At 43.4% G+C, this 70,312-nt stretch overlaps 6 protein-coding genes across 7 annotated transcripts; 4 read left to right on the forward strand and 2 right to left on the reverse strand.

Annotated features, from left to right (window-relative positions):
- The first annotated feature begins 338 nt into the window (after positions 1-338).
- Positions 339-13,732, forward strand: tm9sf3 (transmembrane 9 superfamily member 3). The gene is made up of 15 exons (XM_079279919.1): positions 339-506; positions 1,495-1,690; positions 1,836-1,958; positions 3,582-3,742; positions 3,846-3,923; positions 4,397-4,528; positions 4,755-4,921; positions 5,338-5,432; positions 5,553-5,683; positions 7,027-7,166; positions 9,211-9,279; positions 9,370-9,516; positions 9,736-9,819; positions 9,960-10,036; positions 12,105-13,732. The coding sequence occupies exons 1-15, from the start codon at positions 414-416 to the stop codon at positions 12,170-12,172; spliced, it is 1,761 nt and encodes a 586-aa protein (XP_079136045.1). The 5' UTR covers positions 339-413; the 3' UTR covers positions 12,173-13,732.
- Positions 13,733-14,790: 1,058 nt separating this feature from the next.
- On the reverse strand, positions 14,791-19,322 carry prdx3 (peroxiredoxin 3). Its single transcript, XM_079279749.1, has 7 exons — positions 19,262-19,322; positions 17,220-17,316; positions 16,493-16,634; positions 16,075-16,210; positions 15,773-15,876; positions 15,091-15,256; positions 14,791-14,939 (listed from the first exon to the last, which is right to left on the reverse strand). Exons 1-7 carry the CDS (start codon positions 19,310-19,312, stop codon positions 14,889-14,891), a joined length of 747 nt encoding a protein of 248 aa, XP_079135875.1. The 5' UTR covers positions 19,313-19,322; the 3' UTR covers positions 14,791-14,888.
- A 538-nt stretch (positions 19,323-19,860) lies between these two features.
- sfxn4 (sideroflexin 4) lies at positions 19,861-22,587 on the forward strand. The gene is made up of 14 exons (XM_079279823.1): positions 19,861-20,001; positions 20,138-20,203; positions 20,288-20,344; positions 20,434-20,460; positions 20,553-20,607; positions 20,879-20,904; positions 20,986-21,039; positions 21,130-21,192; positions 21,400-21,468; positions 21,563-21,653; positions 21,891-22,006; positions 22,088-22,173; positions 22,254-22,371; positions 22,447-22,587. Exons 1-14 carry the CDS (start codon positions 19,963-19,965, stop codon positions 22,522-22,524), a joined length of 945 nt encoding a protein of 314 aa, XP_079135949.1. The 5' UTR covers positions 19,861-19,962; the 3' UTR covers positions 22,525-22,587.
- Positions 22,588-23,626: 1,039 nt separating this feature from the next.
- dennd10 (DENN domain containing 10) lies at positions 23,627-26,023 on the reverse strand (the record flags this gene model as incomplete). Of its 2 annotated transcripts, XM_079279821.1 has the most annotated exons (10): positions 25,938-26,023; positions 25,797-25,852; positions 25,335-25,531; positions 25,147-25,226; positions 24,902-25,050; positions 24,532-24,643; positions 24,323-24,423; positions 24,096-24,203; positions 23,892-23,986; positions 23,627-23,794 (listed from the first exon to the last, which is right to left on the reverse strand). In XM_079279821.1, exons 2-10 carry the CDS (start codon positions 25,840-25,842, stop codon positions 23,627-23,629), a joined length of 1,056 nt encoding a protein of 351 aa, XP_079135947.1. In that variant the 5' UTR covers positions 25,843-25,852; positions 25,938-26,023. The 2 variants fall into 2 exon arrangements, with proteins under 2 accessions (XP_079135947.1, XP_079135948.1); XM_079279822.1 differs by lacking the exon at positions 25,938-26,023 and having other exon boundaries at positions 25,335-25,575; positions 25,797-25,928.
- A 1,130-nt stretch (positions 26,024-27,153) lies between these two features.
- Positions 27,154-36,308, forward strand: eif3s10 (eukaryotic translation initiation factor 3, subunit 10 (theta)). Its single transcript, XM_079280774.1, has 22 exons — positions 27,154-27,309; positions 27,831-28,021; positions 28,110-28,246; positions 28,675-28,838; positions 29,211-29,410; positions 29,669-29,877; positions 29,966-30,137; positions 30,335-30,439; positions 30,554-30,652; positions 30,755-30,871; positions 30,996-31,181; positions 31,368-31,715; positions 31,816-31,920; positions 31,996-32,109; positions 32,229-32,351; positions 32,670-32,823; positions 33,054-33,235; positions 33,647-33,753; positions 33,841-34,259; positions 34,363-34,504; positions 34,608-35,065; positions 35,518-36,308. The coding sequence occupies exons 1-22, from the start codon at positions 27,261-27,263 to the stop codon at positions 35,679-35,681; spliced, it is 3,945 nt and encodes a 1,314-aa protein (XP_079136900.1). The 5' UTR covers positions 27,154-27,260; the 3' UTR covers positions 35,682-36,308.
- A 2,347-nt stretch (positions 36,309-38,655) lies between these two features.
- Positions 38,656-41,845, forward strand: emx2 (empty spiracles homeobox 2; the record flags this gene model as incomplete). Its single annotated transcript, XM_079280631.1, has 3 exons — positions 38,656-39,043; positions 40,169-40,353; positions 41,669-41,845. The coding sequence occupies 3 exons, from the start codon at positions 38,656-38,658 to the stop codon at positions 41,843-41,845; spliced, it is 750 nt and encodes a 249-aa protein (XP_079136757.1).
- Between the last annotated feature and the right edge of the window lie 28,467 nt (positions 41,846-70,312).

Raw genomic sequence — 70,312 nt, forward strand, 5'->3', positions numbered from 1 at the left:
TGCACGTCAATGCATGAAAAGTGAGATATTGTTCAGACAACTTCAGGCCCCATCAGTGAATAGACCTGTTTGTTGTGCGCGCGATCATGTTGCATCCACCAGGTTTGCCAAAGGTGAGCTGAAGCTCCGGTCTTGGCAGTCGGATGACGTGGCTGAAGGTTGCGGACGATGCGCCGACAGAGTTTCGTTATTCACCGTCTGATCCATCGCGTTCCCCTGTGACTGGAGGATGGGAGTCATGTGACTCGAGTCGGCCAATCCATTGTGCGTGCGATGTGCGCTCGTGAAGCGCTTACGCCATATGCGTACGAGAGCATCCCGAAAATTGCCTCTGTCATACAACCAGGAAGAAGGTGGGATAGCCGTACAAAGCTAACATCCCCAATCTCTCTGTATACTTTCTCCGCAAAATAATGGGCTCTTCCAGGTGGAAGGTAGCAGCGGCTGCTTTTCTCGCTCTAGTGGGCTCTTTATTACCTGTCGACGCAGATGAGCATGAACACACGGTAAGACGGCGCTTTGAGAGGCCGATTGAAAAGAGAGAGCCTTGAAAATAATGGACGTTTGTGCTCGGTGTGACATGCTAGCTGTAGCTGCGACGGCTAGCTGCACTCAAGAAAACAGCATTACAGACACGACATAGTGCATGGCTCGGTCCGTTGGGTTGTTCATCGACACTTGGTGAACTATTTAACAGATGAGCATTCATTTTGCGTGCTAACTTGTCACCACTTATCGGCCTAAGTGCTTATGGCTAACGTTGTTAGCCTGTTAGCACGTCTTCCACACTGGTCTTCACAAGCGTTCCTTGAGCACCAGCGCAAGCTACTGCGCTCAAGTCAGGCTAGCTAGCTAGCGTTAGTTAGTTGTTAAACAAAATTAGAACTACTTTTGTAATTAATTTGTAGTCAATCCAGACAAACAGGATGTTCTTGAAGTGATGACTGCGGTGTTGGTTAACGTCACACCAGCCAACGTTACATTATGCAGAAGCACCGGTTAAACGTCGGGGCCTCTCGGTATTTCGTCTGTTTTCTCGCTTTTATCAGACTCTGGTGCCCTAGTTACAGATGATTAACAAGTTAATACGGTGTATTACATTGTCTTCTTCGCATAGTGCAGCTGACTCAGGCGTGAACGCTGTTAACTTGGTGGAAAATGATATTGCTTTATATTGAACTTCTTTGCATGTGCAAACATGGCTTAAGTAGGTTACACCACATTTTATAGTGTGATAGCGTACGTGTTTTATGTTTGCATGGATTTGAATGCAGTGGCTGATTAGTTTCAATGTAAATGTGATGATAAGTCATCTTCTTTTAACACGTGTCTGAATCAAATGCATCTGTAACGTTAGCTATTTAGTTAGTAATAGGAGGGTGAACATGTATTGCCAGTTATATTATGTCCAATGGCTAGAATATGAACCCAGCAGGACTAGAATAACTGGTTTTGGTTTCAAGGATTTCACATTCCTTTTCCCCCAACTTGCAGTACACAGATAAGGAGGAGGTAGTTTTATGGATGAACACAGTGGGGCCTTACCACAACCGACAGGAGACGTACAAGTACTTCTCTTTGCCCTTCTGCGCGGGCTCCAAGAAGACCATCAGTCATTACCATGAAACACTAGGAGAGGCTCTGCAGGGAGTGGAGCTTGAATTCAGCGGCCTCGATATCAAGTTCAAAGGTAATCTTCTGTTCGGACCTTCACTTGTTGAGTACATGTGAGCTGATGGCAGCATTGCAATTAAAATTTGTCACTCGTCTCTGCATCTGTTATTCTTTTCTCACTTTCTAACATAAAAAAAATGTGTTATTTATGATCCCTGCAGATGAAGTCATGCAGACAACATACTGTGAAATTGACCTGGATAAAGCCAAACGGGATGCCTTTGTCTATGCCATAAAGAATCACTACTGGTACCAGATGTACATAGACGACCTGCCCATCTGGGGTAAGTGATACTTTATTTATTTGAAACAGACCTTGAGAGACTGATAAGAAGTTGGGGGGTACTGAATACATGCCTGTGTTCTGAGTTGTCCTTTGAATTGGAGTATTACTGCAGTGTTTTCTGATTCAGTCAATCTGTGTCTTCCTTTCTATGTGCTGATTGGCTCATCAGCCTCTTAGTAAGGTTTATCGGTGGCACTGTTTATTTTGCTTATCAGTGTGTTTATCTTGGCACTAGATAAGTTAAACCAGTTCTTATGCAGGGTTGGTTGCTGTCCATTCATCCCTGGCCAATTTGCTAGGGGCGTTACAATAGACTGATATAGTGTATGACATGGCTTACTGAAAGGCACTCGACTCCGTATGTGTGGTGACTCTTTAGGAGTTCAGTGCTCTTGTTGATTAGCTGCTGTCTTCAGTTACTGTCATCTCGTCTGGTTGTTGTTGTGTTGTAGAGAGCTGTCTATATTTTCATGTATGCTGCTGAGAAACTGTTTTAATAACGGAATCACACGCATGTTTTTATCAACTGAAATGCTAGCATTACTTAAAAATGTGATTGTGATGCACATTGAAGGGCACTTGTTATCTACACTGTAATGTGTTGTTATATGAATGCAGACATAACAAATCAAAACTTTTGTGACTAATTACAGCCCTTCAACTTATTTGGTGCATTCACATGTAGAAAAGAGCTTTTGACGTCAACTCCGACTGTGAGGTGCTCCATTGTTGTTCTTTACTCAGAATCATATTAATGAGCCACTGTCGTTACAGACTCTTTTAATGCTGTAACAAGTTGTCAATGTGTGTGTGTGTGATCACTGACATAGTGACACAGTGGGGCCACTCCTACAGCTGCTCAAGCATAATGTTGTTGGTAGTGGGTGGGGCGCCGGCATTTGCTGAGACAATTCTCCACGTTTGTGTCGTACGTACTCGCGCCTTAATCGCAATGAATAAATATAGACTTTAACCTCATGTCCGGTTTGCCAGCGTGGTTACGGAGCCGGTGCGCTTATCATGTCTGAACCAATGATGTTTGGTCGGGGTTATTCCACACACAGCCTGGAGCAGCAGATCTGTAGTTAATCACATGAACTACAGTGTCTCAAGTTCGATTCAGCTCACCTGCAATGCCAATGCCGGCTTTAATCAGAATCTGTGTGGTACTCGGAAGAGAACTTTCTCATAAGTGTAACATGTTGCCACAAGGGAATAGCATTGACTGTCTAGATTAATATTGAAATTATTTGTTGTTTCCATGCAGTGGAGAAACGGAAGGATACATGTGCGGTACGCAGTGTGCAGACCTAGAATAACGGGCAGCCCGTCGGGAGTATATTCAGAGCGACTGCATTAAAGTGATTGGCTTAGTCTGAGATTGTGTTCGGAGGCCAGCAGGGACAAACTATGTTAACAGCTGAAGCCTAAAGACTGAATGCTACAGATGATTGTTACAAAGTTAATGAGCAGTGTAGCAACTAGCAAGTGACCTTTCTTTGGCGTTCACACAGCCTGATTATTAGTTTTCTATAACCAGAGGCTCATTGTTTACATCTTTCTGTTTGACCACTTTTTTAATGAGCAGTTCTCTAATTCAATGTTTGTCAATTTCTCAAAGGTATCGTTGGTGAGGCGGATGAAAACGGAGAAGATCATTACCTGTGGACGTACAAGAAACTGGAGATCGGCTTCAACGGCAACCGAATCGTTGACGTTAATCTGACCAGTGAAGGCAAAGTCCGACTTGTGCCAAACACAAGAATTGCGATGTCCTACTCTGTGAGTACTGAATGGTCCACTCGTTGGTGCTTTGTGTGTGCTCACGCCTCGTAGTCTCATGGGGTTCTGCTCATGTAAACATGTAAACCTTTCCCACCAACAGGTGAAGTGGAAGAAGTCAGATGTGAAGTTTGAAGACCGATTTGACAAGTACCTTGATCCGTCCTTCTTTCAGCACAGGGTGAGCTGAATAGTATGCGTCTGGTGTTCAGAGGTTTGTGCCAGTGGCTTGTTGTAACGGCACAGTTGCGTATGACCTTTCAGAAGGTACGAGTTGAGCCTCGTATTTTGGTAAATAAGATGCAATTGACCGGTCTGGTGATTATTTGACTGTACCTGCCATTAGGGCTGAACTCCAGCTGGGCTCTCTTTTAAAAGGAAGTTTGTAATCCACACCAGCTGCTACAGCCAGAGGATGAAAACGTGTGTTTCCTGCCCCGACTTGTACAGTCCATCTGAGGGCATGGATGTTACAAACCAGCGTTTATGTGATTTAAATATCCTTAGTAATGCATTTAGCAAGTTTTTGCTCCAAATTTTTCACACAACACAATAGTTCATTTGGTTTATTGAGATTTTTAATGTTTGATGTAATAACTTTATGACATGGTTACTAACTAGAATAACTCTGGGTTTTATTCATTCTATATTTAGATTCACTGGTTCTCCATCTTCAACTCCTTCATGATGGTCATTTTCTTGGTGGGTCTGGTGTCCATGATTCTGATGCGAACACTCAGAAAGGATTACGCCAGATACAGCAAAGAGGAGGAAATTGATGACATGGTACGTGTTTTATTGACTCAGCAGTTTGCAATAGAGCACGTTTTGTCATCATTATTTTCTTAAAATGTGAGTGAATGGAGGGAATTCCCTTTAGTTCTGTTTCAAGTCTGTTTCCCTCCCTTTTGTTTGTGCTTGAGTTCAAGTGATGGACAGTGTGAGTTTAGTTTGTGCAACAACTTTTTTTTAAATGTCTTCTCGTTTCCCTTTCCTCGCTGTGCACCATCAGGACAGAGACCTGGGAGATGAATACGGGTGGAAGCAGGTACACGGTGATGTGTTTCGGCCGTCAAGCCATCCGCTGATCTTCTCTTCCCTCATCGGCTCCGGCTGCCAGATCTTCTCCGTCTCCTTCATCGTCATCGTCGTTGCTATGGTGGAGGACCTGTACACAGAGTGAGTGGTTGGCGTTTAACTGCCTGGTTGTAACTTTACTGTTGCAACTGTGGATTTGGGGTCAGCCACCAGCTTCCATTTCCAATCCAAATCGTAAAATAGGCAGATTTGTTGAGCTGAGTCTATTGATGATTACCGTATCAAATATTTTTCATTCTCCTCCCTCGAAAAACACAGAATTAATAGGTCTTTATAGGTAATGCTTTTATGACGCCTAAGTGTATGACGAGTCCTGTTCATGTGTTTTTCTTTGGGTAATGTCTGGTGAAATCTAAGTTCTCTATTGAATTGTAGCTTAAAACATATGATAGGGGGTCGGTGTACGAAACCACGATGACTGTGAAATAAGAGTTTCAGGGGAATAAAGCCCAAACACTGATGTCACAGGGCTCCACTCACTTCATTTCTCTCTGCAGGAGAGGATCCATGCTGAGCACAGCCATTTTCGTGTACGCTGCCACCTCCCCTGTCAATGGCTACTTCGGGGGAAGCTTGTATGCAAAACAAGGAGGTAATAAAAAAATACACAGTCCATATATCTCATTCTCTCGTCTCTGTATATGGGCGACTGGCTTTATTTCCTCGTGTAAATGTCTAACACGATTCTGTTTGATTTATCTGAATATTACAGGCAGAAGATGGATCAAGCAAATGTTCATCGGGGCCTTCCTGATCCCAGCCATGGTGTGCGGGACTGCCTTCTTCATCAACTTCATCGCGATCTACTACCACGCCTCCAGAGCCATCCCATTCGGCACCATGGTGGGTTTGCCACAGTCGCACGTCCCTAAAAACCACAGAGTTATGAAGAACATCGTCTGAGTCAACAGCGGTGTGGCTGCGCTGCACTGTGGTGGAAGTTATGCGATGTATAGTTCATCAGTCGTGGAGCTGATAGGCGGCTGAAGTAATAAGAATAGTGTAGAAAGTATTCGGTCACGCTTGTTTGCGCTGCATCTCGCATGCTGCAGGTTCTTGAAAAATAGTTTTTATGGCTCAGGCCAGAAAGCTATGCTACGCCTCATCTGAAGAACATTAAAATCAGATCACAGCCTATAAAACACATTCCACATGACGCTGACTCGATGCAGTTTCTCAGTTCTGATGAGTTTATTTCTGCATTAAGTGCCAACATTTCCAAACGGAACAGTAAAAAGGAAAAAAACGTGAATGCGTTCCAGAGAAACTCGTCACTTACTTAATTGCAAACAGCTGTTTTGGGGCTCGACACTCAACAGTTATGTGTCTGTCAGTGCAACATAACATCAATCTTAAGTGTCGAGTAACCATCTTGAAGTCAAATCACGACAAAGCCAAGTTCAAACTGCATCAGTCAGACGTGTTATTTTAACAGACGGGAACAGACCTGGGGCAGTTGTCGATTTTTTCCGATAAAACCTAAAAGTCTTCTTTTAATAACCACAAGCCTGGATATATTTGTTATTCATCTGATGCTATGAGCACTAGTGTTTGGGCATTTGTATCTCTGGATCAGGTTTTGGAGATTATCTGTCAATCTTACTTTACACGACAGCTGGATTCTCGGGATGTCAAGAAATCAAGCGACAATCGCAGCATCACGTATCGCACAAAATCCACCACGTCAGGCGTCCAGTAATGCGTTTCAGCGTCCTGTGAGCAGCTACTTGCGTCTGTGGGCGTGGCTTAGGTGTGTGTGTGAGGTAACGCAGAGAGGCGACTGTTCGTTCTAAACAACAATGGCGGCTCCAAAAGAGGTTAGCGTAGATGCTGCTATAGCATCATTTATATCAGAAGTATTTCTTCATTGAAGGAAGAGCAAAGATCGCCACTGATGGCTTTTCTCGATTGGAAAAGATCTTTGATTGACAGCGAGAGTTAGATTGACAGGTGGTTCATCCCATCACCTGCAGATGGTTCTGTGTAACAAACCATCTGGCGGTTCAGGTTAGAGATCCAGCACCTCTTACAACGATTCCAACAGTGTATTAAATGCCATTGAGCTAAAAGGAAACGTTCACCGGGACATGGTCAAAGGACAATTGAGATAAATGAGGGGGGGGCTCTGAAATCGCCCTGGAAGTTGAACCAGCCAATAGCATATTAATCCAGTTTGTTTTGTGCAGGTTGCTGTCTGCAGTATCTGCTTCTTTGTCATTCTGCCGCTGAACCTCGTGGGAACAATTCTCGGGAGGAATCTGTCCGGCCAGCCAAACTTCCCCTGCCGGGTGAACGCCGTGCCGCGACCCATCCCCGAGAAGAAATGGTGAGTGTGGCTCGACACAGGCGGGGTCAGTTCAGTCTCCGAGCCTGGTACATGTTTAGCAATTTGTCTGGAGCAGAGTCTGAGACGGTTGAAGTCCTTATAGTACATGTACAAAAATGTCACAGATATACCCGTCACAAATAACCATAAGCCAATATAACGTCTTAAAGTTGCTTATTTTCTTTTTTCAAAACTCAAAAGATATTAATTCACAATGACGTGGAACTGAGACAAAAACAGAAATAACCAGCTAATTTACCGCACTTTCCGGACTATAGAGCGCACCGACATATAGGCCGCACCAGCTGATTTTTAAAAGGAAAAAGAATTTGTACATAGACAAGCCGCACTGGTCTATAAGCCGCAGGTGTTCCCGTTGAACAGCAAGATGCTTTTAACAGTACTAAAGTTGTCTTCTTCTCTGAACATCATAGCATGTCGCTAGCTTCTAAGCTAATTTTAACATTACGGCCAATGGGGAAATGCTAACCGCGATTAGCATTAGCGAATATAATATATATTCGTACGTCTTTTCACGCAGACATACTTGCAGACTAAGGTCTCTCAAGGCTACCAAACGGAAGACGTAAAACAAAGCAGCGTGTCTTCTTATTAGAATCTAAAAGCAACGAGGCAATAACTGTTGTTGCTCGTAGCTTCTGAATACCGTAGCTGTTGTGCTAGCAGAGCTACGAGCAACAACAGGACTCAGGCCAGCAGTTATATTGCAAACCAAGATGATTTATTTCTCTCACTCAAAAACATGCACACAAAAACACGCAATAACTGTTGTTGCTCGTAGCTCTGCTAGCTGCTCTGCACCCTCAGTGTCACTTTTCATTGCGCTGTCCTCTTCATATCGTAGTAGTCCAGCCTTTCGGAACCCGTTGGTGATGGTGGATTCTTTCACACTGCTCCGCGCTGTTAGGATCCACTGGCAGACTTGAGAAAAAGCTGATCTTCTCTGCTCATAGCTCTGAATAGCATTTACGGCTAACTGGCTTGGCCAGTTGCTGCTAGCACAACAGCTATTCAGAGCTATGAGCAACAACAGTTATTGCCTCATTGCTTTTCGTTTGGTAGCCGTGAGAGACCTTAGTCTGTAATGCAAGTATGTCTGCATGAAAAGATGTACAAAGATATATTATATATTCGCTAATGCTAATCGCGGTTAGCATTTCCCCATTGGCCGTAATGTTAAAATTAGCTTAGAAGCTAGCGAGTCGGACATGTACTGTTAAAAGCATCTTGCCGTTCAACCTTTTTTGTTAACAGTCCTAGTGAGAGGTAGGTCAAAGGTACTTCATCCATATTGTAGCGACCCTGTCAGTAACAGCTGGTAGCAACTGTTCTGTGTCGGGAGCTCGTAAATGTTGTGTTAGACCGGAACCGGAAGTTGCGGTTGTTGTTGTGGCGGAGAAAAGCTACGGAAAAATCGGTATATAAATCGCACCGGACTATAAGCCGATGCCTCAAAGCGTGGGGTAAAAAGTAGCGGCTTATAGTCCGAAAAGTACGGTAGGTGCTTTTTACAAGATAAATGTATTGAATACGTACTTAATGTGTATTTAGTAATCATCTTGTGTACTACTGTGCAGCATCTGTGCATCCAAACATGGCATCCAGTGTGTTTATCGTAGTGGAAACCGTGTAATGACTGATGGGAGTTGTTCTTAAAGCATGAAACGAATACTAAGTGTTGTAGGGCCTGTGTTGTGTTCCAGTGTTGCACAAGTGGAAAATGGCATTGCTGTCTCCACAAACTCTTTGGGGAATGAAAAACATCAAAGCAATAGACTGAGTGTATTAACATTTGCCAAGCTGCCAAGCTCTGTGGGCAGCTGCCAACAGGAAATGGTAGATGTGACTTTAGGCCATCGGCAGACTTTGCCGCGTCTCCATCCATTTTCCTTCTCATAACGCAATAAGTCATGTACATTGTGCCGGCAGGGGGGGGGGGGGGGGGGGGGGGGTTGGATGTGACCAGTTGTGTACAGAGTTCAGTGTGTACAGTCACATTCATATGTTGAACCTTGTGTGTCAGGTTCATGGAGCCAGCCGTCATCGTCTGCCTCGGAGGAATCCTTCCATTCGGCTCCATCTTCATTGAAATGTGAGTCCGGGCTGTAATACTGAGGGGTTTGTTCGCTGTGAGAGGATCTTTGCAGCCGCTGACACGTTTCATGTCCTCGTTGGTCTTCAGGTACTTCATCTTCACGTCCTTTTGGGCCTACAAAATCTACTATGTGTACGGCTTCATGATGCTGGTCCTGGTTATCCTGTGCATCGTGACAGTGTGTGTGACCATCGTGTGTACGTACTTCCTGCTCAACGCTGAGGACTACAGATGGTGAGTGTGTTCACGTGTTGTCCTTATTCTTGATTCACACGGTCCGCTGGGAATACTTCCTGTGTGAAGAATGCCGTATAGCTTAGTGGCGTAAAAGAGTCTCTTTGTCTCTGTTCACCTGCCTCAGTCCCTAAACATTCAGAGAGTTATTAATGATTCAAAAAGTGACTTATGCTTCTGGTAAAGTCTCTAACTGTTGATTCACCTTCTCTGTTCTAGGCAGTGGACCAGCTTCCTCTCTGCAGCATCCACTGCTGTTTATGTTTACATGTACTCCTTTTACTACTACTTCTTCAAAACTAAGTAAGTTACTTACTAAGTAAGTAAGACTTTGTTACCCACACACCTACAGAAGTCTCATAATGGGCAACAAATCTAAAACTCTTAGAACATAGAACTCTGTTGCTTTGCTGACATGCTGCATTCTCCCTGTTGTATTTCAGGATGTACGGCCTGTTCCAAACGTCCTTCTACTTTGGCTACATGGCCGTGTTCAGCACTTCCCTAGGAATCATGTGTGGTGAGTCCCTTGTTTGAATGCTGTCGGACCATCCTGAACTAAAGAGACTCACGACTCCTTGACATTCACAGAATTGGGCTTTACTGTCAGAACTTCATTAGACGTCAGTCAGTAGAGTTTCTAGTGACTAAATGAATGTGAAACAAATCAATGTGTCTAATTAGCAAAGAGGCAGAGCTCTTGAATACGTTGTTGCCGTTTCCTAAAGAGTGGGCCTCATGCAGAGATGTTTAAGTGTCCATATCTCTCAGCACCAGTGTGTACGATGGAGTGCTATCTGGCGCTGAGGTTGCAGATTGCACCCAACTGAAAACCAGTCCCTTTCAAAGAGCACAGAGGACCCTACGGTCGCCTCAGTGTGTATTCACCAAAGTGATGAATACAACTGTTGGGCTCCGTTTATGGGTGAGTTCCCAAAGGTTAAAAAGAAGAGCTTCACGCGGCAGGGCTTCAAGTCAGACGGCAACAGACGGAACAACAGTAAGCGTGAACAGTCACAACAACGATGCGTCTTTAGAGCAGCGTTCTGCTGGGACAGAGAGGAGGGAGGGTTTGACCTGAAGTCGGATGCTAAAGCGAAGCAGCAGCCCATGATTTGGATGGGAGGTAATCAAAGGGACAGTTGTGGAGAAAGATGTAAGAATATTACACAGCAGGTGGTGTTAACCTGTCAGAAGTGTTAAGATAGTATTTTTACCTCATAACAAAGGGGAGGCCGGAGCCATGCTGCCGGCTTGTGCCGTCGACACGCTGCACCAATAATGCTACCAAAACTGGTTTACAATTATAAGGAATTTAATTCCACTGATGTAAGCACGATTACAGTTATACATTGGAGTGTACACTCCTATGACATATTAAAACAATAAAACCCCATTTGCAAAAACCTCACCCGGCTCCTCCGGTGTAAACACGTCTGTCGTCCGGGAGCCATCACAGAACAAGGGCGAGGAAAAAAGTCTTTTAAATTAAACCTCCCACATCTGTTCGAAACACCTCCTCCTCCGTTTATCCCGATTCCTATTGGCTATCCTCCAGGAGCGTATTCACTTGTCTGGCTCTGAGTTCATCATCACATTCAATGACTGTCAGTTACGTTTTAATCCCATCTATAATAATCCTTCAAAATAAAAGTTATACTTCTGCACTTGGCAGAAGTTTCATGCTTCTGCATGTTTATGTTTATGCTTATGTTTATCTTAATTATGCATTCTCGAAACCCTTATGATTATGACTAACTATGAATTATTAATTATGAATTATTAAATACTTTTATTATATCTACTAACTACAGTTTTTTACTCAAATTTCTTACAGAAGATAGATAGATATGTACTTTATTCATCCCCAGGGGGACATTTGTATGTTGCAGCAGCAAGACATACCAAGTAAGCAAAGTAACAGAGTAACTACAAATATTAAGTGTTAAAAAATGCACAATATATACAATAAAATAACAGAGTAGGACAAATTAAATATCAGAATATAGAGGATAAAACATCAAAAATGCACAGTATATACAATGCAGGCTCATCCCCCAGACAGCAACTAGCAAACACTGACCAGAATCTTCATTTTCTTTTAGTTTATTTCAGTGACATATTCCAACTCTCAGAAATTCATTCAGATTAAGTTGTATTAAGACTTTATGACTCCTGCAACCGGCCATAGACGCAAATTCTAAATAGGAATGAATAATATGAGTTCACGTAGGAACAAATCTGTGCGCTGGTTCTTCTGCTCCAAGTGCAGTAAAGCAGCGTTCCCTCGGCAGCTGAAAGCCAAACTAATCCTTCAGCGTGAAGAGTAATAAGTCGAGGCTGGAACCGTCGCTCCTTTTGTGGAGCTTCCTCTAGCCGCACTAGCTCCTACAGGATGCCTTCTGGGTCTGTCGGGCGTCTGGTGCTCATTTTGTGGACAAAGGTTGTGCTTTCTCTTGCTCGACCCTTTTATTGGATACCTTCACCAGTAATCATTTTATCCTGTGATGGATTCACCTGCTACATGAGAGTAGAGGGGTAACTTGCAGCCACCTAAAAGAAACTGACTGACCACATTTGTTTTCCAGGTGCCGTGGGATACGTGGGAACAAGTGCCTTTGTGAGGAAGATCTACACAAATGTGAAAATTGACTAAAAGGCAAAGTAGCAACACGGGGATCGAAATGGATTTGTCTCCGAGTATCCTGAAGGACGGCAGGCACAAGTCATTCTTTATTACTTTTCTTTCCTGCGAAGAGATTGTGAGAATCTCACTTTGTACAATGTATTTTTTCCCTTTTTTTCCGAATGAATTCAACGCAGCATCTAAGAACAAGAGCAAATCTGCGGAAGAGATATCAAACACAGGGTTCTGTTATCAGTTGCTTTCAAACAGACATTAGGGCAACGTTTAAAAGGCTGACGTGGCTTCTCTTTTCCGACCCAGTCCCACCTGAGACCAGAGAACACAAATGTTTATTGATGGAGTAGTGTAGCTCTCTTCAGTGAAGAGGCCTAAGTGTATTGAAAGCCTTTGTTCTACTGGGTCAGAATATTGGAGAGTTGGGTTCATGCCCACGTTCTGACCTGATTTCTATTTTGTATTCTTGAACTCACTCGAAATAGCGTTAGTCCACCGTACAGTTGTTTGTTTCTGATTTACCTCCACTGCAAAACGATGATATAAAAAGCTCACGCAAGAACCATTCCCCCCCGTTTTGACGATTCTAAATTCCCTATTACAGTAGCAATCCATCCAGATGTTGAGGGAGGTTTTAGTCCTGCTGTAGTTTACTGTACAGACGAGAACAGAGGGACTGATCAGCGGTCGAGGTACAGTAAGAACCGATTTTTAAATGGATGTTGGATGTGATCCAATTTCCCCGTTTAGTTGGGGTTTTCTTAATGTTTGGGTTTGAATGAAGTCTACTTGTAAAGATAATATATGGCTGGGTGGGAGTGTATATAACCTTAATGTACCTTTAGATGTAGATCCCAAATGTATTTTCGTTGTACAGATTTACTACAGGGTGTTTTTTTTGTTTTTTTAATGAATCATTTAGTTATAAACAAACAAAAAAAATTAATTTTTCTTTTCTTTTCTTTGTTTGGTGCTTGGGATGGGGCTGGCGGTGCTGTTACATCTTGCCTGAAATTGCATGAAGTTTTCACCAAACCATCTGCTCATCAAATTCCACTTCAGTCAGCGCTGGTTTTTTTTTTTTCTGTCTCAAAATGTAAAAGGTACATTTTTGAGGACTAGTAAGCCTGCTTACGGACACTCTTCTTTTGATTTGATATATTTAAAGCTTTAAAAGGCGCTACATCTTCTGGTAAGCCATTCTCCTCATGTTCTTTCAGTTGCCTAACCTAAATCATAATTTGTGAATGTCAGAAGGAATGAGGCGATTGCATTGTTTCCGCAAACATACTGTACAAAGTGAAGTTTATGTCCACTTAAAAACTAGATGTTTTCATAACCACAGTGCTGCGGAGTGTTTCAAACGCTTTTCTCCATTTTGTGTAAATACAGTATGCACCCTACTTGTATGAGAAGTGGCAATGCCTTTTTTAGTTTTCTTCTTATTTCTATTTTCCCCCCCACTGAAGTTGATTTTGGCACCTCATACCAATGTGTACCAATGTCTGATTAGACATTTTGAACTTGCATAACTTGCTGTAAAAAGAGAAAATAAACATGTTTATGTACAGGGGTTATTAAGTGTGGTTTTGATCTTGGAAGAGAAATATTTTGAACTGAATTATTACATCATTTTCTGTGTACGTGGGCAGAATGTGATGTCAAAGGTGGGTGTGTGGGGCATTGTTATTACAGGCACAAATCCTCACCTGAGGTAGAACAAAACACAATTAATTTTGATGATGGTTGCAATAAAAAAATATTGAATGCAGAAAAATTATGGTATTTAATAGTTCAGAACAAAAGCACTCGAGAGATGACGCTACTTCATGTTTAAACCTTTTGCTCTGATTTAGGTAAAAAATGCACAAATGGTGTCCTGCTAGCTGCACGACACCAAAGCACAATCTATGCGTTAAGAGTTGCATTACTTAAAGTAGTATATGAGGGGATGTTGGCACAGTTCAGGCCATCAAACATTAATGGGGTGTAGTAAAGCTACAAGTAAAAATAATTTTTCATGTTAAGATATAAAAGATTATGCAAAAACAAACTGTCTTCATGACTTTCATACCTTTGGAGATAGAACAGTAAAATTGTAGCTCCAACTATAATACTAACCAAGTGCGCAAAGGGTAATCTATACTTATTACTCATTATTTTGGTTGCTGTCCAAACAGCACAGATCTCCATCATACTAGAATGGGGTAAATGTCATATTGAATTGTGCGTGGCCTCGGAGATCAGCACTGTTGCATACATGCCCAGTCAGCAACACGTAGATGGAGCTAACTGCTGTTAATGCGGGTAAATGGATAGCGAACATCGAAGACATTCATTGTTTGATTTGAATTCACTCTCTAAGGTTAAATACCATCCCTGCTCATCATGCAAGCTAACAAACACATGGTCGCGGCATCCGTATCCCAATGTCAGTACAGCTAGTTAGCATCTCTGGGGTGAACAACCCATGCAAGATGAAAACTAGAGATTATTGTATTAAGGAACATGGCGTTCAGTTTTGATTTTGTTACACATTTCTGACTGTTTCGTCAAAGGACATTAACGACACTTGTAGATGGTTTTACAGTCACATTGACCATACAGATCAATCAAAACAAAGAGCTGCCATTTACAAAGACTTGATTTATTGGTGCATTCAGCTGTAAATGAGTAAATACAATGTATACACTAAATATATTTCTAGATGTATGAGTTGTGAACTTCTTCTTCAGTTGACTTTTTCAAAGTACTCCTTGGATCCTTCTGGGGTTGGTTTGATCTGAGAAGCAAACAGTTAGACAGAATAAACTACTGAAACTACTTCCAGAATACTGAACAGCAACGCTTCATTCTCAGTACTGAACTGGTTGAAAAGGACATCGCAGTAGTGTTTGAGGAACAGTTACAGATCAGCGGTTGAAAGAACTCACCGTTGGGGACTTGGGGGTCCAGCTGGCCGGACACACCTCACCGTGGGTCTCCACAAACTGGAAGGCCTTAACCAAACGAAGCGTCTCTTCAACACAGCGGCCGACTGGAAGGTCGTTCACACTCATGTGTCTCACCAAACCGTTTGGATCAATGAGAAACAGGCCCCTGAAGGACAATAACACGTGTGAACAGTTATGAAGTTCTCTACAATAAATAAAGGTAAAGCAGACAAAAACAGACTGTATTTCAGTATCAATGGCGTGGATGAGTGTATTACTACACTGACATTGTGCAAATTCACCAAATGCTGTCGGTAAGTATACGTGGCCAACACCGTATAGGTACATACCAAGACTATCTAAAGGCCTCCATCTAAAGCAGTGGCCGATGATAGTGAGTTAAGTACGACGGCAAATCAACGTCAAAATCTGCGGGTGTGTAGAGGTCCCGCGCGTGGATCTCATTTGTGCTCGAGGATCTTCACATAGCTTTGCCTTCATAGTTATCCACAATAATCCACGGACTGTATATAAGTTTACTGAGGTAATGAAACAAGTGAGAAGTAGAGTCATTTTCTCATAGACATCCATACAATCGGACTTCGTTTTGTAAAATAGTGCCATTTCCATGTCCTGTAATGTTAGTTGTGAATGGCTCACGCAGATCACATCATGAACGTACCTAAGTGCAATGCCTGGACCCTCCAGCAGCACCCCATAGTCTCTAGAGATCTGTTTGTTGAGGTCAGACAGGAGGGGGATGTGGATGTGGCCCAAACCTCCAGTCTGAGAAAACAGCACAAAACAACACCTGTTAGATCAACACTGACACTACTGCTGCTCATACTGGTGACCATAACGTGTTTCAGACAGTCATTTACTAAAGACGCATCAAAGGATGAATTAAAAAAAAAAAAAAGGAACAGAGATGAACTTTGCACTATGGGTTTGTTCATGAGTAAATATTGAAATGAGGTAGAGAACCTTGCGAGGCGTGTTGATCCATGCCAGGTGGGTGAAGTGAGAGTCCACAGACACGCCCACCACCTCACAGTTGATGTCGTGGAACTCACTGGCCTTGTCGCTGAATGAGATGATCTCCGTTGGACACACAAAGGTGCTGCAATAAACAAGAGGGAAATAAAAGGCTCTGTGAGTGAAACATTTACCGACACGATCACAATTTGCTCATCCGCAGAGGACGGATGAGCATTTGAATTATTTTCCATTCAACAGAGACGGGAGGGCGAGGGCCTGAGGGCGAGGGCCTGTGTCACCAGACCAAAACTCTACTGGTTATCAGTAGAGGTATTTAAGAATCTTAGATGACTCAAAGTGCATTTTAATCAGAGGTAGGGAGAGCCGTCATGTTGTTGTCTTTGTGCACGTCACAAATACTCACAAATCCAGTGGATAGAAGAAGAGGACCAGGTATTTGCCCTTGAAATCAGCGAGGCTCATCTCCTTGAACTCCCCGTTGTGGACAGCTGTGCCCTTGAAGGCCGGAGCAGGCTGAGTGACAGCGGGGCTCCACCAGGAAGGGCCTGATGTAGTGAAGACAAACACCAATCATGCATGCATACGACCAAGGTTACTCTAGACCTCTATGGACAGTCTCACTTTACTGCTAAAGGGAAGATAACTTGAATGGAACATGGGAGCTATTTACAGCGATGTTGAAAAGGTTGTGAGGTGCAAACAACATGACCTACTGCACAATCTATGTAAACTGCATCATACCATCAGTAGAATTACATTATGATGAATATGATAATATAATATCAACTACAAATACCATCGACCAAAACTTGTGTTGTTGAATATGCAATAGTTTTTTCAGTTCACTGCCCTAAACCTCAATTTTAATATTTTACATGTGATATAGTTGCTTGATTGTAACACAAAATATATATATATATGTATAATATTGTGATGTTATGGCTCAGCTATATCCGGGGTTGAACTTTTATAACCACATCCAGATCTGCCAACAATTTTCTCAGTTAACAAATAATCCCATGGTCTATTAAATGCCATTATCAAAATTGTTACAGATTAATATCTAAGTCAACCAATTCATTGTTCACAAAATTCAACTGTATATTGTCCGACGTTGGTTTTGTACGTACTGGTCGAGAAACAGGTGCTCTGGAGTGACGGAGCGGTGAGGATTCTTCCATGTTGACCGGCTGCTGCCACTTTTAATCCTCCTGCTGCAACCTTTGCCTTCAAAATAAAAGACACCAATTCAAAGGTCTTAAACACACAGTATGTATTATCTGCTGCTTGGTGTCTCTTCATCAAAACAATAACAGATGAACTTTGATGAAGTCATGAAGTAGCTGGGGATCATGGGAGTTGTTGTCTTCATTGTTCAACAACCACTGTTGGCAATACAAATCTGTCTGACGTGACTCGGGCAGAAATAGTACGGACGAGGTGATAAAGTTGTATTCACGTTACATCATTTCATTCTCATGTAACGTCAGCTAACGCAATGTTCACTTACTAACTAAAACCTCATTGATCCTCGTGCAGAGCACACAACAGTTTTACGTCTGCAGGTCTGACTGTCACGCCAACGTGAACTAACTTCAGGCAAAAAAGTCACACTTTTTATTTTAAATATGTTCAAGAAAATAATAAGAAAAGGGTAAGAAATTGCACTGGGTTTAAAAATCACCCTCGGAGCTCTTGTGACCTCCACCCAAAACGTTACATCACAGCAGGTGGTTTTCCATCTGCTGGGCAGAATACCTGCTTTGACTAATTACTGTTACTAACAGCAGTGAAGACAAGCACACTACTTAACTCTGCAAGTCTAGAAGTTAATTATGATTTCTTTCATTTGAAGAAAATCATTTTAGTCATTCCATTTAGGTGTGTACTTTCAAGGATATAGTTAAACATAAAAGCATCAACAGAAACATATTAGATGCATGTGTGCTCACTACCCGGCATGGCTTGCTGTAATGTTTCAATAGAACCAAACCTGCCATTTTTGGAGGGTAACAGTGCCATCTACTGGCGGTTTAGTGGAAGTGTTCATACGAAGTGCTAAACCTGCACAGAACACTACACAGTGAATAAGATTCAGAACACAAAATGCAGTATATGTCAGACACAAAGGTAGTACTAACACCAAACACCAGATGTGTGTCAACATCAGTGACGTTAGTGGGTGGCAGGCTGTAAAAGGTCTCCTAATTTATAAGGATCATTAACTAACTTCACTTTTATAATATATCACTCCTCTTTATATGGCCATTTGTCTTTGGCATGTACTTTATACATTTCTGATGATGAGTGATTGACAGATAAATAGACCAAAGCTACCATAGCTAGTAGGCTATCCTCCAGAACAGGCGATGCGGCCCCCACAATGCTCCGGGATTTCTATTATGTGTGATCTTTAAAACCTCTTTTATTTATTTTTATTTTTATAAATTGTATTTGATTTTCATGTTTTCATTTTATTATCGTTTTTTAAATGTTTAATTGTTAACTATAAAGCCTTTAATCCTTTTCACTTTTTTATTTACTTTTCATTCATACATTTACTTTAGTTTTTTTAGTATAATTATTAATTTTATTTTATATAATTCCCTGTTGTATTTGGGCAGAGTTCTTATATGTATGCATTGTTTGTTAAAAGTATAAAATCAATAAACAGATTTTTACAAAGCAAGCACAGAAACAGCAGTAATTAATGTCATTAATGAACTGGTGCTTTGCCCACTATGACACAGTACAATGTGCAGTGAGGTCCATTGTATGAAATGATAACAATGTAATTTGAAACCGCAGATTAAAATAGGTATTTTACACTGTTATGGATTAATGAGATTCATTCACCATTAGTGAGTAAACTACCAGGCAAAGCTACTTTTTGTTGTTTTGCCAGCAGTCTAGACGGAAACCCTTACTGAATTACGAATGAATGATAACCCGTATTGGTCCAAAACAGCGGCCGCCGACCAGAGGTTTGTCACCACAGTGTCAGTTGGTCCTGTGGATTAAATGTGCGACACACAGCACGCGACAGCGCCTCAGTGCAGAGGTGGATTATTCATCATTACCTGCTATCGACACGTGTTAATTACTGATAACGAAACACCAAGTTAAGGAGCGTGTCGGTGTCACACGTTATGCTGCATGAAGTTACACTTACAGAGGTCCTGAGTAGTCTTCCGATGGTGGCAGCCATTTTGGTTTGTGTCATAGGGGGCAGATTAACAGGTCATTGCGTCATTTACGCACGAGCTCGACGCAAACCTGTCCTCTTGGGGGGGGGGATTATAGTATATCCTAGCAAAGTGTAAAATGACTCACGTGTGTGATATTCTGCACCAAAACAGTAGTCAAAGACGGTTACTGGTACAAATGTTGCCTTAAAAACGAAATAAACGAAGTTATCATGCTGCCTTCATGTGCTTGGGAGCTCCTCAGGTGATAAGAAATATATTTGAATCAAAATTGAAGTATGGAGAAAACACGTTCATTTTGCGAGCAATGGAAAAATTACATGCTGATAATTACACCTCGAACATCTCGAGTCTTTTTAATATGTTTTGTTAATTATTTTGTCTCTAAATCAATTAAACGTTAACCTCAGACTGTATCCATATGCTTAGCATCCAGTCTACGCTGTGAACGCGTAGACAGTGATGTGAATTTATAAATTCCTATATTTCCGATACCCCTGAAAGTAGCACACACCCGCCCACAGCTGAACACGTGGTTGAAGGCGGAAGCAGTTTGTAAATAGAACTTGACCTCAAAAGCACGAAATACATGCTGGTAAAATGTGTACTGTTGCCGTGTTATTGTAAGTTACTTAATGTATGAGAAGTAAGTGTACTCGTTGTTCTAATGGATCCCAATCTGTTGTATTGGAAAAGCCAGGGACAGGTACGTGTGCACACAGCAGGGTCTTGACATGCAGAGCATCACCAGTGATGAGGATTTATTACAGTCAACCAGTTACAATGAAATTGTGCTTGTATCTTGTAGATATGTGGTCAAGTGTTCCTTTGCTCCTTTACAGTCTCTCCTCAGTCGACTACAGATCTGGGTTAATCTCCTTGATCCAACTTCCCTGCTTTCCTCTGATGTGAGTAGCAGTACAGTGATGCTGAGCTGAGTAGAAGATATATGTGACGTTTAACCGGTTAACTGGTGACACTGCTCTCCTCAGGCTGAAATACAAAACGCCCACAGTCTTCTTGGAAGTGGACAGAAACTAAATGAAAAGGTGGGATTATGTTTAAGAATCGTAATCAGTCATGTTTATGAACCTGCCACAGCTCTATCTAAAGCCGTTTGTTCTGTTTCTTGCTCTAGGATGGACACGCACTGACCCTCTCACTTGTAAGTCTTGCAGGAAGTACAGATGTTGTGATGTGAGGAGTTTAATGTGCTGCTTGTTGTGAGAAGGCTTGATGTCTGCTCTGTGTTTACAGTCGTCTGTCCACGCCGACTCTGGTGCTGTTCTTCCACTAGTTTTCCGCTCTGCAGGTACAATCACATCTTGGCTTTTACAAATTTCTAAAAAGTTTCCATCCATTCTTAAAGTTAACTTAGGAAGTAGTGCATTCCTATCATGTAACATCATCAAGTGTTAAAACAGTTCGTATAGAAACTATAATGGCAGTAAATCAAGTCTTTAAACATGTGAAATACAGTTATCGTATATTGTGCATATACAGTGCACCAGCATGTATATTATTACGATGCAATCGTTTCACAAAAATTCTGATGCCGTCACTTCTGTCATTTTTCTTTGCAGCACTGTTTCCGATATCAGCACCTCTGGTACGTTCATCATCCTGTAAATCTAAACTGACGCTTGGTTCTTCATGATGTTGTGAAACAAAAAACAAACGTCTTTTTCAGGTGGTTGCCAGCTTTCTGCCACACAGCGGCGTCAAACCCGCTCTGTTTTGGCAGGTATGAAGATCTGTTCATTGTATTTTAAAATAAATAAATGTGTCTGTAACACAATATACATTAATGATAAAAGAAAATGCATTATTTCAGTTTTTGCTGCAGAGTTACAGTGCTGGGTTCAACTATGCAAACAGAAATTCTTCTTCAGAGCAGGTAATATATATATATATATATCTGTGTGTATATACATATATAACATGTCGAAAAGTTATAAAAAGTAATAGTATCGCATATTGAAAGAAGTCTGTCTATATATATATATATACTGTATATCTATATACACTGTATATCTCCTTGACTCCCCCTCAGTCCGTCCTCCTGTTTCTGCTTCTCTTCATTGTCTTTATCTCTCACCACCAGAGGAAGACGGCGTCTTTGAAACAGCTTCTGTTGATGGCTGGAACAGTTTCCTATGCAACATGTGCAGGGGTGTGTGAACCTGATTGTGTGCCATGTTGATTGTAATGTTTCAAGTCAACTTTAAAAAAAGTTGCTTCTAAATTTCCCGTATCTTGTATTTCAGGCCCTTCCTCAAATTTTCATTAACAGACTTGGCATAAGAAGCGCACCGATCCAGACTCTCTTTAGGTCAATACTACCAATCCCACTCTCGGGTAAGTATTTCTCTCTCTAAATTGAAATACTGCATCATAAGCAGTATTACAGTATATCATACATCAAAATACTTGATCTTCATCTGAATGTCAGATGTCACCACAAGCGAGACACAAAATGCTACATTGTTTGCTTATTTCCTTTTGATGTAGCAGTGAGTCAGCTGGTGTGGATCAAGTAATAACAGGTAGGACTCTTGATTCATTTTAACTGACATGTCGTGTGACTCTCTCCAGCTGCTCTGGCCTTCTTCAACGTGTATACTGTCAGAAGTGAGGAGTCAGAAACTGGGATCCAACTGTTCGATTCCAATGGAAACCCTGTCGGCCTCTCTAAAGCAGCGGGAGACAAGGTACAAGAGCAAAATGGACAGAACTGAGTCTTCTCATTGCAAAGCAGCAGCGTTGCACATCGTGTTATTCTTTTTGTTCAGGCTGTGAGGGAAACTGCTTTGTCGAGAGCGGTTCTGTTTGGTACAACCGCTGCCGTTCCTAATCTCCTGGTTTTGCTCTTAAAGAGGTCGGTCACTTTTACACGTAGCTCTACTTTACGCGGTCAAATCGTCAAGACTTCACCAAATAAGATGTTTCCCTTTACAGAACAAGACTTTTCCAGAGGAACTCCCTGCTGGCCGCTCCAGTCCGTCACATAGGCGTCGCCTTTGTTCTGGGCTTGATGATCCCCGTCTCGTTCAGTCTCTTCCCACAGCTGGGAACGGTGAGATTCACGATGCTGCCGTGCCGCAACGTTTTCCTTGCGATGAACTCCGCTGACGCTGACCTTGTTTTACAGATAAGGAAGGAAAATGTGGAGGAGCAGCTGCAGGCGGCCGCGGACGGTGGACAGTTCTACTACCATAGAGGACTCTGAGGAGCAGTTTCACGTTTCTATCACTGGCGGTTATGATGATAAAAGGTCTTCTTTAAAGTCGTGTTGCTGAAGCTGTACCATACATGGAACAGAATGCAGCCTTTTCTCCCAGTTTTCACACAAAATATTAAAAACAGGAAGGAAGATACTTTTTGAGCGTAAATTTAATTAGCTGGAATACTACATGTTTTCATAGATACAAAATATTACATCAATTCATGAAAATACATTGTTTTCAAAGTTACATATTACATTACATCGGCTATGTGTTGCACTCTGTCTTATCTGAAATACTGAGGCTCAAAACCATCCGTTTGGCAATGTGGTTGAAAATGTACTCGGCTGTAAAACAGCGCTAATTGCACATCAATTAATAAACAGTATGACAATAAAAATCTAAATCAACGTGGACATGGAGGCACCGATTATTGTTTGATTGATGAACAGCTTTTTTTCTATCGATCACCTTTTTATAAAACAGTTTGAAAAAGCCTCTTACAACTTACATCCTTTTATTTAAGTCTTTAGTAAAATACAAAATGAGACATTAAAAAAAAAAAAAATCACACCATGTGTCTCTTGCAGTTGTGATCTGATAACCAAGTATAATGCAGTTTCTATCGACAAATAGCTGCTCGTTACATCTGAGCCATTTCAGCTGCTGTTGCTGCGTGTATATTGGGGGGGGGGGGGTCTTTCTAAAAACAGCTGGGCAGTCATTTTTAATAAACAAACGTAATCTCAAATAGTGCATTTGCTGGGTACTATTTTCAGCTGCGGATTAATACACATTTGTTGCTGCTGTGAGAATTGATGGCAGCAGAAACTGACTCAAAATGACCCACAGTGGCCATGGAATGAAGCAACATGTCAGCCGGTGCAGCAGTGTGGCTCATTGGTTTTTTTTAAGACAAAAAATGGAGCTCAAGATTCCAACCCCACGTGAAGATTACTGTGAGAAAGTGCCTCGAGCACACTCGTGAAAGTGGTGAGAGGGTGCACAAGCCTTCCAGACAACAGTAATCATCCCAACATACACAGAGCAACACAGCTGGAGTCCATACAGCAACATCCTCCTGCAGCACGGTGTCTGGAAACAGGTTCATATCCGTAAGAGCTGCTCGGCAGCTGCCAAATGAAAGAGGAAGTTCTCAGTCGCCGGAGGGAAATGATGCAGCTTTAAACCTTCCAGTGTGATTTTACAGTCTTCACATTTGTCAGCCAGGGCCACCAAGTTGGCAAGGATCTCTTTGGTCTTGACAGAAATATCCTGTGAATTGATGTGTGGTCGTCATGTTAGATTCAGGAATACATTTTTTATTTTTTACAATTGTTGATTGAAAACTGTGCTCTACGGATGCTCTCACCTTGATGACCTGACTATCGGACCGCTCAGCATCCTCTGCAGACTGGACAATAAGGTGGCCGATGTCCTTATGCAACTTCCCCATCGCCATGGACTCTGTGGTGCGATACTTAGCATGAGTCCGAGGGAAATGTTGTCCTACGCTCTCATGAATCAAAGCTCTCTTGGAAACATACTGCTCTCTCTCTCTTTGAGCATACGGTACCTTTGGCACTCTGGGATACCGTGATGACGCCGTCTGGGAGGTTCACATACACATCAAACAAATCCGATCTGTTGCTCACCTCCGGATCTACAAAACCTGCTACATAGCCTGCGGAGGGAACGAACATATTGGTGCATAAATAATGAATTTCCCCACCATGAGATCACTGTGCAGACGGGTGGCTGAGGAGGAGACATCAGAGTAAACAAACCAGGAGGCAGCCTCACCGGGGCATTTCTTGAGATCCTCTACTTCAGTATCAGTCAGGTGCACGTACGGGTGCAGGATGGACCAGTCTTTCCTGTGCCACGTCAGAGTCGGCAGAACTCTGAGGGGAAACGGACAAAGAGTTGCCAACAGATGACAATATTCTCCACAACAGAGGGTTGATTCAAGTTTCAAGGCAAATGTTTGGAATTTTAAGTGTTCAATGCACCTCGTAAACTCCAACAATGCTTCAATCCGAGGGTGATGGACGACGATTCTCTTCTTCAGCATGAGAGCGGTATACAGGATGATGGTCTCCATACCAAACTGGGACACCACATCTATAGATAGAGATACATGGGAGTAAACCGGATGGCCCACTTTTACTCTGAAGGAATCTAGATTGTGTTTCAAGTGAATTTTTATGAACCACAATCAATTTCAGTTCAGTTTTTTCAGCATTAGATCGCAGTTAATCACTAAACAAGTGATAAAACATATACATATCTTTAATAACACCCTTGTAGGACTTGCTTATGTCACCAAAAGGACATACCTAACTCACTGCGGGTCAGTATTCCTGTTTAACGACGTCTTACCTTTGACTGAACCAGCCAAGTACGCATTCCGAACATCATAATCCTTAATTAGAAACGAGCCGTTTTCATCACTCTGGCAAATTCCTTTAGTGAGGACAGTGACATACGCCTCCATCATCTTCACTGGACTGCCATGTTTGATGTACATCCTGGATAATAGACAAAAATACAACACTCAAATAGAAATAAAAAAAACTCTTAAAGGAAAAGTGCACAAGCAGTTTCATTTGCGCTGAACACTGTACCTGCAGAGTATTCTACTGAGTGCAGCATACTTCTCAGGGTTGAAGTCTTTCGCCGTAACAACTATTGAAAAATGAGTCACCTTGATAACGGAGACAAAAATAGAACTCATAAATTTGAATATTAGATAGAAATGCTGCACTCTCGTTGTTCCTTGTCATAATATCAGCAGAGTCTCTGCACGCCGTACCTTGTTTAGTGCTGTAGGTTCCTGCACCTCCACGGTTGTGATGTAGTACCAGGTGCGACAGAACTGACCAAACACAAAGGTGTGGAAATCCCGGCCGTCCTGAGTCAGACAGCACTTGCTGAGCAGGACTTTCCTCAGGTCTGAGCCCACAGAGGGAAAGCACCACACCCACAGTGTGTCTCCATTCACATCTTTCTCTGGGCAGGGGGGGATACCAAAAGGGGACATCATACATGATCACCTATTAGAAGATGGACAGACATATAACATCACATCGGACAGGGTTCTCTGGGGTTCTGTTAGGAACGCCTAAAAGGCAGGAACCGTGAACCAAGGCGGGACCTGGAGCACTGCTGATGAGACACTTTTGGGTTACACTGATATTACGTGATTCTCCTGCACGTACTAAGGCGTCAAAATCTCAACCGAGCGGCGAGAAACGACCTGTGAACGGAAACTTACCGATTAATCCGACGCTTAACATAAACTGCGTTTCAGTTGCTGCCATGTTCCATAACCTGAAAGAGTTCAGAGTCACAAATTAACTGCACATGACACGCCAAGCACCGACTTTCTGTGGACGCTCATTCAACCGTAGAGTACCTTGAGAGCTCCCGCTCAGTCCAAATGTGACGCTAGACGGATTTAATAAGACAGAGGTGGGTGTCTGGGTGTGATTTCTGCTGTCAACAGACTGTTTTCTCTTTTGAGAAACCTCTTCCTTCTTCCGGGACAGGATTGTGGGGAGGAGACACGCTGCTGACAACCAATCATATAGCTCGCGATACTTCAGACGTAATGGTGCGTTCAGGGTTCTTGAAAGTATACGACTGTACGAGACTTAAAAATACCTCGCCAAATGAAAATAAATGGTGCTGCCTACACTTCTGATGTAAATCAACTGATACATGTGCGCTGGCTACAATGACATAGTAATCTATCTCAATGTTGGTAATGTTATAATCATTTATTATTTGAATGAAACAGACTCGGACAAAATCAGCAATGTCCTGATCATGTTTTCTTTCAGTCTGATCATTTTATATTAAGTATCTGTTGATACTGACTATAATATGAAGTTTAATATAAACCTTTATATACAGTTGAGTCAATGGTATGAACCCTACTTAGTTTGACAAAGTTCCTCTTTAACGAGGGTTACCTGAACACACCACTAGTTGAGCGCATACGGGACCTTTATACACCCAGAGCTGCCAGGTTTGTAGAAACCCCCGGTTTATTAGGTTTTGTGAGGTTACAGTTCTCAATACCTTATTTAACACACTTTATTCATTTGAAACGTTTTAACAACACCCATGGTCACTTATCAGTGAGTTATGTGACAGCACAATTTATAATTGTTGGTCAAATACAGCCTACGTATAAATCGAGAGAACTATTTCAGGATACTCCAACATAACTTACAGCTATATAGCTACAAAGTGGCTCTTTTGCAACAATGTGTAACCATGTATAAAAGATATGACAAATAATTATTGTTATTGTCATTGTGATGTATCTGTATCAAATTGTTTAAAGGAACACTTATTTAAATAAACAAACACATACATCATTACCCATAATAATAGATGATTGTTAGTTAACAAAGTATACATATTATGATTTGATCAGTAATTTGAAATAACTACATTGACGCCATGAATACGGATACATTAACTTTTAATATGTATTGTAGTTTTTGGTTGAGACAAAACTGAATTTCTTGGTACTTTTCCTCTATTCGTGAAGTGGACACTGTGAAAGGGGGATAATGCTTGAGGCAACCCGAGCTAGGCCGCTCACGAGGTTCAACCTTTCTCAGCCAGCACCGTTGCAACGGGTGAGTGCGTGGCGTGGATGGAGTGGTGAAATTGATAAAATTTCACTCAAGTCAGCCAATTAGAGTTTCACTAAAACGCCACCAACATGCCGGCGTATTTTCAAAGGCCAGAGAATGCTCTGAAACGAGCAAACGGTGAGTAGAAATACATCTTCACGTTTCACAGATGTCAGACATTAGCCAACGTTAGCTAGTTCGCTCACTATGCCGCGGTGGAGTTAGCCAAGCTAACTGTTAGCTTGAATGACGAGGAAGCCCTACCGCTTTCGTACGGCTACGTTCGTGTGAAGCTAACCGGCTGGGCCATTCTAGTGTGTGACTGACCATTGATTAAGCCAGTTACGTTTGAGAAATGTATCTTAGGAGGCCTTTTAGATGACCGTGATTACTTTGAAACGTAATTGGCAATGACTCTTTGCTGACATTACTGTCAATTTGTTGGCGCTATCGGTTCTATTCTCTTGTAGCGTTGATGCTAATGTCCGATCATCAAGCACCCTGGGCCTAACACAGTCAGGCTGATTCAGCTATGTAGCTAACCACGGCTGTGGGACTGGTGCGAGATGTTAAGCTTCAGTGGTAAATGTATACGGTTAACGGTACCATCAACCTGCGATGGAGCTTATGTTTGTCCATTTCTCTTTGTGTTTACACAGAGTTTCTTGAGGTCGATAAGAAGCAGCCAGCTTTGGATGTTTTATACGATGTCATCAAAAGCAAGAAACATCGAACATGGCAGAAGATCCACGAGCCCATCATGCTCAAGTACCTGGAGCTGTGCGTGGATCTCCGCAAGAGCCACCTGGCTAAGGAGGGTCTCTACCAGTACAAGAACATCTGCCAGCAGGTGTGTGAGGAGAAACTGCTGATGTTGCACAGATCGGTTGGCTGTTGTAGTTTTATGGAGTTCGTTTAACGTCTGTTGTTGCTTTCAGGTGAATATCAAATCCCTGGAGGATGTGGTTAGGGCTTACCTGAAGCTGGCAGAGGAGAAGACTGAGACCGCCAAGGGGGAGTCCCAGCAGATGGTCCTGGACATCGAGGATCTGGATAACATCCAGACTCCTGAAAGGTGAGTAGGCTCAAATGTAAGATGCAGAAATCACGTTTCTCTGAAGCATAAAAAGTGTCTCTTGGATGGAGAATCAAATTGATTTGTTATTGTAGTCAGATGATTGTTGTTTTAAAAGCTGCATTACAGAAAGTGATGTAATTTAGGAGACAGTTCTAGCTGTTTTATTATTTGCCTTTACCCACTACGTCATAATATCCACAGTAGTGAGGATTATTTATCATAACTCTCATTGTGTAAATATTTACTGAAAGCACCAATAGTCGACCCTCAAATATCTTCGCGATATTAATATCCAGGTACCGGTATTTGGTCAAAAAGTATCACTTGTTTTAGTCCATACTGCCCAGCCCTAGAGTATACGGTAGTTAGCATGTGCTTGATCATTTTAAGATGGATTATTAACCTTGAGCCTGTTGTGACTTAAGTGTTCTCCTGAGTGCTGTGAGTGGAGAGGACACTCAGGATCGTACCGATCGCCTGCTTCTCACTCCCTGGGTGAAGTTCCTGTGGGAGTCGTACCGCCAGTGCCTGGACCTGCTGAGGAACAACTCCAAGGTGGAGCGCCTGTACCATGACATTGCTCAGCAAGGTAGAGACTCACTGAATACCGTGTTCAGAACATTTTGCAATCATTTAATCTCCAATTGTCTGAACCGAGTGTGATATTTATCAAGGCTGTATTAACGTTACTGTCAACAAAATGTTCTATACTTAATCTGTTTTCATTGCTGAATGACAACATGAACACTGTTGTTTTTAACTAGTAATAATACATGTTTTACTGGGTCCCAATATACAATATATATTTTAATTCCAATGGAAATATTGCTTTAATTGTATCTAATTTCAATAAGATTATACTGTGTGGATCATTAAAGTTACATAGAAAATAATTAAACCGTAAATGACATGTTGAATGTTACAAGAGGCTGTAAATATTGTCTGGTCGTCCTTTCTGCAGCATTCAAGTTCTGCCTTCAGTACACCCGTAAAGCGGAATTTCGCAAGCTGTGCGACAACCTGCGTATGCATCTGGGCCAGATCCAGCGGCACCACAACCAGAGCACGGCCATCAACCTGAACAACCCCGAAAGTCAGTCTATGCACCTGGAGACGCGTCTGGTGCAGCTGGACAGCGCCATCAGCATGGAGCTCTGGCAGGTCCGTCCACCCAACACTAAATCTCTCTAAGGATGATATTATCATGCATGCACGTTTAAAAGCACTTCCTAAAACTTTAAATGTATGAAATATTTCAGAAATGCTTTGGAAAGTAGTCAACAGTATTGTACAATATAGTGTATTACCTGTAGAAAGATGAAACACAAGTATTGTACTATATTGTTCAATAAAACTGTGACACATGATCAAAGTGGAGATGATATCGGTACTAATGTCTCGCTGTTTTTCTTTTTCCAGGAAGCATTCAAGGCTGTTGAAGACATCCATGGCCTGTTTGCTCTTTCCAAGAAGCCTCCCAAACCCCAGTTGATGGCCAACTACTACAACAAGGTGTCTACTGTGTTCTGGAAATCTGGAAATGCTCTCTTCCACGCATGCACGCTCCACCGGCTCTATCACCTCTCAAGGGAGATGCGTAAGAATTTGACCCAGGATGAGATGCAGAGGTATGGTATTCATTTAGCCGTAGATAAGTGCACAAATGTGTCTCTGGTGGTGAACAAACGGTTAATGATGCTTGCTTTCGATCTTCAGGATGTCTACCAGAGTCCTGCTGGCCACACTGTCCATTCCCATCACCCCTGAGCGCACCGACATTGCCCGGCTGCTGGACATGGACGGCATCATTGTAGAGAAGCACCGCAGGCTGGCCACCCTGCTGGGCCTGCAGTCTCCACCAACCCGGCAGAGTCTCATCAATGACATGGTACGTTATCTGCAAAACAGAGCTTTGTCAGGTGTTTCAGGGTTGAACAGTGCCCCTGAATACCTTTTTTAGTAAGTTTAAAAAGAAAAAACCTCAATTGTTTGAAATTTCACTTTTAACCTGATCTTGTAAAATTGTTCATTGATATTTGCTTTCAGATGTTTTCAGAAATTGATATTTTTGTGTGTGCATTCTAGGTGAGGTTTAACTTGCTGCAGTATGTTGTACCGGATATAAAAGAACTTTACAACTGGCTTGAAGTCGAGTTTCATCCTCTGAAGCTGAGCGGACGAGTGACCAAGGTAAACAATCTGCCAGGGAAAATATACAATCCATCTTTATAGTGTGAACTGCAGTTTGTATGACATTCACTTGATTCGTGAAATCAAGTGCTAACAAACTTGCTCTCCTATCAGGTGCTGGACTGGGTGAAAGACCAGGCAGAGAAGGAATCTGATCTGCAGCACTACGTCCCTCACCTGCAGAGTAACACCATCCTGAGGCTCCTGCAACAGGTAACTCTCTCCAGTCTGTTTGATTCCCCTGCAATGCTGTCCTAAATCACACCTACAGTGTAATGGTGGAGATCTCTCATCATTCTTCATCCGTTTCATTAGGTGGCACAGATCTATCAAAGCATCGAGTTCACCCGTCTGGCCTCCCTCGTTCCATTTGTGGACGCCTTCCAACTAGAGCGCTCCATTGTGGATGCGGCCCGCCACTGTGATCTGCAGGTGAGACCAAGATCAGAAGAGATTATGCATCAACTAATCAGATAAAATAATTACTTATAAACCAACAAAAGTGTTATTACAGTTAAGAGTGTTGACTTATCTGACATTCCTGTTTCCCCTGAAGGTCCGTATAGACCACACCTCTCGAACTCTGAGCTTTGGCTCCGACCTGAACTACTCGACCAAAGAGGACGCCCCCGTTGGTCCTTTCCTGCAGAACATGCCCTCAGAGCAGATCAGGAACCAGCTGACCGCCATGTCGTCTTCTTTGGCCAAAGCCATCCAGGTCATCAAGCCTGCCTCCATCCTGGTGAGTTTAAATAGACACACAGAGACCCCTGATCAGTGACATCGGTACCTACTCCCACATAATTTTAACAGACGCATGCATGTAGTTCCATGTGGTATTAAACTCTAGTTCATGATTAGTGTCTTCTGGCACCGTGTTCTGTTCTGCAACTCAAAGCTACATTTTGATGTTTTTGTCGTTTCTCAGCAAGAGCGCGAGGAGCAGAATCAGCTGGCCATTGCTGCCTATCTGAAAAATGCCCGCAAGGATCACCAGCGCATCCTGGCCCGTAGACAGACCATTGAAGAGCGCAAGGAGCGCCTGGAGAGCCTGAACATCCAGCGTGAGAAGGAGGAGCTGGAGCAGCGGGAGGCCGAGATGCAGAAGGTTCGTAAAGCCGAGGAGGAGCGTCTGCGCCAGGAGGCCAAAGAGAGGGAGAAGGAGCGCATCATGCAGGAGCACGAGCAGATCAAGAAGAAGACTGTCCGTGAGCGACTGGAGCAGATCAAGAAGACCGAGCTTGGAGCCAAAGCCTTCAAAGATATTGATATTGAGGTAAACTGTGGATTGCTCTTTCGGTTGAATTCCATATTTCAGAAATATATCATTGTAATATCAAGTCAAAAGGTGAGACGAACAACTGTGTTTTGTACAGGACCTTGAGGAGCTGGACCCTGACTTCATCATGGCCAAGCAGGTGGAGCAGCTGGAGAAGGAGAAGAGGGAACTCCAGGAGCGTCTGAAGAACCAGGAGAAGAAGGTAACCGAGTGATGCGTCAGTGAAAATATCAGTGACCTCGGTGTGAATTGGACACTAATCGTTGTTTCTCTCTAGATTGACTACTTTGAGAGGGCAAAGCGTCTCGAGGAGATTCCTCTCATCAAACAGGCTTACGAAGAGCAGCGCATCAAGGACATGGAACTATGGGAGCTCCAGGAGGAAGACAGGGTATTTAACCAAAATCAATAATAATACTGATTCAAAAATGACATGCATAGATCAGAGACATTGAATACACCCAGGTGAGTATCTAGAATTTCATGTTTTGTCTTTTCTTTTTCTTATAGATCAGCAACATGAAAGTTGAACGGGAGAAGGCTCTGGAGCACAAGCAGCGCATGTCCAGGATGATGGAGGACAAAGAAAGCTTCTTGTCCAAAATAACTGCTGCCCGTAGCTTCATCTATGAGGTAAGAGCATCGGCATAGTACAAGCTGCCTAAAGTCCAGTATGGTGACGTCACCTCAAACATGCAGAGGAACCGGTGTGCATCAGCTGTCTGTCTGCCAACCTGTCGTCATGTACAGTGAGTGGATATGACGCTTCCATAGGCTCCGCCTTGCTCCGAGATACTACCTTGTGGTTGTTTGAGCACAAAACAACTTAAGTGTCCCCTGCTGGTACCGCAGTAATGGCTTCTGCTTGGAACCAATACTGTTTCTAGAGCAGAGTGGCAGAATAACTGTATGACTGACGGTGGTTTCAAATTCTCCATTCTGTCTTTGAAGGAAAAATTGAATACTTTCGAGGACCGCTTGGTGGAGGAGAGGAAGAAGCGCCTGGAAGAAAGGAAGATCCAGCGCAAAGAGGACAGGCGTAACAACTTCTACCGCCAGAAAGAGGAAGATGCACAGCGTATCCACGAGGAGCAACTCAAGAAAGGTAATTCATTTCGGTTTGCACATGTGCACTGGGACGGTCACTAACGAGAGGCGGGAGGACCATGTGGCCGCTGTGGTTGTTTTGACGGTTGGCTCGTGACTTTTGGACGGAAGTTGATCGTGACAAAGGAAATGTCAGGAACATGTTTTCTGATCGTGGCAGCCACTCGGAGTATGTCATGCCCTGCATATTCTGTCAAAGTTTGAACATGTCTTCTGCTTTTGTTGCAGAGCGCGAGGATCGTGACCGCGTGGAACTGGAGCAGCGAGAGGAGGAGGACAGAGAGTACCAGGAGCGTCTGCGCAAACTGGAGGAGCAGGAAAAGAAGCAGCGTGCTCGTCAACAGGAGATCGAGGAGCGAGAACACCGCCGCGAGGAGGAGAAAAGGGCCCCCACTGAGGAGAAAGCCAAGGTACAAACTAGTTATTGAGCTTGACATTCAGTGGAATATTCATGCAAATATAAAGGGGTGGGATTTACAGGTAATTAACACCATGGTGCCTAGAATAGAAATATATTACATATGTAATTCCGATGTAAAATGAGTAAAGGTTACACTTATGTATACATATTGCAACTTAATAATGACACAATGCAAGACAATTGATCACAATAGTTTGTCATAAAGTATTGTGTCATCCCTAATATGGTAGTGTGATGGAAGGGAGCCCAAATATATTGTCTCATAAGTTCAAGGACTGAGTGCAGAGTAATGGACTACGGGCTAAACCATTAAAGCCTTGTAGGGACCAATGAAGGGACCTTTGAGTGACACTGATCTAATGCCACAGTGTGTCTTGACTGATATGTTTTGCTTACACAGGATTGGTCCGAGAAGGAGGACAAGGAGACTGAGAAGGAGGAAGGAGGAGGAGGATGGAGGAAGCGCACGGAGGGGGATTCAGAGCGGCGTCGTCCTGTGCCTGACAGGTAGGTTTTGGTGACTCTATCTCATCCGACTGTTGTTATTGTTAAACCATGAGAGGCTCCTCTTAACCATGCCCGTGCTGTCTCCAGGGAATGGAGACAAGAGGGACGTGAGGAGGAGAAGGAGGACAGAGAGGGGGGCTTCAGGCGAGAAGGTCTTCGCAGGGCCGGAGATGACCGAGCACCCCGCAGAGGCTTCGGCGATGATGATGACCGGCCACGCAGAGGGATGGACGAGGACCGTGCTCCACGCAGAGGTTTTGATGATGACCGTGCCCCGAGGCGTGCCTTCGATGATGACCGCGGCAGTTTCAGGCGCGGTTTTGATGATGATCGAGGTCCCCGTAGGGCCATGGATGACTCCCGGGGTTCCCGGCGTGGGGCTGATGATGACTGGGGTCCCAGAAGAGGAGATGACGAGAGAGGTGGAAGGAGAGGCGTGGACGATGGGCCACGTCGTGGTGCTGATGTCGACGAAGAGAAACCCTGGAAGCCCCTGAGCCGACCCGGTAAGCCTGTCCTCTAATCTACCCGGAGACCGGGTTTATTCAATCAGCAGACTGCTGAGCAGCTCTGTGCTGCAATGTAATGTGATGTGATGTGATGCTTCAGCTACAGCTACAGGTGGTTGGCGTGAGCGGGAGAAGGCCCGAGAGGACAGCTGGGGCCCTCCCCGTAATAATGCCAGTGGGGACAGAGAGGATGATAAAGCAGAGGAAAAAAACAGCGACAACTTAAGAGACCGCCCAGTCAGGTGGGCCTGATAGACCTATGCCTTTGTGGAATGGAGAGTATGTCATAGTCATGTTTTCTGCGTTGGGTCACAGTCATGTTAATCGCTGAAACTATATTCACAGAGAGGAGAGTACTTGGAGGAGGGCAGGTGCAGAGGAAGGAGGAAGCTGCTGGAGAGACTCTCGCAAAGAGGACACTGACCGTGAGGAGCCTCGTCGTGAGGAGCCTCGTCGTGAGGAGCCTCGCCGTGAGGAGCCTCGTCGTGAGGTGCCTCGTCGTGAGGAGCCTCGTCGTGAGGAGCCTCGTCGTGAGGAGCCTCGTCGTGAGGAGCCTCGTCGTGAGGAGCCTCGTCGTGAGGAGCCTCGCCGTGATGAGCCTCGCCGTGAGGAGCCTCGTCGTGAGGAGCCTCGTCGTGAGGAGCCTCGTCGTGAGGAGCCTCGTCGTGAGGAGCCTCGTCGTGAGGAGCCTCGTCGTGAGGAGCCTCGTCGTGAGGAGCCTCGCCGTGAGGAGCCTCGCCGTGAGGAGCCTCGCGATATTGAGCGCCGTGAAGTCAGAGGCCCACCCAAAGAGCCAGAGGAGGGTAAGCACAGTGGGATTTTTAGATACAACCATAACATTCATATCACGGATACACCGCAACAGTTTCCCTAAAATATGTGACATTATTAAAGGCTGTAGGACGTATATTCGTCACGTTCTTATTGAAATGTGGCTTATGGTTGAACAAAACTTTCAGCAACATCCAGGATACAGATCCAAACATTGTAGAAGTCATCAGGCACACTTGACACAACTAGAGTCTCCAAATAGTAACTAAATGGAACAAATCACTTTTAAGTAGGTGTGGACGTTATTTAGCACTATCTTAAAAAACCACAATTGGGATACACTATGTGGGGGTGTATTATTCAGCCAGCAGAGGTCGCTGTTCACCTTTATTACTGCTATGGCAAGTACCAGGGAGGATAAATCTATAAACTCCCAAACTACAGTTGTAAAACAATGTTCTAATGAGCTCCATTGTTTCCTCAGGAGGAGGTTCTTGGCGTCGTGGCGGCGAGGAGAAGCGCGAGGAGCGGCCCAGAGAAGCGGAGCGTGAGGGTGCTGATGGAGAGAAGGCTTGGCGTGCTGAGAAAGAAGCTCGTCGCATCAAGAACGAGACTGATGATGACGGCTGGACCACTGTACGCCGCTGAGTAACGGCCAGTTAGCCACAGTGGTGAAGTAATGGCCACACGCTTCTGATACTCATGTGGATTATTCCTTTGTATGACATCTTTGTAGACTAGTTTTCCTGGGAATTATTTTCCATTAATCTTTAATTTGACTTCCCTCCGTTTTGTACCAGAGGCTTCTCACCACCCAAAACACCATCAACCAATAAACTACCAATGTACACATCACTGCGCCCAGTGGTCAGGAGTGTTATTACCTTACAATAAAAAAGTGAAATTGACTAAACTGAAAACCAATGTACCTGCTCAAACTTCCACTGCAAAGTCAGTGCTTCACCGACGGCCTCTTTTAAATACATGAACTCTACATCGATGTTATATTCTGCCACAGATCCACCACTCTTGTAATAGCAATGACTAGGAATCTGTCATGTGCTTCATTCAGTGATCTCTGCTCTTCATCCAACCTTTCAGACGCTTCTCAACCTGAACCAGTGGAAGTATCATTTTGATGTGCATGCTTAGAGTATTCAATTGGTCTCGCCTGATCTCCAGTGTGTAGTTCTGTCTTGCTGCAATTACGGGTATCAAACCGGGTTGCATGTGTACAGATAAAGCCTTTATTAATAAAGATGTTTGTTCACCACCTATTGTTAATTTGGTCTCAAATGCTATAACACCATTGAAGATTGCAGCACACGTATGAGTTATAGTCTGGTATACAATACTAAGCCACTTAGCCCAACGTGGGGGTCAGAGGATAAACCGTCTGGGGCACACAATGGGGTCAATAGGTTGAAGCTTAGCTTAAAGAACAATTATAGGTCCTAACACTTGTGGTATTGGCTCCAACTGGCCGAACCTTTACAATGCAACACCAGTGAAACTCTTCATCTCGTGAGGGAGTTGCTGGATCTCTGCTTTCAAGGTTTAGATCAGTTTTTAATCACACTACCGCTGTGTTACCACCAGAGGTCGGTGAAGCTCCGTGGAGAGGACACGCTTCACGTGGGAGAGCAGGAGGCGTGTTGGTTCATGATCAGCAGTGAACTCGGGTCTAAAAGTCAGTGGTCAGAATCCAGTCAGTTATCAAAACCAGTAGCATGATAAGAGATGTTTGGGAAAAAAAAATGTCAACCATGATGAACTTTTCCTTTAAATATATGCTCGTTTGGTAACACATGGCTTTGAATTCGTCTGACCTGGACCGACATATAGCTACGATGTAGGTTACTGTCATAATGATGCTAATAATAGCAGGCCTAATACTGATAATATGAATGTGCGCCATGGGTAAGACATTTATATGTATTGGGTGATATTACAGAGAAGGCTTTACCTTCATGAACTGACCAGGCGGCTTCAAATAAAACATTAACAGCCAACTCCCAATGACTCGCGATAATAACAATGATCTATTGACACATTTTTATGTTAAATCAGGCGTATTATGTGTCGTGGAGCTGTTGGTGCTCTGACAGCTTTGCGAACCCTTTTCAATCTAATTTGTGTTTTATTCCAAACAGACCCGTAACCTGTAACACGCACAAATACACCTAAACCTGCCGATACGCTTTGCATGCACGTGGTATGCATCCTCGAAGTATAAGCTACGATACTTTATAATAACAGCCTAATAATAACGCAATTAAAAATCCATTTCATAATAATAATCTGACACAGTATGTTTACCATTCATCTCTATGTGGTCCCTTAAAAGGCGACTTACATTTTTTTCTGACGTCTGAAAAAGCATGCAAACACAAAATATTAATAAAACATTATATTCAAATAAAATATAAAATAGCACACAGCATTGCTCATTTTCCGGGCTACACCTATTCATTTCAGCAGCCTCGTGACTGTACCTCCGCGTGCTATATCAGTGTGTGTTATTTCTTTCTGAAGGCCCCCGGTGCGGGATGACAGCCTGCAGACCCAGGTACTCCAATAAACACCTACGCATGTTTGCGTTGAATAACACTGATTGACACGCAGCGACTCATACGTGGAGAGGTGTTGTTGAATGGTGAAGACTGTCAGTCCTCGTGCAGTGTAGTATTTAAATCTAAAGCCTGTTTGTGTCCCCGGTGTCTCTCAGACATCCCAGTATGGCAGAAATTAAGAGTCTTCAATTTGAAACTTATCCTAATAGAATCTGAAGAAAAATTAAGAAAAAAAACGAGCAGGGAGGAAACAAGAGCAGCTTCTCTACATAAATCCAGTTGAGAAAAAAAAACACAACAGGAACAAAAATGGAGAAAGAAATGAAGGCCGACTGATAAAACTGAGGCTGAACATTTCCGCGTGCACAGCATCGACAATATACTTTAATAGAGCTGATTTGATGTTTGCACAACATTGTTGTGCATAATTAAAAATAATCACTTGCTAACACTAAATGCACCCCCACCCTCTTAAAAAAAGCAGGTTGAAGCTGTCATAGCCCTTGAATGAAAAATAAGCAGGCTACTAGCTTGGTTCAGACGAGTGTGTTAAATGTCCTGGAGATATGTGCGCGTGAGTATGTGAGCGCGCACGCGTGTGTGTGTTGTGGGGGGGCTCCTCTGTGGACGAATCCGTTCCATGTTGCGCGTTCGAGTCCGCCTCTCCGCGCCCCTGCTTCCCATTGACGCACTTTTTAAGCGTCTTCCCCTTCTCCACCTTAAGGCGAGCAGCAGCGGCGGCGACCAATCACCATGCCATTACAGCCTTCAGAGGAAGCTGTTTATGGGACTGCAGCGCTAATTAGGCTCATGAACTAACAAATCTGCCTGCACGAACCCGGGCGAGGAAAACGATCACATCCATGGATTAGTCTGGGAGTAGCCGAGCACTTTTTATTTGGGCTTTCCCGACACCGCCGCGTTTTTTCCCCCCCAACTTATTTACTGCGCAGAAACTTTCCCCCTTTCTTTGAGTGTGGAGTATTTTTAAGCTGAGAGCGCCATACGACTACTTTAAACCTAAACTGGGGAATCTGGACTATCAGACCATGTTTCAACCTGCACCCAAGAGGTGTTTTACTATAGAGTCTTTAGTGGCGAAGGATAATCATGTACCGGCGTCCCGCACCGAGGAGCCCATCAGGCCAGCGGCTCTCAGCTATGCAAACTCCGGCCAGATGAACCCCTTCCTCAACGGCTTTCACTCCGGCGGCAGGGGCGTCTACTCTAACCCGGACTTGGTGTTCGCCGAAGCGGTCTCTCATCAGCAAAACTCCGCCATGCCGGTGCATTCGGTGGCTCCGCAGCACGCGATGGCTCACCCGCTTTCATCCTCACACAGTCCGCACCCTCTTTTTGCCAGCCAGCAAAGGGACCCGTCAACTTTCTACCCCTGGTTATTACACAGATATAGGTACTTGGGTCACCGATTTCAAGGTAAGTTATCAGAATGCTTCGTTTGGTTCTTTTGCGCCGAGCGGCTGGACTGTTTCCTTTCTCTCTCTCTCTCAGTTCAGACAGCAGGATGTATCAGGAATATTTAAAAAAAACATGCGAAACTGTAGCAGAGCCGTTTTAAAGGCAGTCATCTGAAATCCTCAGGCCACAGAGACTTATGTAATGGATTGTTTCGTTCAAAAATACACCTGGAATGTATTTCCTCATTTGCAAGAAATATATATTTTTTAAACCACTGGAGCATAAAAATAATATTGTTGACTTGGCTTCTGTGTCAGTCTGCTGCCTGTAATGTTTATCGGACACCAAAGACCACTTGAAATGTTGACATGTTTGTACACTGTTGGTGCTGCAGCATATGAGCTGGAGCCATGCGTAAAAAACCAAACGAATGTATCTCGCTGCTTATTTCACAGACGTATTTCACATTTTAATAAAATACACATTCTAGTTTTTAAGGGGGAAAAATACCCCCAAAAATGGATGGTTATTTGGCAGTATTATGGTAATTTTCTAAGGCTGACATGAGTCACATTTCGGGTAATTTCAATTGTAATAACTAAGATGACTAAGTTTGACGAAGATAATTCGTTTGTATAAATATTTTATTTTTGGACTCTTGTTTTGTTGTATTTATTATTGTGATTATTTGGGTTTTTTTCTGACAAATAAAAGCAAAATTAATACATTTTATAGGAATCAATTAAAAATTAATTTCCCTACTTTTTTTTAGTTGATGTTTATTTAAACGTCTTCATGCTATTTCATTTGACCTTTTGTTTACAAAGGCTGTTTTTCACTAATTTAATTAGGCCCAGGCTTGTACCTTTGTGCTGGTTCCCTCTCTCCTTCACGCGGTGGTCTCACAGATGTTAGATGGAGAAAGTCTACAATAGGCAGCTATTTAAAATGCATTCGTGTTCGGTAAATTGCCAAATGATAGACCTGTGTCCGGCTTCTCCTCAGACATTATTATCATACCGTATTTACAGTCAGTCGACTATTGTTTCTGTGCGCAGGCCTGCTGGTGGTTATGGAAATGTTAATATCTTATAGAGTCAGAGAAAAGCTGCTGACGGATCCTCGTTTTCTGCTCGTTCCCAGGTAATGAAACGAGCCCAGAGAGCTTCCTTTTGCACAACGCGCTGGCCAGAAAGCCCAAAAGAATCCGGACAGCGTTTTCACCTTCGCAACTCCTGCGGCTCGAACACGCGTTTGAGAAAAACCATTACGTGGTCGGAGCAGAAAGAAAACAGCTCGCCCACAGCCTTAGCCTCACAGAAACTCAGGTAAGAAACACTGTATTTCACTCAACATTAAAGTTCACCTCCTGTCGTTTCCTATCAACGGGACAACGCGCTCATTTCATTTTGCCATGCATACGCTGCTCCTCGTGTGTTGAGTCACGCTCTATGAGAGCAGACCTTTTTTATTGTTATAAAAAAAGATATTCCTCACATTATGTCTGATGCAGTGGACTATATGTTATGTTTTCTTTAACGTGGCACTGTGCGTCATGGAGCCTTTTTTTTAAAAGCCAGGGCGCTACATAGAATGAATGTCTCGTATGACAACAAAGAATATACATATAGTTAGCAGAGCAATCATCTCAAATAATCAGCCACCGAATTGTTTCTACACAGCGGGGTCCACAAATGCACGTTGTCAATCGAAGACAGGGGCTTTCTGTTGGATCAAATCCACTGTCATTGTATAGGCCTAACCTCATTTCAGGAGGGGTTGAATTACTTTGTTTTGGGGGGGGGAGAATGTTGCCTTTCAAAATGGAGGGCAAATTAACCAGTTAACCATTTTATGGGATAGGCGATACAAAGAGCGAGGCGGGTTCAGTGAATTCCCCCTGCCATATTTAAGATGCTGTTTGAGCCCATCAGCCGCTGTCTTTTGTCCGCTGTGTCTCCTTTGGACGGCGGGGCCTTTGGAGGGACTGAAGGGAGAAATGAACCGTCACCTACTTTAATTAGCCGACTGAAGGCTTATTAAATGCACCTCAGTTGCCGTTGAAGAGCAACAAAAAAGGGGGCTGCAGAGTGACAAAGCAGGAGCAGAGCCTTTATCGATTTAGATGTTGTTAATTCCCAACGGTACCGTTTAACAGAGCCGAGTCCATTTAGAGGAACTCTATGTTTAAATAAGTGGCGTGGATGCGACTGCTTTATTTATTTTAACGTCCGCGTGCTTGCCAGAAATAATCACATTGTGAATCAAAATGCTGACAAATTAAAAATGCTTTACTTTATTTCATTTCATATTCATTTTTATTATTTTTAAGGGCGTTTGCGTTTGCGAATATTGGACTAACAATTGTAATTTGAGGATTTAAATGCATGGATTCATACTTTCATGAGAATATAATTGATCTTTGTATATCCCGGAGGTTGTTTGCTCTGTGATCACCGACTGCAGGTCACAGTTCACCTTCTTATTTTTTACTGAGCCTACAAAAACAACGCGTCCCTTTTACGCGTGGTTTTACGCACTGTGCCAATCGCGGTTTATCTCGTGACACTGATCCAGGTTCAGGCTTTTTTTTGTTTTTGTTTTTTAAAACCTTCTCTTTCTCTTTTTTTCCCACCGCTGCAGGTAAAAGTGTGGTTTCAGAACCGGAGGACGAAGTTCAAGCGACAGAAGTTGGAGGAGGAGGGCTCGGAGTCTCAGCAGAAGAAGAAAGGATCGCATCACATAAACCGGTGGAGAATGGCGACGAAACAGGGGGGGGGTGGGAGCCCAGAGGAAATCGATGTCACATCGGACGATTAAAAAAGAAGAAAAAAAAGACTATATACGCGTCTGAGCGAAGGAGGACATGGATAACGGATGCCGTGTAGAGACAGTGAGGGGGTAAAAAGCCAATGTCACATTTCAGATCTCCGGAGATCGGCAGCTGAGGGTGAGAGAAACCCGACCGGTGGCACTGCTGTCACCGCGTGGGTCTGTCAATCCAAAGGACCCAGGTTGAGTGTCACAGTCCACACGACCTGAACCCTTCCACGCACCAACCACCACCACAATCTCCCATCTACCACCTCGTTTTTTTTCTCCAATTCATATTGGACGTTTGCACTTCAGAAGTTTTTGTTTTTTTTTAACAAAAAACGTTTCCACTCAAGATACCAAAACACCAAACTGCTTTTGTAAAACTTGAATTGCATGGTATAGTTTTTTCCTCCCTGGTAGTTTTTAATTTGACAAGTTTTTCTCAAAAAAAAAAAATATGTTTTCAACTCTATTTTCAAACAGAGATGTCGTGCTTCTTCCTTTTTACAGTGTGCAGTCTTTAATTAATGATGCTCGTGTAAACGTGATTGTGAAAACATATGAAGTAGCGGTGCTGCGATAGTGTTTTTATTTTAATTTATTTTTCTTTGAGAAAAAAAGTACAAAAATTTACTTTCGATTTTAAACAAAAAACCTTTCTAAAAAGTGAATCCGACTACAGATCCAGTACTTAAAGGGAAGGTATCAGGACATTCCTTTGACCTAAAGCTTTATAAATATGTCGCTGTGGCCCCATGCAGCCTTCTGTCAGGACTGACCCTCCACTGAAAGTTGCCACGAAGGACTAAATGCAACAAATGAGAGTTAAAAAAAAAAAAAAAAACTCCAAGCACTGAGCGTATTCCATGTACAGAAATGCTAAAAGTTAATGTTTCTGTTAAACCCTCTTTTACAGAATGTAAATACTTTTTGTGTTTGTGTTAAGTTTGCTCCAATTTTAACACAAAGTATACTTCCAAGAAGTATGTAATTGTCAATATTTTGTCAATAAAGTTTTATCAATATGTTGCGCGCAGTAAAAGTAGACTTTTGATTATATAGAGCAGCTGAATGGAGGCCTCTGACCAAACGAGGCTTTTAAAGGCGATGATATTTATTCTTACTTTGTGCCATCAAGCGGAATCGTGTGAATGCAGTGTGAGGCTTTGCTGATGTGGCGTTAGGAGTTTTATTTCTCAAAGAGAGAAAAACTAAAATACCGCAGCCTGTAATTTGTTGTCCTCAGCTCTGCATTTGTTTCTGGGTCTGATGTAGTCGGCAGTAGTTGTATTTCTGAGGGGCTGCAGCGTCTGCTCCGCTCCGGCTACAAAGAGTCCCTACAAGCTTTTGTGAAAGTGCAAATCAGTTTGGGCAATTATCATGCGAGTAATATGAGGGGGGGGGGGGGGGGGGGGGGATGCATTGCCCAGTGGTCCACTTTAATCTCTTAATCCACGGATCCAAGGGGCCTTGGTTGGACATAATTTAGTACAATCTGACTACCCCTCACGATGCGATAAGGGGAGGTTGCAATGTGCCGCAAAATGGGATCTTTGTTTAAAATCTTGTCTTGTGGGCTCCACCGTGCTGCAAGCTGCTGCTTTGGACTGAACGGGGACTTTAGGACCTCTTCAGGAGCCTGCAGGCTAAACTGTTATTTACAGCAGGAAGCTATTCTCTGTTTACACACAGTAAAACAATGCAGCCACTGACAAAACAAATCGGACAAATTTAAAGTGGATTATGATTTTTTTTTTCTTGTGAATACATAAGAACCACAACCTCGGATTTTTTTTTTTCTGGTGCAATGTGCATGTGTTTGTTTAATTGTTTCTTAAACTAAAAGGAGCTGTTTTTGTGGTTTGGGTGGGGGTGTGGTGGGGGGGGGGGGCATATAGGGAATTCTTAATCTTATAACTGCAATAAAAATCTTTAGAGAATACCATTAGCTTTGGATAAAAAAAACCTAAAAGCTTTATTACAAACCCAGCTTTGAAATAGGGGGGATTAGAGGACTGAAAGGGTCCCACAATAGTTAGAAGAAAAGGTTTCATGCTAATGAGGTTAATGCCCTTTGTATCTCCGGACTCCACAACTTCATTACTCCTATCTCGGGCAACACCGAGCGGCTCAGAGCTTCACAATCCACTCGAGCTTTTCCCTACCCGGCCTCTAAAGAAGGATTTGATAGCAGTCCTGTTCAAACTAGATAATTATATCTTTTCAAGTTGGAATTAAGATAAAGAAAGTGCAGTGGAGGCGGTGAGCCTTGATCCGCCGCAAACAAATTTGGCGCACTCTCCCCCCCCCTCTGTGCGCTTGTATGGACACACAGGAGACAGGACAGGCTTCTCATTGCTGGCACAGTTTGATTCATTTAAAGGCGTTTGTTTTTAATCTGGGAATATCTATGGTTGGTTTTTAAATGTAGCGGCAGCTCTATTTATGGAAATACATTATTTTATTTGTTGCGGACATGACAATGAGAATTTAGCAGGTTGAGCAACAAAATTCAAAACCCAAATTTACCAAAATATTCTAAAACGCTTAATGATTCCTTATTCTGAGGGCACCTGTCCAAATATTTAAATGAAAAAAAAATATGAGTTGTAAAAAGCATTTTAGAAATTGGTCTCAGTCCAAATAATCCAAGATGCGAAATAATAATAACAATAATTGCGCATGTTGCAAACCACAGAGCTTAATATTTAGATGCTTTCCCTGCGTTTTAAAAATTAAATGCGCCATTATTTTACGATCTTGGCTCATAATAAAAGGACGATCAATCGCAGTTTGAGACTAAGGTCACATGAATATTATCGTTCCAGGCAGAATTCAAAGTGTGTGTATGTGTGTATTATGATGTGAAGTGGGCCCTCGCACATCAGATCCCTCTCCCACACGCTCGTGCTGTGCGTTAAGGGCCGGCTGTGGGGACCTTTGGTGACCCGCTTATCTAAACTTAAGCTGCTGCGCTCCGTCCAGGGGCCAAACTCTCCATAAATCATCACAGCTCCTGAACACTTGGATTATTCCTCAAATATTCACGGCCGAGACAGTTTTGGACGTTTTGGACCAATAAGCCCCGCGTGCATGAAACATTTAGTCTGCAACGTGAAATGATTATCCGTCATTGAAAAGAGTAGTCGGTCCTATCAAGTGACCCCACTGACCCAAAACCTCTAATCTGCAATTAGTAGGTATAATTACGTCCGCTGACGCCGCTAATGTGGATAGCGGCGGAGGGAGGGGACCGGAGGAAGTCAGGCTTCGTGGTAGTGCTGGAAGTCAATAATTGATCGAGCTGAAATATCTTAAGTCGGGAGAAGTGGCTGTTGAAAAGGATGGATAGTTTGTCAACACGCTGCAGCTTTTATAATTTCATTTCATCAGGGTAAAAGAAAATGCTCGTGAGCGGGCACCTGTAGGCCGGGCCTGTCACAGAGCCACGTCAGGACTAACTTGATCTGTCCCGTTTCTCAAATTGCCTCTGAAATTGATCCTTGAAACGAGAGAATGAAGCCCACACAATTCCCTTGGCCTTGACATAAGGTGCAGCGATAAATATACAAGACTAATGAGCAATTACTATACAACCACCCTTCAAATGGCTTACATAATAATGAATTAAACATCGGAGCCTCGGATTGGGTTTCTTTCTTTCTTATTAAAAACGAGGGAGGGGCGTTTGCAGCCACGATGTACACTGATGATTATGTTTTCCAAACGCAGCAATTTTCCAATTCGCCATCGGGAGAAAGTCTGCACTTATTGACTCGGACTGATAAACTCATTCACTGACCGTCTACTGGCACAACTGGCGCAACTGCGCAGACGCAAATATAAATACAGTTTAAAAAAGTGTCTTTATTGTTATGGCTTCACTATTATTTCTAATTTAGATTTCGAAGCAGATGATGCGTTTAAATGCACATATAAAAACACAGACACTCACACAGTGATCTTAAACGCAGCATTTATCCGCATGCTGCGTTCAATGACATACATCGTCGTCGTGAAAGCCTAAACTCGTAGCTTAATTGGGTTAAACAATGTATTGTTGCTAATGTTGCAGCCAAAAGAAACGGCAGTAATATGTAAATAATATATAATATACTTTTGAATATTATTTATTTTGCTGCCCCTGCACTGATGAGCTTGCTAAGTGCCCTTTTAAAAAGAATTCTCCATCACAATTAATTAATTCAGAGCAGGGTTTCAGCTTGTAGGCACGCACGCACGCACACGCGCACACACACACACACACACACACACACACACACACACACACACACACACACACACACAAACACACACACACACACACACAAACACACACACACATACTAAGAGGCTGGCACCAAAATGAATGTGATTGTTAATAGATGAACGAAGCCAAGAGCCACATTACAAGCTTCTCTAACAGACCCGTGCAGAGGCTCCATTGCCCACATTCACTGAGGTCACCACACAGACAACATATGACCAGAGATGTCGCAGACCTACAAGTGATAAACGGACATTTCGCAATGAAATATTCATCGAGAGCTGCAAATCAGGAAACACTCCACTTTTTCCACCTGTAAGCGACTCTTTCTCCTTCTGTCGGCCTTCTTCCCGGCCCCGGAACGCGCTCCGCAGTCTGCAGACGCCTCCAGCATCTGCCTGAACTCGGCCTGCACAGTCTAAGCTCAGTTTGGGAAGCCTCAGAAAGTTGAAGGCCTTCATTAGCTGTTTTTTCCTCTTATTATTTCCAACCGGCTGCAACAGTAAATATGCCCTTTCTTTAATGCATTCTTATTCGTATGACCTGCTGCTAGCCCACAGATTCCTAAGGTTTATTTTCTTTAATGACAGGGGGAATTTGGGCTGTAATGTGATGCAGTTTCATTTGCATATAAGTGCTTCCCACACATGCACCAGCTCTGAAGAGAGCAATTGTGGACCCCCCCCCCTCCTCTGAAGTTCCAAACATTTTATAGGTTGTATCTGCGACCAGCATTCCCCTCAGCGCACTAATGTGTAACATATGGCGGACTGTACACCTGATAAAATACCTCAGGGGCGCTGCAGTTTGGAAAATCCTCAATTCGCTCCCTAAATAAAACAAACAATGGCCCCACTAAATATATCACATGTGCCTGCTGAGCTATTCTGTGTCTCTTGACCTGCGAGTCCCCTCCCACATCATCAGCACTGATAGGGGTCTATCTGCTTGCTGGCCAGTGCCGTGGCTCAACCAGCAGGTCCTTTTGAGAACAATATCACCGATTTAAGAAGCTCCTGTCTTCACTTGCTGCAGGCTAAACAGGTTGCAGGAGCACGGCTTGCTCTCCTGTCTGGCTCTGTTAAACCCACACAAAAGGCGTCCATGTTTTGTGTTGCTCCATGTCAGGATATGATCACATCCAATGACTTTAGCTCACATCTAAAACTGGAGCCTTAGTCCACTTCTATCCTGCTCTTTCATCTCTGTGAAAGTGCAGTAAATGTGGCTACGATTAGAGTTGAAATGTATAGCTGCTAGTGTGTGGGTTATTGAACAGACAGGTGAAATTGTGGGCACCTGTTCCTCTGTCCCTGCTTTGCACCCCTCTGAGCTTCGCTGTGTCTCCCCCTCTTGGTAGCTGGGAGGGAGAAAAGTCAACCCCCCCTCCAACCAAAAAACATGGAATATCAAGTTTCTGTGGGCCGAGTCTGACGGCAGTCGAGTGCTTAGTGTCTGGAAAGTGAGGCTGCATAAAATACTGGTGGTGGAGTTCTTGGACAGGGGCTTGTGTGCACATGGATAGTGGATGGTGCATCGCTCTCCCTTATTGCTTTTAAACATCAGAGTCATCTGAGCCTGTGACACATATTTAAATAGTCATTTTAGAGATTTGGATTTCTCATCAAGGGCCTTTCGATAGATTGGTGTTGACTAAGTGAAACATAAAACTAAAGTAAACCCAGCACCAGTAAATACTCATTCAGCCAGATATGTTCTAGTTATGTTGCTCTTGAAGTGCTTGTGATAAGTTATACACATGATTTAGCTGAAAACGTTTTGCTGATGGTTTAAATGATGCAATGCTAACTGATCTTCACTGTGATCTTGTCGATTAGCACGTACATGTTTTTGTATAATTCATGATACAATATGTATTTGTATTAATTAAAAACAGCACTAAACTCTTGCAATATATCCATATATACTGCATATATATATATATATATATTGATTTATCTTATTTTTAGGGACAAGTAGGGACCAATGACCCATAGCCCAGCAGTATAGATGGAGTACATCTGATCTATTCTAACATTTACGTCATACAAAGCAGTGGAATACACAAACAATACAATAAGACAACAATGATATGATGAAAATACCATAAAAATTACTAAATACTTGCCTGACAACATGTGGTGCTTTTTGCCATTATAACTTTCCGTAAACCCAAAAAATGTATCCAACATATTGCGGATAAAGACTTTTTTTCAATACGCATCATAATTCACTATGTTATGACTGAAAACAAAATCAAAGACTGAGACAGTAGCCTACCGCAGACAAATGTCTAGCTATTTAAAAATACAACTCTTTTTTTTTTGCGCAAATTAAAAATATTGACCAGTGATTTATATTATTTTCTATTTTGATGAAGACATTCTTCCCGACATAAACTTGAGAATGACAAGTAACACTGACCAGAACACTTCATTCTCTCTGAAGCCTAATTTACAACAGACAGCATTCATAACACACAAAGCGGGAGTTTTATGACATGACATGATAATTCATTGCAGCAACTTCATTGCAGCGTCTTCATGAAGGCTGACCCAACTCGTACGCCAACTCTCGTTAGCTTTTAATACAACACTGAAGTTATTTGTGGCATCGAGGCAAAGCCGTGCCAATTCTCTGGCCAGTGCTGCCATAACACCCTCCTTCCCCTGCACAACAGGCGCTTGAAGTAGACTAATATTCGCAAACAGTACTTTTCATGGGGGGTTGAGTGGGCATCTCTTGTGGATACCTCTGCATTCTCTGCTCGTGGCGTAAAAATGCTGTTGGACAAAATAGTCACTGGGTTTGTTTCAACAAATCGGAGGCCCTGGGTTGTTCAGCACACAAACTCCTAACTAAACAAGTGTTTATTGTCGTCATGACCCCGAAGGACTGAAGCCGACTCCAGCAGAGATGAAGCACAAAGTTGGACACAAAACATGGAAGTAATACACAGAACGTGACGTTGGGAAAAAACAAGAAAGAGTTTGTAGCGTCTTTCCTTAGGCGGCAGATGTTCTTGAATTTCCTGTCATAAAAAAAAGTGCAGCCATGTGTTCAAAATGTGTTGCAGTGCGCTGATGTGCCTGACATCTAAACACAGCGATGTGGAAAGAGAAGAAAAGCCATTTGGTTATTTGTTCTGAGCATAAACATGGGGTTTCAATATGGCTGCTCCACAGAGCTGGAGCATTGCTTGACAGGCGGGCGTAAATGATTGGTCGTAGTAATTCAGGTTGTGACATCTATTACGGGCCAGTGAACACCTTAACACCTCCGCAGAGAAACTAACCCAAATTATACTTGCTAACCATTCACTTCCATTCACTCATAATGTTCTTCCTCCACGCTGCCGAGCTTAGCCATTGCAGGAGGAGGATGCTAACATTGTCGAACGATCTCAAGTGGAGTTTCCGAGAGCGGCCTTCTAATTAATAACAAGCATAACTTCTTGCGGAGGGTTTATGTAAGTTTAAGGTGGAGTAATTACTCCTCCAGCGGGGGCAGCCGCACTCCTCGCACACCGGGGGGACTTTGAAGTCGGACCAGCGATGGTTGGGAGCTCTCCAACATCGCCGGTCGTGCAGCACTCCATTATGCATTAAGCAGCGACTGAGATGTGCTCTGCGCCTCGCCTGGCTCTAACTGCCGGTGATGCTCACATGGCTGAAGTGGCACCTGCCATACAATTGGATGCAGTGTGAACATATGAACTCCAAATGCATGTAAGCCCACAGGAATGACTGGCAGGTGACTTTGATGATGTGTGCATCACCTTCTCAGATGAACGATTCTGGACCAAAAGACAGCAGTAAGAAGACAGGAGGGTAGAACATATAAACATATAGGAAGTCCTATGTGTTTATAAGCGAGGTATAGCGGGGTGTGTAAGTGCTGCAGGTTATTTTGTATTTGGAGGTGAGGACATGGCAAATCAGACCACTTCACACATGAAAGGCAGTAGCAGGTCCATTTAATTCTCTCTTACCCTGGATCTCGCTGTCCTTTTAGGGGGACTCCAGAGGCTAGTTAAAAGGTGTCTGATTCTCACCATGAATCTAATTAGATCTCTGACTGAGGTCTTAACATCTCCTTTGAAAAAAAAGAAGAGGAAAAAGAAAGGCACGGAGGAGTAAGGTGCTAAAGCCCCTACCCCTCGCCTCCCCTGCACCTTGGCCCGAGCCGTCCCCTGCTCCCTCCCTTTCTGGTGAAAAACAAAGTCCTGCAGGCTAATGCAGTTTGTAATTAGGAAGATTCTGTCAGGCTGAATGTGTAATTAGGACGCGGCCTCTCAGGGGTGTTAATGGTGGTCAGGCAGAGCACAGGCTGCATGTATGAGAGAGCACCCTTTCCTACCTCACCGGGAAACGAAAGTGAAAGAGGAGGGCTCCTTTTCTCTGATCTGTTTTCTTTCAGAGAGAGAGGCACACGGTGCCGGTGGTGCACTTGCTATATATAATAACATTCATGTTAAATATGTGCAATGTCATTTTAGATCGGAAACAAATGCTAGCAGGACTGCAGACGATGGCTTTCTTGCTTATTGCTTCCAGATGGTCGTGTTTACATCTGCCTATGGGAAACATGACTGCATTTGCTAACCCACTTTTAATTTGCTATGAATTTCTGACGTGTTGTGAAATCAGATATCATTTGAGGGAAACGGCTGCGGGACAGGACCACGCTCTGTTCTCGGTGAAGACATCTCCGTTCTAATTATCACATTTACTTCAGATTGGTTGACTGTGCTGCTGATAAAGAAAGTTCACCTGGCCTCAATTAACTATATTTATCTCAGATTATCCCTCCACGAGATTTCCGCTCTGGCGAAAAGATTAGCGTTATTAAGAGTCGCACATGCAGGATGAATACATTTTCAGACAAAGTGACATCTCTTAAGGATGAGAAATGAAATCAATGAAAAGGGAATCAAAAGGAAGAAGATGGGTGTTCTTGGGATTCTCCAGCAGCGCCCATTTTTTTCGAAATTCTGCTGCAATATGACAGTTTACACCGACTGATATGCTCTTCATTTGGACAACAAATTGAAAATTACAGTTGATAATTGTTAAACTCTCATCTGAAGTCAGGTAGAATGAAATTTGCTCAGCAAAACATGGTAGAACAGTGGTGAGATTCACTTAAATCTGCTGTTTGGATTTGCAGTAATCTGATTGGTATGAAAATGCACAACGGGTGTGTTCAGACACTAAGATAGAGACCACTATCACCCCAAAGGTAAGGACACTAAATGAGCACAGATACAACAGACAGGAGCAGATTAGTGTGTTTACAAACCGATGTTTTTGACAGATACAGTAGAAGGAGCCTCTTCTTCAGAGGTGGATCTCTGTGATCTCGGGTTAACCTCGACATTCTCTAAAATCATTTACACCGTTCAGACTGGGAAGTGTCCCGCTGCGAGGCACAACACCTGGGCTTTGAACCCATGACCTCACATCTGAGCGCTCTCGCTGAAGCCCCTGCTGCCTCCCGGTCAGCTGGAGGATCAGCGTGGACAGACAGGCCCAAAAGTCTTCATTTCCTGCTTCGCCTGCAACCAACCCTTCTCAAAGTACACAAAAAAAAATAAAAAATGCTACCTGTGTTTCACCTGAAGGGGGGGGGGGGGCAAAGCTGAATTGATAGCTTTTGATGCGACGATTCCAGATTTGAGTGCTATATATTCAAACATGAGTGAGTTTGTTTTCCTCCCTTAGACACGAGACAGATCTGAGCTGCCGACTCATTACAGGTTAAGTAGAAAAGGTGTTTGTCAGTTCCAGGCAGACCTACGTGGACGAGGCCTTTTCATGTCGGCTACTTCCTCACACATTAGTCTTCTGCCAAATTGCTCAGAGTGGAGGCTTTGCCCGGCCCATCCCTCACAGTCCACCCTGACCTCTCTCCCCTCCGTGCTGCAGGCAGGGATGGAGATAAAAAAAAGGCTGAAAAACGGCTCTAGGAATCCTAAATATTAGTGGTTGTAAATCAGCCCCCAGTGGCCTATGAATAGCAATTATCTTTTTTTTGCGCTAATAAATCCCCCCAGTCACAGATAAGATGGTTTCCCTTCCTAACCTGCAGTAAAAAACAGCTAAGTATTGAGCAAGCAAAAATGGGAGGGGTGCAGCAAATAAACGAGGGCTCTTTAGCTGTGGATTATACTCAGTCATGAGAGGAAAATATGTCGTGTTTTGTGCTGGCGGTGCCACAACATGGTGTATAAACCGAGAGGGGAAACGGCGCATGATCACAGGACTTTGGGAATTCAGATGATATCAAGCTAGAGCTCTTATCAGCCTCATCAATACCTGCTAAACATGACTCACTTCAGTGCACAGTGACTTTCAGCTGGCGGAAGTGCTGAGATTTCTCGAAAATGTCACTGAAGGGGGGGGGGGGGGGGTGAGTGGAGGCAAGGTGGTGAATGATGGCTATATTGATCTAGCAACATTCTTTGATTTCTATCTACAACAGGTCAACATGGACAAGGTTTAGCTATTGTGGAGCGCTATACTCTCAACCTATTGAACTCACCGTCCTTCAACCAGAACTACAAAACAACTCCCCTTCTCTCCTCCGCTTGCTGCTGAGAATAAGTTCATCTGAACCTCTGCACTCCACTGGGATTTACGAGGCCACACGGTCATCATCTATATAGGAGAAAAACACGGCAATCAGCAGCGGTGGAGCGTTTTCTTTTTTTTTCTTCCTCTACGAGGTGATTGAACCCTTATTCCATGTAAAGACTAAAGTTAACCTCATTAAGCTCGCTCACACACAAGATACATAATTATCCCTGAGAGGATAGCCAGTGCTAATACAAATTAGAAAGATAATTAAGCCTCTGAGACTGGCCGTTGCATCTCCCAGAGCATTGGACCCATAGAACCATTATGGTGAATTAGAGTTTTTGTTTATAGTCACAACAACAGCCTTTTACCAGTGGCCATGTTTGTCAAAAGTCCGATGTAACCTGAGTTCAAGTTCACCGCGCTTCGTTTGGACACATGTGACGCTTCAGTTTCGGGAGCATACCTCGCACAGGTGTTTAAGTTGCAGAGGAGACGCAAGGTAATGTGAATTCCTTTCTCTCCAGTGTCAGGCAGGACGACGTCTCAACGCCCTACCTCGCTGAAAACAAAGAACCCGGAGTCTGCTTGGGAGAAGTGCCTTTGGGGCGCTCATAAAAAAATCAATCTAAATGACAATTCACCTCTGTAGAGTGCAACGCATCTGGTGCTCTCCGTAACAAGACCGTTTAGTGGCCCGAGAAGCCTCGCAGCTACTTCAAAGACGCCTTTAAATGCCTCCTCAAGCCAGAGGAAACATCTCTCTCTTTGCGAACGCTCAGTCACACACAGGAGCAATAAATCGGGCTGATTTTGACATTCCTCCTCAGATCATATGATACCTGAACGGCGGAGTAAAAACTCGAACCTCTCCAGTCTGTGCGCAAACAAACAGAATGTGTGTGCTGCTCGGTCACGATTAGATCAGGGCTGGACGTTTGGCTGAAAAGTATGTCGAGAGCAAAAGTGAAGCGCACACAGCTGGATGCATTTTAGACCACAATTCCTTTTTGTCATAGGAAGAGCCCACGCTGCGTAAGGCCGAAATGAAAACGCTGTTGCGTTTGAGTGCACGTCGGGAAATTGTTGCACAGACTTCAGCTATGCTTTAAAAATAAATAAAAATGCAGCGATACAGCTTCTGATGTCGACAAAGTATTTTGGATGTCTACAGAGGAGAGTTTTTCTTCTTCTTTTTTTCCCTTCATGGTGAGGGGAGTATGAAGTGGAGGAGCATGCTGCTGGGTGTGTGCCAGCTCTGCCTCCTGTGGTTTCACGCATAACAACCTTGCATGTGCACAGCATTGATTTAAGAGGGCACTTCTTCTTTCCACAGCTTTAGCAAAACAAGCCCCTCTGTTTGGATAGACCCGGTAAGCAGCTCACTGACCTGAGCAATGGGTCAGATTAAGTTAGACCAGACCCCCCCACCTCCAACCCTCCCTTCCTCCCTCCCTTCTTCCCTAACGGCCCAATGCAGAATGAGGAAAGGGAAAGTGCTCTTCAGGGCAGGGGGCCTGCCAGCCAGGTCAGGGGAGTTGCTCAGGAAAACAGGAAACTGACAACGGAGACAAATGAGAGGTCTCACCCGAGCATTTTGCCACAACGGTTGATCATCCATAATTGGTCTAAGAGTAGTACGTAAAAAAAAGAAGGTCTGATACAAGTCTTGTGAGATTGAATGTTAAAACAGAGCAGTTTATATTATTATCATGATATTTTCCACTGTTGAACCACTTTGTTCAGAGCAATCCCAGTCCAGGTAAATCTGTGACCACTGCGCAAAGTCAGCCATGAACCCATGAACCTATAAAAGCACTCGTACAGTTTGTCATCAACACAGCAAGCCATCCGTTTGAATCCGCCATTAAAAGAAACATTAACTTTGCGTGTGTTTCTGCAACATCACAAAGCAAACACATCTGACATTATCTATTGACCGCGCTGTGAGACTTTTCACAAATAAGTTAGTTACATATTTTCTCTGGACACGCTGGAGGGAGGATTGTGTGTGTGTGTGTGTGTGTGTGTGTGTGTGTGTGTGTGTGTGTGTGTGTGTAAGTAAGGGGAGGTGGTTCGGAGCAGAGAAGCTGCTTTTGGCCAAAGGCAAAGATAAGCGAAGGGGAGTGGAGGTGGTGGTGGTGGGGGGGGGGGGGGGGGGGACACAATGGATTGAGGCAGGCAATCAGTGAGCGATCTGGGGCGGTGTTTAGTGGTGCTGTAAGATCTGCTAAACTAGCCCTAATTTCCCCTGTTGTAGGAGATGTGTGAGTTGAGGTGGAAAGGGGCAGGAGGAGGGGAGGCCTTTGGTCTGTCAGAGTGGAGTTAATCTGAACCCGGGGCAGCACGTTCACTTTTGATGGAGGCCAGAGATAGGACTCCGAAAGGCGGAGGAGGAGGAGGGCTGGGAGGATGAAAGATCACCCACACCTGCGAGGGGCTGCCGAAAGTTACAACTCACTCAAAGAGGCCTTTTCTACCGCTGCTCCATTTGTCAAGGATGATGGGGGCAATGGCAGTGGGAGCTTCCCTCCATTTCATTTTTTGACTGGTGGCTCATCATATGCACTCGCAGCCACGGGATGAAGATTGCATTGATTTGTCTTCTTCACCCGTAAATCTTTTCCAAATGCAAATGAATTGCATGTCTGTTTTTTGTAAAGCAGCTGTGAATGAAGTTGTATTGAGTTCAGTACATTCCAGCCTTTCTCTATTTAATAACACTATCACAACAAAATTAATTTAACACACAGGACAAAAAGCGAAGCAAATATCATTTTTTCACCACTAACCCATGTTTGATTCATCGAGGCCCCTTTTTGGTTTCGAGAGGTGTCTTTGTACAAAACCAATAATAATCCTCTTGGAGAGAAATATGAAGCCCCCCCCCCCCCCTTGAGGTTTGCACTCTTTGGCCCTGCATCTTCCTTTCGTGCACTATAAGATTCATATGTGCCATCAAGAGCTTTCACTGAACTCATGTAGCCAGAATGATTGAAGCTCTCACCTTTCTTGCACCATAAAACACAGAGGTCCAGAGCAGTCGGCTCTGTCTCCACAAACCACGGCGTCATAAACAATTATCATAAACAATAACTCACTGCTGAGAGGATTTATCGCGTAACTTCGTACAGCCTTGAAATGAGGGTGAACGCGATGTCTAAATCAATTAGTGTGTCAAAGTTAGAAGCGTTCACTTCTTAAGACTTTATGTCGGTGGTGTGTTAGCGTGCTTCTTTATTAAAGTCAGCAACTAGCCATCTTTTCTAAGTGCATTATGGGTCGGTCACGCTGTATGTGGTGAGTGGTTGCGAACTCAGGTTCTCAATAAGGATGGGAGGAGAGCATTAATCCTCCTCTGTCTGTTTCATCTGGCCTTTTTGCTCTCAGCCAGGGTAAAGCTCTCGCCTCAGCTGGCAGCTCAGACTGCGCTGGGAGCACAGCACATCTGGATCCGAGGCTGAGGGAGGGACAGTGTGTGTGTGTGTGTGTGTTATGTATATAGACAGAGAGCTTGTGTGTTGGGCAGGTGGGCAGTACTACATGTATGGGCATATCCTCTGAACTATGAAGAAAATGCCCTCTGTGTAACATGACGGGGTGAATTCCCAGCGAGAGGCAACTGCTCATAAACAAAAACATGTGGTGGAGCGAAGAATCATAAAGATTTTGTCTCCGCTGCGCCAGAGTCCCACCGAGACTTAAGTATCAACTTAAGTCAGAGAATGAGAATGCTCTCTGTGAGACAGCGAATCTGTAAATTATTATCCTGACAAGGCGGAACGAGAACAAGGTGAGCTCCCAGTTGGCAGTGAAACCGATTGTGCTCTACATATGCGTGTACATTTCAAGTGAGTCATGCTAATCGTGCACTCCTGCTAACATATTGAGATGTTTTACAAGCGAAACACGCTTGCTTTGACGTTCCTGCTAAACACATTAGCGTGGAGGATCTGCGACGCTGCAAAGTGCCCCCTCTCCTTGAGACCACCGCACTCACATGTGGATTATTTTTTGGTGGAGTGCTCTGAGCGGGACCAGAAATTCAAGTTCCTTCTCTCGGCTATTCTAATGAGACTCTGTTCAAATATAGACGGGGGAATTGCTCACGCCATATATAAACAAAGCCAAAATGATTGTGTTTGACAAGTGAACTAAAGGAGGCCTGCATGCGCACATCGCCGGTGTTAGCAGTGGCTCGAGGCTCTTGTTGAATAGATGGGAGAGAAAATGTGGGACGGCTAACAGGTCAGCGACTATCCACCGAATAATGGCTGTTGTGAAAAGTGTTGTGAAAAGCGAGTGAACCAGCCGCTTATCGATCGCGTTTCACGCTCTGGGCCAATTAAGATTGCTTTTAAAGTACGTCAAGAGCGTCTGAACACGACCAAAGGTTAGAGATGGATCCGTCTCGGCCCTTCACACCAAAGCCGTGGAAGTACGAGCGCTCATCGCCACGCAGTTTAGCGCCGCGTAGCAGTGGAAAATAATGGCCATCTTTACACCCTCTCTAGTCCTTCACACCTGCATGCCATGTCTTTAGTTCTAAACTGGACGAAGTGGTGATCTTGGCAAGAAACAACATTCAAAAGACCTGGTTCCGGAACTGAATCACCTGTATAGGAGGCAGCTCATCATTTCTGTTGTCTGTGTTTTTGAGAGAGGCACCATTTTCGGAGTGCTTGTGAACGGCTAACTGGTGGTGCTGGGTGTGCGAAAGTGTTGCTGGGGTATTCCGCCTCATGGAGGGCAGGCCAATTGTGTGTACAGCACCGTCTCTGCAGGGATTAGTGGTGCCATTAAGTGGCGATGAGTTGCGGTGGGGGGGGGGAGGGGCCCCACATCCCCTGCTCCCTCATTAAATCGCTGGCAGCTGCCCTTTATCACAGCTCTGCTCCGCCACCATACTGTACCATCAGCACCCATGGTGCCAGTCGAGGACCCCCTGACCTTCATGAAATCTCGTTTGGTGGCTTTCAGAAAGTTTAATTGCAGGCTATGGAGTGGTCTCGTGTGACGTCACAGTTTAGCTGTCGGCCATGTTGGAGTACATGTTGGAGTACACACAGCCACTGGCATGCACGGCTGAGTCGCAGAACCTATCGATCATGGTGAACTTTTGTGCTGTCTTTGGTTGTGGCAGCAGAGCTGATAGAGACAAGAAATCATTCTTTGGTTTGCCAGCGGTCATTACACATCAAGGAAATTACACGAAGGAGCTATCCAAGCGACGTCGCGAGAAATGGCTGTCGCGCATCTCTCGAGATATAAAGGAATCGAATTTGGGGTACACTCGAGTATGTGCGGATCACTTTATAAGTGGTCAGTGATTTTATTTGCAAATTCGTTTGTGAACAGTATTTAATAAAGGAAATATAAATTAAACATGGACATGAGAAGGTTACCGAAGCTTCATCGGCCCGTGACAGCAGTCGGTGCCAGAGACGTGTCGAGCGTGTACAACAGGCGAAACACATAGATGCAGCCTCAGCATTGCTTGATATGAGTTTAACGTCGTATCATGTATATATATATATGTGTATATATATATATATATATATGTGTGGGGGGGGATGAAGTTAGGAGTTAGTTGAAAGTGAATTCCTACACACACGCACACAATGACATGCACGTACAATGTAAACAAACACACGTGTCTGTTTGCGCTGAGTAAACATTGAATATTGCTAAATATCGGACCAGATCTGTATATATTTACTCTTCCAATGACGAGATGAGAATTCTCGACGACCGTTGCTTTGACGTCTCGGACCCATCCACTGACAAACTGATTATAAGCGTCGAGCCCTTTGTAGCACTCCAGCTCGTCTTTCGTGTAAGGACTCGGGGTGTTCACGAGATACGTGTAGATGTTGGCGTAGTTTACCGATGGAAGATAAGTAGGATCGGCACTGAAACGATCTGCACTCATCGTATAAGGATCCAAGTTACCAATAACCTTCAATTTGGCAAGGTAGCGAACCTTTGATGCACTATCCAGTGATTCAAAGTATGGTATTTTCGCCGCACTTCCTTGTTTACTCGCCGCCATGGAGGATCTGTATGTACTCCAACATGGCCGACCGACCTGGTAACTAAGGAGATCGTGACGTCAGTGAGACCACTCCATTGTGAGGCTCACAGAGTTTGTCTTCGGGTTTTGTGTGGTGTGTTTCTTAACATAAAAAGTGACTGCGTGTTGAGATGTAGATGATGCAAAAGCAGTTGATTATCGGTAAAAACTATGTTTCACCCTTAATATATTACTACAATGTTGACAATGTTGTTATTCTCTCTTTCTTCTGTTACAGATCATTTAGTTCGTCTGTGATGCTACCTTGCGGTGGATTGTGTCTCACCACTCAGCAGGTGATGTGTGAACATGGAAGTTAGAATTGATTTGTTCTGTCCACACAACGACGTGACAATGGTCATCACAGCAAACAACTGTCAAGCGTTTCTTCTCTTAAAGACACAGCGCTCTCGTAGCTCTTTAATCCATTACGACAATGAATCGTGAGACTGCTGTTTTAAGCGCGGATGAATAAACAAAGAGTGTGTGTACCACACAACGGTATATGCAAAGAAATCAAAAGGGATCCATAAATATTCCTGGGATGTAAACGGCTTTTGAACAGAGGAGAGGGGTGTGTGTTCAAACACAACCCAGAATGCATTGCCTTGGGCTGTGGCCGCGGGGCGGAGATGGGTTGCTCTGTAGACAGAGGGGGGTAATAGTGGGTGGGACAGGCAGTAATGACAAGCTCTTCCCCAAAAACGCCCACTTTTGTGAAGTTTGTCATTTCCTAAAGGCATAATTAATTTCTGGAACCATCCAGATGATGAAACATACACTATATGTACCTGGAGGATCTTTCTCTACAAAAGCAATTCAACATGTCTGCTGTAATCCCTAAAAAGTACCGTATTAAAGAGACAAGCAGTAGAGTCCGAGGCCGTTTAGTTTCAGTATACAGAGTTACAGAGTACAGCAGCCCAGCACCGGCCTCGGGCCCCTGAGGCGACGGAGCCGAGGTGAGGCCTCAGAAATACAATCATACACACATGGATTTGGGGAAATTTGAGTTTCACGTCAATGTAAGCATTTACAGGTGGTAAATATCCTGTTGGATTTCACGAATGTAAAAGCTTAAGCCCACAGGCTCCGGGGCAGAGGAGACGAGCTCAAACACGCACATAATGTCGGAAGTGATTTAGTTTTCAATGTTATGCGATTCAGTTGTAATTTTTTTTTGTTCACACCTTTAGCTAAATAATCGACTACATCTTGAAACAAAGCACAATTTCACCGATACGCCATATGAAGAAAATGCAAACTGTGATGTGCAATCTGTGGCAATCACCAACTCAACCGGTGGGTAAATAACTGAAATCTCTAACCTATGTCAATTTCTGGTATCTGCACCATGGAATATCAGGCTAATTTCAAGCTAATTAAGATGATCTCTTTCCTATTTATTTTTTTTCAATTTACGTGCCTTCTCAGTAATATCGTTTTCCATACATCACCCCTGGAAATAGTCAAATTTGTATCCCTTGAATCGGGTATATCGCAAACCTGATTGCATCTGCAAATCCACCTATTTTCTGGGGTTTGACTTTAGTCACGCTTTGTGGAATTACATGGCCGAGGACGGCGGCGCATTTGAGACAACAGAATTACGTTGGTGTTTGGCTGAAGGGATCGCTCATCCGCAGTGTTAAAAGTTTCCGCTGCCGCCTGAATGTTGTGACGTTTTCATTGTGGTGGAACCGAGATTGTGAAGATGATCGCTGCCCACTCAGCCCCTCCAATTTGTTATCCGGTGCGTTGCCATTACCCGGAGAGCCGTTGTAGTTAAAAGAGAATAACAGCCATTATGGAGATCGCTATCCAAGGTTGCATATCTTATCGAGAGGCTTTAAAGATCAAACAGTCAGTCAAACATTTGGCATTCCTCACCGGCTTTCTTTTGATCTCCAAAGGTGTTGTCTTCATACCGCCATGAAGATGTTAACATTAATACTGTCAATGCAATTGGTCATATTCTGTCTGCCTTCAGGGCCATGGCCATATTGACTTTATGCAGAGCAGCCCAAAGAAAGGATCAGACCTTTCGCAACATTGTTTAAAAAGTGAAAATGTATCAAATGTGTAGGAATCACAAGGTGTAGCTGCACAGCTAAATGCCATTCGCTTCACCGGAGCTTTTATGGGGAGCAGTTCCAGACCATAAAATACGGTTTTCTCTTCGCTCACTTGCAATATACAGTAGTTCAGTCTGACGATAAAGACTATTCTCTATGTTTTTGCCGTTTTTTAAATATTAATAATATGTTATTTTAACAAAAACATATTAAAATCTTGCGTACCCCATTTTTAAAATAAGTAATTTGTGGGACTTTATTCGGTAGAAGTGTAAATAAATTAAATAAAAATGGCAATGCTTAACATTTTGACAGAAATAGGTCTTATCATTGACTTGGCTTGCATTACCTTGCTTCTGTTCAGATGGAAGCAGCTATTATCTGGCAAATGATTTTCTGAATCGTGGAGAGTATTAATGATGACTGTAACGCATGCCCAATCACTTCACAGGGAAAATTATAGAGGATTATTTCTGAAAGGCAGAAAAACATGCCGCTTATTAAATAATTCCCCCCCCCCCCTTCTTCATGCTTTTCATGGGTGGTCAACAGTAATCAGTTTACCGTCTGGCTCTTTCAGGGTGTTAAGACATCCACTTTTCATTGGCACAAACACTATGATAGTTTCAAGCACCCGTTTAAAATAATCCCCCTTAAAGTTTTGTGCAGCCCCTCTAGAAAAACAACAACACCCACTTTTAATCTGAAACCTATGGGGTTTTTGTTTTTTTGGTGAAAAAGGATTTGCCAATAATTCTCATTGCCTGCATCCCCCCCCCCCCCCCCCACCACACTTAGAGAAAACACATCTGCACTCTTTTTGAGCACACACATGCAGACACACACACACGCTGACGCACACAAACACACACACACACACACACACACACACACACACACACACACACACACACACACACACACACACACACACACACACACACTGTATAATTTATGAAGCCTAAGCTCTTTCAATACTCCAAAATGCCAGATAAACTTTTCTCATTTGCTCCTAATTTGGTCACGCAAGATAATGCCAACATCTGAAGGCTTTTTAAACTGCTTTTTAAAATGCATTCCTGAAAGGAGCTGGCACCGGCACCTCTGCACCTTGTCAGCTTCAATAATTATTTCCAATCCGGAGCTAGCCCTTAATGTGCTGATTAATCCAGCCCTCTCCTTGCTGTGAGATGCATTCAGCTCCATTAATTTTTCAAAAAGGCCTCACTCTCTCTGTGCTGGGAGCCCTGCAGATGTCAGGGCCGTGGCAGAGAACGCCATTAGAAGTTAACACCTCCCACTCCCCAGAGACTGGCATGGACTTTCCCCTCCCTCATTCTAATGCCAAGCAGCCGCATTGTGGACGTCAGCTGCCAGGCCTGGCATTCCCTGAACTTGGACATCACCATCTAAGCACCCCCTCCTTCCCAAAAAAAAAAGAAAAGAAAGCAGCCCTAATAAGAGCGGTTGGAAGAAACCAACATAATGAGAAACGAGGCTATGGCTCAGTCTTGGGGGTATTTAGGACTGGTGGAGATCTCATGTCATTGTGTGTCACTGTTCTTATCCAAACTCTCAGCTCAGAGACTCCCAGCCAGGTTTCAGATCAGCCTCTGTGAACAACGTCCTTTAGAACAACTCGCTCACCAGCGTGTTAGAATTCAAAGCGGTTTGAAATCTGTGCTCCAAACCTCCTCTCACTCCAGAGCTTTGTGCACCCCCCACACTCCCCCTCCCTCCCTCCCTTCTGCAGACTGGTTACAAGCTGTCTCAATTGAGGAAATCCCCCCCGTTCAACCAGCTTTTATCTGCAGATAGGTAGGTGAATGGTGGAAATTAGGATTCCTGGAGAGACTTGGGATGGAGAGAATAGAAACAAAGACTTCCCCATGTCGGGAACCGATGTCTCTTTTTCCACTGCTTTTCCCTTTCATCCCAAGGGCTCCTGTCAGACAGAGGGAAGGAGAGCGAGAGCACATATAATACCTTTTAAGAGGCTGCCAGTTCTCTCCCATGCGATAAGCTCTGCTCAAATCACAATGGAGTTTCAGGACCCTGCAGTCACCCCACGGTAGGCCTGAGAACACACTCCAGCATACACATCAACACCGATTTGCCAGCCGCATTGAATAACAGCACTGTAACTAACTCGACAATGACATACAATGTTGGATCCAACTCGCACTAAAAGCTATGTGTTCTGGGGATCATCTCTTCCAAAGCATCTTTTTAGGGTCTGACCGTAGCCTTTTACATCACGATGGAGCAAAGAAACATTTCAAACATTCAGCATTAGTTGAACAATCATCTGTCGACACGGTGACGCTTAGGCTGCCAATATGGAAGTGTATAACTCCACTCAACAGTGGAGATACTATGTATACAGTATTCTGTATACAATCCCCGCTGCAAAGCATTTAAAAAAGCTGTATAAACAGAGGCAGTGTCAAAATCCCAGCCCCTGTGAATGTTAATGAGACGAAGGTGTTAGGATGTCAGAAATCTGTCCAATAATGATAACGGTACAACTCCTGTTTACACTGAGCACGCTTCAGCTCCCCAAAACCCAAAGTGCAGCCTCATTTACGTGCTAATGTGGGGAGGCAGATAAAGGACGGAGGAGCGATCACATGCCCTGTCAGAGAGTCACCCTTTGAACCATCCCTCATGCCGGTGAAGAGGGGGGAAATTAAAGAGCCTCGGCAGGTTTACCACCTTTCAAACACAACTATCGCTCCACTCAAGCCCTCGCATTTGTGACAGAGAGAAAAATAACCTCTATGATATGATACACACACACACACACACACAAGCTTTCAGGGCAGGAGTTCACGGTCTTGTTTGTGTACGGGAGATATTTTTATTTTTATTTGACAATTAATCCAAATGATTGTTTGGATGGAACAGAATTAGGCTGAGGTTGATGTAATGTGCATGACAGCGCCAAACACAGCTCTACTTTGTATGAGGCATTAAGTACACGCCACCATATTAAATGCTTTTTGGTGTCATATAGTCAGAGTGCTCCCACATTATTGGACAGTTTGACTTGATAGCGTGCTAATTTAACTTTCTGCTTCAATAAAAGTGACGGAAATGAACATTTGCAAGAGAAGAGTTGTGAAACGGAGATAAAGTGATGTTTAGGAGCACACCTGCTTCTCGTCACATCGTCACATCTGCTTAAATGCACTAATACATATTTTTACATTGACAATGGGTCAAATGGCAAATCTAATGTGAAAAGGTGTCGCCAATAGTCAACTTGTCCCCGCAATACCTCTCAACTCTAAAGTGCGTTTCAGCGTCTTTATCTCATTGTTATGATTGAGTCTCACCGCTCTCATCGCCGGCGTTGCGGGAGCCTGTAGCTGCCGAGTTGGAAGAGACTAAAAACAGAAGGAATAGTAAATATTGGACATTCATCAGTTGCCAGAAACTCCATATAAATGCTAATGTTGCTTTGCATCTGCTGAATGTGTAAATACAAAACTGTTTGCGAACACATTTGCAACTTAAAGGGTGTTTACTCCTTGTTGTGTTGCCCTCAAGTGTTCAAAAATAATTATTATAGCAGGTTTAAAGTCATACTGACGACTGAGCTCTGAATAATGTTCCTTTTTTTTTGTAGTTTCCAAACAAATTATTTCGTCATTATATTTTCCTGTCACAAGGCAAGTGGTGTGAAATTGTACTACTGTATTAAAGCAGTGAACAATTTCATCAAGGGTGGATTCTGAAAACCGTCTCCAAAACTGTCCACCACAGAGAACAATACAATTAACAAAGAGGAGAAAACACTCCCAAGACTTTCTTAGTTGTGGTGCTGGAAGCGATGTAGCCACTAAAAATAAAACATTTACTGCAGCGCACACATAACTGTACACTATTCTAGTTTGAATGTTTCATCTTCTGACCCTCATGATGACACGTGTGTTGTCTTGAGGCCAGATGAGGTGAGAGATGAAACATTAACAACGTAATACAAAAAGTGTTTGGACTATTGCAGGAAAGAGCCGTGATCTGAACACTCGGTGACGCTGTCTGGACTGTTCCAGTTGAGTAAAGCCCACCCATCTGGTGTTCGCAGACGGTCAAAACAAATGAACTACTTGCACACACGATGACCCCCGATCTGTTTGGGGTTAAAATGAGGTAACAGAGGACGGATGGAGCTTGTGCGTGATCCGAGCTGCGCCGCCTTTTGAAGGAGTGGCTCTCTCTCGGAGCAGGAAGTGAACTCACAAAGTCGTCATGTAGCGTTTAGGTGCGCTGAAGTCTTGAACAAATATGCCTGGATAGTGCTCCATCACCCTAATGAGAGCAGCCAGCTAGGCCACATCAGTGGTGCTGCATTAACTGTTCCCACATGCTGCTAAAATGTAAAGTACAGCACCTGTAATTCCCCCCCCCCCCCGTTTGTTAATACTTGACACGCTGGTTTAAGGTCGACATTACTGAGTGTAAAAGGTTGGCGCGGGCCTGCGGTCACAGTTTGATACTTCTGTTCGGTTTTTCCGGTCACACCTGCTTACAGTTTTACAGACTTGGACTGCTGTAACTTATGGGTGGTTGTGTAATGTGTTCACATAACTCATAATAACAGCCACATAAAGGCACACAGTCGAAACTCGCAGGTCATTTCACAGTGTAATCATTTTCCATCTGTCTGATTTTGTTAATGTAAAAAGAACACTGAAAGTATGTGACTGATTGAACATGTCTATTACAGTCGAGGCACATTATTTTCATCCAACTCTGCATGTTTGCTTTGATTGGCGTCATACAAAACGAAGTGGTTGTGGAAACATGGTTACTTTCCTGACTCAAAAGGGAAACGGCCCACATGGTAAGACTAAGGTCTGATTTGTACGATTTTAGTTCCTTTTCCTGTAATTCCTGGAAAAGGAACAGTCTCTAAGAGGCGTAAATGTTGAATACAATTTCAGTGTAATTATTCAGAGGAGATTTGGAACAGTGGAACATTTAGGCCTTTATGTCATGTATTATGCAGGGAATTACCAGAGAGCTATCTGCATTTGGCAAGAGGATCTAAACACGCCAAACGGATGAAACAGACAACCTAGAATCGGACTAAATGAAACTTCTCTGCATTTTCATTCACTTTTTGGGAGTTGGGTCATTGCTCAAGTTCGATTGTGGATTTGTTAGGAGTAAAGAGAGCTGGATATAGCGTTCATTCTTATGAAAGTTGCTCAGCTGCGCGAGAAACAAAAAAAGTTCAGAATATGAAATAAAAATAAAATAAGATAGATCTTCTGGCAATGTTCCACATCCATGGACCCATAGAACAAGCGCACTAGCGTTAACCCTGCCTCCGGGTCTCAGACTCATTAGCATGAACGCAGGAAGGAAAATAACTCGACTATTGGTGTTGTTTTACAACTTTAAGGACCTAATGATTTTGACAAGGGTTATTCAAGTGTTCGTACTAGGAAGTGGATTTACCTCCAAAAAAATAAAAAAGTGTTATAGACAATTCTTTCCCAATGTAAGTCTATGGGAAAAGGTCCGGGCCCAATGGCATCACGAGACCAGTGTTTGTTGTCTCCAAATACCAGGCTCATTTATACATTTCAGCCATCTTAGTCCTTGTGCATCATCCATGTTTACAAAATCGATGTCTACACACCCGCACAAGTTTGGAACAGTTTAAAATATGTTTAGAAACTCCTATCCTTCAAGTTTTTACTTTCACCAACGATCACTCCCAGAGCTCTACGTGCTGTAATGGGAATCCCATGCACATTGTATGTTATGATGCATATAACAATAACTCTACTGGGAAAGAAATAAAGGTACGATGACTTAGGCTTTTCCTGTTTCTGGACTTTATTTGGGGATATTTTGGCTGGGACGAAAAAAACAAAAAAAAAGAACCCCTAATGGCTTGAGTTCAGAGAGGGGGCAAGCCAGATTGTGAAAGAATTGCTTTGAGTGGTGGATCGGCATTGCAGGAATTTTTTAATTTCCTGTTACTCAATAATTCTGCTCTTGTTAGGTCCTTGGACAACATCCTGCACTGTACCTTGTCTGATCAGCTCAATCCATTGGACAGATGCAGGGGAAACATGCTTTAATCCTTTATCATTGGTCCATGACATGGTGGCCCTGTGTGACAGTCCTGGCAGGTAGGAGACTGGGTGTAGTTCTTGGTCCGGCTCAGTGATGTCACACGCTGGGGATGCACCTCAACTCGCCCCTTTAGCCCACCGCACAAGCGACTATTTTAACCTCCAGGCTTTTTATGAGCTCATGGTGATAAACGGGAACGATTCTGCCGTCTTTTACTGGGGAAATAAAGAAAACAGTGAGATGAGAAGCAGAACGAAGTGAGCCGTAAGTGCTTTACTGTGGGGGCGTTAACTTCCAGGCCTCCGGGGCTGTGGAGCTGCTTCTCTGGTGAGGATCTTCCCCTCCTTAACCTCCACCCCGCCTCCCTCCCTTCCCACTGCACGTTCGTCATGGCTGCTCAGGGTCAAATAAATCACCTGCCATCGCAGGTGCTGACCTGTTGTTTATTAGTAAATGTCTAAAGGGAGGAGCCGGAGAGAGGTAGTCAAGGGGTTAAAGCACTAGTCTTAGGTCTTAAGGTTGATTTAGCAGCCCCTCTGGGAGGCTGCTGTACTACCCTGAAGAAATGAATGCCAATAAAGCCTGCAGTGACTGATGTTTGAGAGCGTCTTAATTGTCTTGTTAAAAAGAACAAGACTACGGTATGTAGGAAGAAAACGTGCTCTTGGTGCTGGGAGTTTTCATCGCAAAAACAAACTACACTTTTAAGGAGTTATGAAGACATTACGGCTGAAAACTGCTACTGACAACCAGCTTTCATATTTGACCAATGTTATTCTAACTTGAAATGGAGATAAGGATAGCATTGTTAAGGTGGAGAAATCTCTCTTTCTAGGGTTTATGATCATTTATAAAACCCAGCACATAAACTCACACATCTGTGCTTTTTTTTTATAGAAAAAAACTTTAAAAAGTTGACAGTTCAGGGATACCTGGTTTTCATTTTGTACGAGGAACTATTTCCCAACGTTTAATCATATGTCATGCGTTTAAATGGTGGAGGATTATAAAGGGATTATTATATTATGAGAACGCTGACTGTCAGAAGTGACACGACACAAAATGACTTCAATCATTGCTTCACAACTGAAACAATAAAGGCGCATACAGTACAACCTTTGAGACTAGCCAGGACTGACAGCAGAGCCTGATCTTCAGCTATCTAATAAATGACATGATTGTCTCTTCAGTCTTGACTTTGCTTCCTGAAGCATGTGAGCTTGAAAGACACCAAAAGCACCGGAGGCCAAAGCATAACACTCCCGCTGCCACCATCCAACAATGACAGGCACCTTCCAACGAAGACAAGTCAACCGTAACATTTTCAAATTAAAATAATGATTGTCTAAACATTTATACACCCGATTTCTGTGTACATACGCCTTTGTCTAGACAGTGCGTTGCCATAAAGCTGGCAAAACAACATTAGCCTGCACAAAATATCTGTATCAAGTGATGTCATCTGCCCATGTAATGTAAAGCTAAGATTGAGCTCGATCAATTAGGATTTGCAGCGGAGCAGAAAATAGCTTATGACAGAGCTAAGGTGCAGGAATGTATGAGGGAAAATAAACTTCTCCTCTGACACACACTCTGCTGCTGCAGATTCACAACGTATGCATTCATGTACTGTCTTCACTAATAGAAGAGAAGTCTCTTCATATTTGTTAAACTGAGATCATTTATACACTTTCTCGCAAATACGAATTGCAATTGATCGACGGTTGCGTGTGTAGATTTTGCTGTGATGTCATTGAAAGTTCTATCTGTGCCTCTGATACACTAAAGCAGTGAGATCTGGTGATCCTCTTGTTTCTACATCAATGAAACACAACTTAAACCGATTGGTGTTTTTGGTCAGAATGTTGTGTAATTTCGGCCTCAGTTCTGGTCACATCGGAGCTGCTTGAGGTGCTACGAGTCCTTGCTTCTCTGACTGGATGGTGACAATCGGAGCATGCTGAGGTTTGACTACAGGAGAGCTCCCAGCTTCCGTTCATCTTAACACGGGACAAGCTTGCAACTCCACAGAGGAATACTCGGTGCACCACCCATTTACCTACATCTACCCGACACTGGCTGCGTAACAAAAACTAGAAACTACAAGTAACTACTACCCCAAACACACCACAACCACTACTGCAGGAAATGTATTATTATTTTTGCCTTTTGGGTTACTTCATCATGTAACCTAACCCGTAACTTGGATTGTCTTTTTTTTTACGAAATGGTTTCTATTTATAAGATACCTTGCTATACTTGGTTGTGCACCTGAGTCATAAATATTGAAGTCTCCATCTTACGATGTGGAAAAGGAGATAAAATAACTTTGTAAAAATAGGGTAACATATGCTACGTGTCATCTTTTTTAATTCAACATACAGCGAAGGAACAAAAGAAATTGTAAATTGTGACCTTCTGTAAACCGGGGTGGAGGCAGAGGCATAGCTGAGGCTTCATAATCTGCAGGCAAAATCTCTTACTGTCACATCAGTGAACCTGTATAGTTGATCTTTTCATACCCCATAATTTGTAGCAGATATTATCAGTGTGGATATCAGCACGTCAGAATGAGCTCACTGATGAATCAGGTTAAATGACTTATTACCTGCTCAATCTGGTTTATCGCCTTCATCTGCTTTCAAAAGCGCCATCTTTAACAGAAAACTTCCTCTCGGCGAGCAAGTCTGTGCAGCGGGTCATTCCCAGTGACAGCTCAAATCATGTATGTTGCTGAGTGCGTTGAGAGTCGAGGCTTGACGGGCAGGTGTAATAAGCCGGTGAGTTGAGATGTCACCCGTGGGTGCCGCCTCGGGCAAATAAGGCCCAGTGAGCGTCTAAGGATTCCTGCGCTATAATGTAACTCTTTGTTCAAGTTGTACTGCAGAAATGGGAAATATGCCCGCGCTTGACGTGGTCTTGTAATACCGGGGTAATGAGTGTCAAAAAGCAACGGCCATTTGAAAATACCTTTTTGGCATCATGCTTCACTTCGGTGTCAAAGCCGCAGGCCAAACGCAGGTTTAGCTGCAATTATTTCACCTAAGAAGATGTAACTCTTTGCAGGAAACAGTAAAGAATAAATTGAATTAAAAAGTAATCAGTCATTATATCAATATATTTGATCTGGCAGAAGAACTGTATAAACTTTGGATAAAACTGACTGTCCTGCGTCTGTAATTTATTACAGAAAGAGTACATACGGTATTTGCTACATAGAGCAGTTACTGGCAGCTTCTCTTAGTGCCAAAACCTTATTGTGTGTAAGTGATCCATTAATGACTGACTCATTTTTGAACAATTGCATAAACATGCCAAGCAGCATTTTGTTCCTGTGTATATTACAACAACACAAACTCATCTATCCATGTTTTTTTATCT

The sequence above is a fragment of the Melanostigma gelatinosum genome (genome assembly GCF_949748355.1).
Source record: "Melanostigma gelatinosum genome assembly, chromosome: 12".
Classification (NCBI taxonomy): Eukaryota; Metazoa; Chordata; class Actinopteri; order Perciformes; family Zoarcidae; genus Melanostigma; species Melanostigma gelatinosum.

Coding starts and splice junctions, on each gene's coding strand:
- eif3s10 (XM_079280774.1), top strand. CDS start 27,261: ATGCCGGCGTATTTTCAAAGGCCAGAGAATGCTCTGAAACGAGCAAAC. Junction 32,110..32,228: donor AGCTCCAGGAGGAAGACAGG/GTATTTAACCAA, acceptor TTTTTCTTATAG/ATCAGCAACATGAAAGTTGA. Junction 32,824..33,053: donor CGAGGAGCAACTCAAGAAAG/GTAATTCATTTC, acceptor CTTTTGTTGCAG/AGCGCGAGGATCGTGACCGC.
- prdx3 (XM_079279749.1), bottom strand. CDS start 19,312: ATGACACAAACCAAAATGGCTGCCACCATCGGAAGACTACTCAGGACC. Junction 16,211..16,492: donor TTCTTCTATCCACTGGATTT/GTGAGTATTTGT, acceptor TGTTTATTGCAG/CACCTTTGTGTGTCCAACGG. Junction 15,257..15,772: donor GGTCCAGGCATTGCACTTAG/GTACGTTCATGA, acceptor ATTGTCCTTCAG/GGGCCTGTTTCTCATTGATC.
- tm9sf3 (XM_079279919.1), top strand. CDS start 414: ATGGGCTCTTCCAGGTGGAAGGTAGCAGCGGCTGCTTTTCTCGCTCTA. Junction 3,743..3,845: donor GAATTGCGATGTCCTACTCT/GTGAGTACTGAA, acceptor TCCCACCAACAG/GTGAAGTGGAAGAAGTCAGA. Junction 9,517..9,735: donor AACGCTGAGGACTACAGATG/GTGAGTGTGTTC, acceptor TCTCTGTTCTAG/GCAGTGGACCAGCTTCCTCT.
- sfxn4 (XM_079279823.1), top strand. CDS start 19,963: ATGGATCCCAATCTGTTGTATTGGAAAAGCCAGGGACAG. Junction 20,461..20,552: donor ACGCACTGACCCTCTCACTT/GTAAGTCTTGCA, acceptor CTGTGTTTACAG/TCGTCTGTCCACGCCGACTC. Junction 22,174..22,253: donor CTGGTTTTGCTCTTAAAGAG/GTCGGTCACTTT, acceptor TTCCCTTTACAG/AACAAGACTTTTCCAGAGGA.